The sequence below is a fragment of the Thalia democratica genome, chromosome 1, assembly GCF_965202585.1.
Source record: "Thalia democratica chromosome 1, ktThaDemo2.hap1.1, whole genome shotgun sequence".
Lineage (NCBI taxonomy): Eukaryota > Metazoa > Chordata > Thaliacea > Salpida > Salpidae > Thalia > Thalia democratica.
Genome location: NC_139165.1, coordinates 47,751,480 through 47,823,568, shown reverse-complemented (window position 1 = coordinate 47,823,568; position 72,089 = coordinate 47,751,480). Strand labels below are relative to the sequence as shown.

At 26.4% G+C, this 72,089-nt stretch overlaps 4 protein-coding genes across 4 annotated transcripts; 1 reads left to right on the top strand and 3 right to left on the bottom strand.

Moving 5' to 3' along the window:
- Positions 1–17,109: 17,109 nt before the first annotated feature.
- Positions 17,110–17,520, bottom strand: LOC145849782 (histone H3.3-like). Its single transcript, XM_082954839.1, has one exon. The coding sequence runs from the start codon at positions 17,518–17,520 to the stop codon at positions 17,110–17,112; it is 411 nt and encodes a 136-aa protein (XP_082810965.1).
- A 5,745-nt stretch (positions 17,521–23,265) lies between these two features.
- On the top strand, positions 23,266–37,579 carry LOC145838130 (conserved oligomeric Golgi complex subunit 3-like). The gene is made up of 21 exons (XM_082945715.1): positions 23,266–23,475; positions 23,649–23,789; positions 25,001–25,162; positions 25,454–25,594; positions 27,053–27,145; positions 27,540–27,668; positions 27,941–28,083; positions 28,446–28,557; positions 29,033–29,139; positions 30,556–30,692; positions 30,955–31,112; positions 31,421–31,544; positions 31,658–31,776; positions 31,923–32,042; positions 32,225–32,342; positions 32,846–32,993; positions 33,542–33,623; positions 33,905–33,995; positions 34,317–34,444; positions 35,127–35,225; positions 36,706–37,579. The coding sequence occupies exons 1-21, from the start codon at positions 23,341–23,343 to the stop codon at positions 36,739–36,741; spliced, it is 2,523 nt and encodes an 840-aa protein (XP_082801841.1). The 5' UTR covers positions 23,266–23,340; the 3' UTR covers positions 36,742–37,579.
- An 8,531-nt stretch (positions 37,580–46,110) lies between these two features.
- Positions 46,111–50,601, bottom strand: LOC145834607 (phosphoinositide 3-kinase regulatory subunit 4-like). The gene has a single exon (XM_082942118.1). The coding sequence runs from the start codon at positions 50,599–50,601 to the stop codon at positions 46,720–46,722; it is 3,882 nt and encodes a 1,293-aa protein (XP_082798244.1). The 3' UTR covers positions 46,111–46,719.
- A 10,778-nt stretch (positions 50,602–61,379) lies between these two features.
- Positions 61,380–70,776, bottom strand: LOC145846528 (uncharacterized). Its single transcript, XM_082953255.1, has 7 exons — positions 70,672–70,776; positions 70,241–70,390; positions 69,815–69,910; positions 67,986–68,081; positions 67,452–67,556; positions 62,316–62,402; positions 61,380–61,994 (listed from the first exon to the last, which is right to left on the bottom strand). Exons 1-7 carry the CDS (start codon positions 70,706–70,708, stop codon positions 61,468–61,470), a joined length of 1,098 nt encoding a protein of 365 aa, XP_082809381.1. The 5' UTR covers positions 70,709–70,776; the 3' UTR covers positions 61,380–61,467.
- Between the last annotated feature and the right edge of the window lie 1,313 nt (positions 70,777–72,089).

Sequence of the window (72,089 nt, the reverse complement as noted above, 5' to 3'; positions counted from 1 at the left end):
TAAGTTTAAGCCTAATATTTATTAATTTTCTAGTGCTTTTTCCTCACTTCTAGTACTTTTTCAAATCTTAAAAACTAAATGATGAAGTCATAGGCTGAAGCATTGTTTTTGTGTAAACTTTATGAAAAAAAAATCTTAGTAATTAACTTTTTTATTTTTTTTTAGAATACAGTTTATTTAATTAGTACTCAATCATGTAAAAGATAAGGAAGTGGAATGATAGTTAATTAATAAATAATTATAGCATATAGTGTTAGGGGTGCGAGATCAAATTAACAGACTTTAGGGGTGCGGGGCATCAAAAAGGTTGGGAACCACTGGTGTAAAGATTAAGAAATTTAAGTTAAAAAAAACTAAATAGTTAAAAAAAAACAAACTCAAGTGTATCGGTAAAAAACTTGATACATATATAGAACTTAAACGTGTTGCCTCTAGTAGAGCAAATTACGGCCAGCAGTGTTAAGCCTTCTGATTGTGGTGCTAATTTGTTTTAATGTGCTAAATTGTTTAAAATGTTCCGTGCACTAGAACAGAAGTCGGCAGTCTTTTACGAGTTGCAGGCCAAGTTTTATAAAAAAAAGTTTCTTGCAGACCGCACTCTACGGAAAAAATATTTCACAGGCCGAACATATTTAATTTAATTCCAGTAATAAATGAAAAAAAAAAGAACACTTTAAGGCACAAATTGGGCAAAATAGGCAATTATTACACGTTAATATGCACTAGCTACCAACCTAATAGCTTAATTGGAAGTTTTCAGTTCAACAACTTTATACAATTTTACTTAAAAAAGGTATGTGTTTTGTTATAAAATACGTCGCGGGCCACTGAATTATGCTTTGCGGTTTGCCGACCCCTGTACTAGACCATAGGTCATCAACCTTTTTAAAATCTATGCACAGTAAAACATTTAAAAAAACATACTGTTTGAAATCGGGCAAAGTAGTGTGCAAAGTTTTTGACAACCGGTAACTTTGCTGTCATAAAACCTCATCCGAAGCTCTCTAAGTTCAACTTTGTTGATTCAGTTTCCGCGGCCTCGGTAGATATCAAAAATGTTGTTTTTCAGGATAACTTGAGAATGATAGCTTGTTACGATATTAATGAAAAAATAACAAAAAAAAAATGGTCGGATAAACCTTAAGGAACTGAAAAATCAATCGAAAATAACAATAGTATTTTAATAAATGAAGTTGTTAAATTTAGTAAAAGCAATTAATATAAGTATCGCGCAAGCTCAACGCTTTATATTTATAAGTTTTCGCTACATACTTAGTTTAGTTTATTATGTTTTATATATCTTAATAAACTTAAAAAACTTTTAATAAGTATTAAATTGAAAAATTAAACAGTTAAATATAAACTATGACCCTTTATAACCAGTATTATTGAAGCAATTTTAGAACTGCTTTTTATAGTTGCTGGTATCATAAGTAAATCTTCTACAAATTTGACTAATTGTATAAGTTAATAAATTTTTGTTTTTTTTTTTACTGTTCCAGGACTAAAAACTATTTTAAATGGTTTAAGCATAAGTGAACTTCAAGATTTTTAATTAATCTTTGTAATTTTCTTTTGAAATAAATTTTTTTATATAGTATGCCCGCAACTTTATTTAGTTTAAAATTTATAGACTCTACCAGGTATGACAACTCCAATTTCTACTTGATTTTTGAGACTTTATAGTTTTTGTGCTTTTTGAAGATGTTTTGAATAACAAGTATCTATATATTCAACCACGTAATTTGATAGCTTGAACTTAAATTAACTTCTTCCTATAACAAATTCAGTTTCTAATCTTCTGAAAACTTTATATATTTCAGAACATTAACTGTTTGTTAAGAGCATTTGTTAAGTTAAGAGCTTTGTATAAAGTTTTTGTAAGATACAATGTTTTATGTCCTCTAACTATAGAAAAAAGTTTTCTCTTCACATAAAAACTTCTTACAGTGCTTAATTTTAGGTTAATGATAAAAGTATGATATTTTTACCAATATTAACTTTACACAACATTTTTATTAGTATGCAATACAAATATCAAAGTTTAACAGTTCTTATGAATGTTAAGATAAATATTTGAAAATAATCTTGTTTATTATTTTCGACTATTTAAATACTGAAAATAAATTGAATAAAAAGTCCGCAGGTTTTAAGTAATTAGAAATTAAAAAATAAATAATAATAATTTTACCTAAAACACAGCATAATTAAATGGCTGCGTTTTGAAAAGTATTTTAAACTTTGAATAAAAATGTATCGTAACTTTTACTCGTTAAAGACATTAAATCTAAAGTACACCAAAAAGTTTAATTAGCATGTCTACAATTATGCAAACAGTGTTAGTAAAAATTATTTGGCTGTCAGAAAAAATTTGGTTACTAAATATAATTTTCGAAAACAAGTGTTTCTTTGGTAAAATATGCAGAGTAAGAGTTTTGTTAAACTGTGAAGTTTATTCTTCGATACACGAGGTAAAATGATATTTGAAAAAGATTAATTATATAACAATTTTACTAAACATGTTTAAAACTCGATAAATATAAGTTCTGAAATAATATTCCAATGAAATGTTGAAATATTTTTTAACAGTAATATAATTATAACTTTACTTTGCGACACACTTAAAAATTCAAACATGGAATAAAAACGAATAATTCCACTTTTATTAGTTATTTACCTCAAAAATTTTAAATTTAATATACGTTTCTTACACACAAACTCCAACTTGACTTTTCAATACTTTTGGTACAACAATGTAATCTACCTCGTAATTTGCTTGAAAAGTTTGTTGTTTATTTTATTGAATACAATAATAGCTTGAGTTTCTCACTGTAGAATCTCCGCTGAAAATTATGATATAGTACTGCATACTTAGAGCATAGTATGTTTTGACTTATATAAAAAAAATTAAATTCAGCTATTGTTTTACACTTTTTGAGTTATTTGTTTACTTACTTTTGATTTGATTTTATCATAAGTTTATCCAACTATTAAGTGAAATTTTTATTTATTCGTGAGTTAATTCTAAGAATGAGTGAATTCAGTCTTCATAAGATATAACATAGTATATTTATTCAGTATCAAGAAATACAAGGATTAAACAGAATCAATTATGCAAAAAAAATTCGGTAAATAAATTTTCTGTGAAAATACTTAGACTGAATAATAAATATAAACATTTGAAAATAGCATAACATATCATAATTGTCTGATAGTTGGTATTAAAGTTTCGAAAAAAACAGGTTATTCTAAATCATTTGTTATATTTACTAGAACGATTCACTTTTGTTTTCGATGTTATGTTCTATAAGGATTTTTATGTATGAGCCGAAAATTAATCAAAACAAACAAAACTTAGTAAACAGTGCTAAACAGTCGAAACAGTATATCTAATACTTAAAGCGCTAAAACTATACATCAGATGGTCTTTCAAAATTTAACTAAAACAATTAGTCGATTAAAAATTTTTTTTTTTGAAAATTGTCATTATACCAATGGAACTTGGTCGTACTCGTGATAAACAGAAAAACCTTCAACGTTTTCGTCACCTTTTTCAAGGAGATTATTGTTTGTTTCTTTAAATTCACTGCTTTTATTCGAAGCATCTTTTACAGAGCCTTTGCATTTTGTTCTGTCTGGCGGAACTTTGTAAACACTTTGTAGCTGTACACTATAGGAAGTTATTGCTTTGCGACTCTGTTAGTAGTGTGTTTTTTAAACTTTTTATGACTTGTTTTGTCTGATGGAATATCGTATACATGATAGACAGAAGGAACTTCATAAACATTTTCCTGCAGAATATTATTTCTTTCTTTAATAACACTACTTTGTTTCGAAGCTTGTTTAACAGAGTCGTTACATTTTGTTTTGTCAGACGGAACTTTGTAAACGTGATGACCAATCGGAGTTAAGTAAAGACTTTCGGACTTGTTTGATTGGGTGTCATTACACTTGTTTGAGGTGTGATCTTCTGATTTATTAGTTTTCATATTCAGATAAACACCGCCTCTTAAATCGAGACTACTGTTAGTAATATTGTTTTTAAAATTATTAGGTTTTCTTTTGCTTGATGGCGTTTCATTGAACACTTGGTAATTAGACGGGGCAAAATGTTTTTTGTTCAATTCAATATCTTTTTCCACGTCAAGACTCTTTTTCGATTGTAGCATTTTCTTTTTACACTTGACTAAACACACCATCACTATTGCAGCGATGAGGCTTGCAAACATTGCAACTATTCCAGCAACAGCAACATATGACAATTTAAATGTTAGTTGGTTTTCCACGTCAACTTTAGTTGCTTCCTCTTTTTCCGCGGGAACTTCATTTCCATTTTGTGGAATTACGCTCAGCTTGTAGCCGCCGTAAGAACATTTTTTCGAGTTCGGAACATCCACCCTGCAAGTAAAAATACCCTCGTCTTTTACCTGCACGTTTTTCAGCACCAAGTTAAACATTTTCATGTTAAGTTTTGTTTGCAAGCACCAGTCAGTGATGTTATTGCTCAAATCTTTCCTGTTTTCTCCACACCAGTTTCCAATACTAGTGCCCAAAACAAAAAATCCGGGGTCTATTTTTGTGTCTTTAGCCGCGTCTGGTTGATAGTACCAGTTTATTGACTGTTTTCTGTTATTTCCTGCCACGAAGCAAAAAAGTGTTTTCTTTTTGTTTTCATGCGCCGTGACAGGGGTTTTCGGTTGATTTGTGACCAAATCCTCTCCGTCTATTGTGTAAACGCCCTCGCAGTATGTTATGATGTGGAAAAATAAAATAAATTCGGTGAGTTTGAGGAATATTCCCATTTAATTTATTGGTGAAAATAAACAGTTAATCTGTAAATGTATATCAGTTTTGATTTTTTTATGTATAAAGTAGTTTAGTTTGTTTGGAAATAATATTTATTTAATTTTTTACTAAAATTGAACTAGGCATAAGGTCTTTAAATTATGAATTCGTTAAACAGTAAAAGTTTATTAATAAAATTACTTTATTTATTACAAACTTTTAGAAACCTTTTTTTTAATTCAGACGATAAAGTTTGCTGATATTTTCTTTGAAACAGTTTCAATGGTATGAATTGAAATCGAAAAAGATTTAAAATACAATAGTTGACAGTTGAAGTTATTTTTCGAAAGAGTATAATTGTATAATTTGCTGCTATTATTTTTAGTTTATTCTAGTAATATTTGGGAAACTATTTTTCTGCAGATAACTTAATGTATAATGTGTTTAAAATTAAATTAAATATTGAAGAAAACTAGTTTCTCTAAAACCTACAATAAATATAACAAGTTCAAAAAACAAAAATCGCTTTTGAACCTTGGACAAAAAAAAAAAGAAAATGACATGTGTTGTAGTAAAACATAGATAATTTTTAGAGGCTATTTAACCTTAAATGTTGAATTAATTAGTTATAATACGGTTAAAGTAAGTTTGAAAAAAAAAATCAGCTTAGCACTCAAAAAACTATTATCTCGCTGGATGAATTAACATAAAAGTCATAACTCGATAACTTTATAAATATAAAGTGAATAAAAGCAATATCTTTGCACTGTAAAAATAAGTAGTATATAAAATCCAAAAGCTCATACTACATATAATTAATGTACTGCTTGTTAAAACGATTTTTAGTAAGTTATAAAGTTAGTATACAAACATAACAAATTGTTTTATTATACTTTAGGTAATAAACTTTGAAAAATAAATTTAAAGTTACTATAGAATTTTAAAAACCAGTATTATTACCTCATTTAAAAAAGTAATTTTATTTAAAACTATATATTAGTAACTAAATTACTTTGAAAATATTAAACGATTTTTTATATTGCTTTTGTGTTTTAAAATCTTTAATTACTTCTTGTTCTTTTTTTTATTTTTAAATATTTTATAAAACTAAAGATCGAATTAAGCATGGTTTTTGTTTTAACTAAAAATAATTTTTATTAAAAAATAGAACCCTCAAAACAACAAAAAAAAAAAGCAAAAATAATTTTTAAACTGCATTTTTTCTTCAAAATATTTCTTTTTACAAATTTAATTACTTTCATAAGTTTAAAATATACTACTGAAGTTTGTTTTTTGCAAAAAATATTACACCAGATTTAGTTTTTAAAATTAGGTTATAATTATAAGAAATATCCGTAATTAATTAATTTTCTTAATTTCTTATAGCTTTAAAATGTAAGCAAATGTATGTATATATAGAAAATAATGTGGTTAAATAAATTTAAACACTTTCCACAGAGCCCACTTGAAAGGCTTTTAAATATTTTATTTAAAAAAGTAGATTAAAAAAAAAACAGAACATATGTTTCATAAAGCTAAATGCTTTAATCATCAGCTAGTACGGTTTGAAATAAATAGCACTTTGCTAAACAATGATACAAAAGTTATACGAAATAACAAAAAACACTATGACGCTATTATTAATTAAAACTGATCAAAAATCAAAGTTTCGAGGTTATTATTTTTTCTTGTTAAAAGCTGGGATCATTAATTTTACTTGATCAAAAAAATCTATAGTTAATATAACCATATAAAGTTGTTTAATTAATACTGTAAAATATTATCGTGCAAACCATACTTTAAGCTTTTAAATGTATTTATTCAACCACTAAGTTTACTTCAATAAGCTTCAAAGGTACACAGTAACTGAGTATCGAAAATAAACCGAAAATATTTGTTTACTTTTTTTAATATTATTTTTCTAAGCAAACAAAATGATGTCTACAACCTCTTCGGACTAAACAAAAATTTGCTAAAGAAATCACAAAGCACTACAGTGTCTAATCTTAAATGTTGACTAACAACCACTAGTTTCCCCTTTGAAAACCTGCTTCAATTAAACCTTTTTATTTACCAACTTGATCTTGTTAACGGGGACGTGTATCCTATCAACGGCACCCATCACACCCCTCAGATGCATTTTGACCCCTTCGGTTGACGGGTACAGCAAGTAATCGTACCTGTCTGCAGAGGCGTCGTCATCTTCAGCAAACAGATCGGCACCTTCGCCGCCCTCTCCGCTCACGCACATCCTTGGGCCGTGGTACAAGTACAAAGGAAGCTCCGGTTGCCAGTACGGAAGGGGATTTTTGTACTCTCGTCTCACGTTGCCGTTACGGTCCGGCACGTCGGTCCAAAACACAAAGGAATTGTTCGCGGTCGGTCCCCGAAGCAAACTGTACAGCCGGTTTTCCGTTTCTGGTCTTTCGATGACGTTTGAAAGCTTGTCGATGACGTAAAAAGGCGTTTCGGAAGCCAAGCTTCTAAGAGCGCTGTTATCTGTAAAGTAGCATAAAGTTTGTTTGTTTGTTTGCTTTGACTTTAACTAGTTTTATTTAGAGACCTAAATAGAAAATTTTCAAGGTAATGTTTAGCTCAAATCTTATGGATGCAGTAATAGTTAAATAGGTTGAATAATTTTTTTTATAATATTTACTTAAAAATGTTTTTTGACGTACTTAAAAAGTTAGATTAATAAAATAGTAGTTTAGTTAATGTGTTGTTGTATGATTTATTACTTTAGAACTGTTAACGTAAGTTTTTAACTTTAAGCTTTCTTTTAAAAAAGCTTAAGATACATTTCATGTTTCATGAAATGAAAAGAAATAAAGTTTTTTTATTTTTATCTATTAACAACAAAAAACTTAGGTCTATCAAATCTGTAAAATTCAAGCTCTAATGTTTGCGTTTATAAAAAAAAGTGTGCAAACCGTTATATAAAAATTAAAAGCTAGATTGTAACTGAAAATCTGACAAAAAACTCAAAACTGACTTTCGTTGAGCGTGCAAAAGCTCTCAACTTCAGTCATGCTGATCCTCGAGTGCATCGCTTTTTTGCAGTCATATTGCAAGCGAAACGACTTTCCCCACTCAACAGTCGCCAAAGTGATCATGTGACCTGAATTTTCTTCAATCGCGGTGAGCATCACTTTGAAGTTGTTCTCTCTTTGCTTACTGTTTATTGTGTATCCCTCATAGCGTATTGGAACCCTCGCGCTTGGCATGTCATGAAACTACAAAAATTTAAGCTTGAAAAATTTATTTCAAATTTATTATAAAAGTTTAAATTTTTTTTTAAAGGTTCTAATATAATGTTATAAAGTTTAATTATATCTATTCAACTTGGTTTTGGTATGTTTTCTATTAGTTTTTTACTTATAGCTAGTTAACTATATAGTTTTAGTCTAATTTACCAAACTGATTTTCATAGTTGCCAACTTAGAAAACAATCCCCCATTCCCCTTTACTAGTTAATTACACATTTACTTGAACGTCCCCTTACTATTTTTTGTCCCCTAAAAGCTAAAATCACTCTCAAAGAGCTGAATTTGTCCACCTGGATAGATTGCTTGAAAAAAATAGTTTGTGTTTTTATTATACACTTTTTCATAGACGATGCTTAAAGTTAAAAAATATGTTTTTTGTATTTTTAAAGCAAAAACTTCTTTGTTATTGAATGAAAAACAATAGTTTTAGGCATTTCTTACACAAGTTGGATCTAGATTTAGATCTTTAAAAGTTTAGATTAGAAAGTTTAAAAACATTAGTCTTCAAAATAAAACTTAAAAATTGTAACAAATAACATCACACAACTAGCAAGTAAAATGTTAGGTAAACAAAGTTTGAAATTCTAACCCCAACATTGAATATGGAGTATTTATCAGTAGGTCCTTCTAGTGTTACTATCGATTCTGGGGAATACCAAGGAAAACTACGACCTTCGCTATCATTAACATACTCATAATCTTTATCAAGTCCCACTAGTTTTGCGTTGACTCTGTGCAAAGTGTCTATTAGACGACATGTAACGTTTATGTTTTTGAGACAATTTATCCAACACAAACTCACGTCAAGCATCGGTTGTTTTCGTTTTTGTTTTGAAACTTCGCCTCGCATTTCGTCACGCCCTGGATCCATCCGACGGTCCACACTTCCCCGTGGCAAATTGGCGGGAAAGCTACCGTCGCCTTGGCGGCAAACATGGGCGACGTGTAACCGAAGCGGGTTTCCAATTCCTGAACAAACAAGTATTCGTCCGAAACGTTGTGCCTTACCGATACGCTGGCGTATATTTTACCGTTTAGGGGACTTTTTGAGCTTTTGGTGACGCTCATAGGCTTTTCTTTGTTAAGCCAGAAACTGCAAAAGTTCAAATCGAGATATCGATAACATTTTTGCAGCTCAGAACCGTCAATACGTCGTATTGTAGTGTTCAAGAGATGTTGTAAATTGGGATTTTTTATCCGCTCACAAAGCTGGAAGCTTCTCAAAGAAAGGCCGTCTACGGGTAAGTTGAGGAACGTTTCTGGCGGAATACCTCTGACGCTCACGTCAACCGGCCAAGCTTTGGTGACGTCACAAGCGTTCGCGAATCTGCCGAACCTGTACTTTGGCATCCTCGGCACAACTTTTCTCATGAGCAACGGGTTGAGATTGATAATGCCGCTTAAAAACTTTAAATCTTCCTTCGTGGTCGCAACGTTGTTCGGATTGTAACCCGTGCACTCGACTCCAACTGTGTTTGTTTCATTCACTTTTATGAGTAACAAGTACAGTATGAAGCAGGGGTCGGCAAACTGCGGTTCGGGTGCCAGATATGGTTTGCATTTTATTCAAAAAACGAGTAACAAATTGTAGGCAATTGCAAGTTTAAAAAAAATAAATGTCTACAAGTTTGACCTTATTTATTTGCCTGTCGGCAATTTTATGCTTATTTTATATTAACTTAACATACAAATGCTTTTAAAATTAAACTTTCAAATATACTATTACCTGCAAAAGATTTGTTTTAGAAACTTGACGCGTTCTTATACTAGGCTGCCGACCCGTGGTCTAAAACTTTATGTTTAGTTTTTTAAGGCATTAAGAAACTAGAATTATTTCTAGAGCTTTTACTTTAATAATTTAAACAAATAAATAGTATATATTCAAAATCTGTGCAAGTATGCTATACCTTGTCTTGAATTGATGCGTCCAATGTGTCTGTTTTGTTTATTTTGGTAGTTAATTTGACTCTTTTCGTTACAATAAAGTAAGTAATCAGCAGCTATCATCTTGACAATCTTGTCTGTAAATAATTGTTAGTACATTATGGTACACTTAGTCGTTTATTTCACAAAGCTTTGCTTCACAGTTTTTTTAATATAAACTTACTCAAAACTTTTGGGTCTACTTCATTATTATACGTTGACTTAATTACGTTTTTTATATCCGGTCTCTTTTCTGGTTCAACGCAAAGCATTAGTTTTAAAATTTTCATATTTGAGCCGTTCACACCACGCGGAAATATTCCTTTTTGCGCCCACAAACTGTAGTTTTCATCACTTTTTGTTGCAGTTTTCCAAGGAAAGCCTAAATTTTGAATGTAAAAAACACAAATTCCAGTGGCCCACACATCGCCTTCTTTGCTCCTTTTGTTGCAGTCAATCAGTTCCGGTGCTTTAAATCTGACGTCTGTCTTAATTTTTGTTGCAAAATTTGCTCTTTCTGAGATGTTCGTAATAACTAGTTTGTTTTCGGAGTCGACTTTTAAGTTTTTGAGGCAAACGTTGTAGTCAAAGTTTTCAAACTCGTTGTGAATGATGTACGTTTTGTACAACAGTTGTTCACACCACCTGTCTCTAAGTTGTTTATTCGAATGTTTTAATACTTTCTTCAGCGAAATCAAATTATTTTTTCTTTCAGACATTTTAAAAATACTTTTATAATAAAGTATTACACTTGTATTATTATAAGAAACTTTTAAAATGCCCTTAGGTTTTTTGTTTGGTTTACAAAATCTGTAAACTGTTGAGTAAAAACTTAGTAAAGTATAATTGAAAGTTGTGTTTTAGGTATTTTATTTAGTACAAACTTTTACTATTGTATATAAAGTCTTTTTTGTTCCTTTTTGAACATTTTTGCTTTTTCTTTAGTAACAGTTGTTAATTAAAAAAAAAGAAAAGATTTTTTAAGTTTATAAAAACATACAACGATTATCTAAAGTTCAAAAGAAAGGTTATGGTTTAAACAAGCTATAACATAAACTTAAAAAATAGACTGATTTAAAAGTTTGATTTTATGTTTATTTTGTTTTACTTGTTAACGCTTAAGATTATTTACTGTTTATAATCGCACTAAGTAGACATAAGTTTAACTGAGATTTATTTTTGGACTATATTGTATAAAATAAATTGAGTTTAAAATAATAAAAAATATTGTAAATTATTCTATGTTAAACCTTGAAAAGTATCTCTGGTAGTTTTTTACAATTTATAAAAAAATGTAAAGAAAAAAGTAACTGCTGGTTATAATTTGTTTACTTTACTTCAATTTTTTTATGATACTGGAAGATTAAGTATATCAATTAACATCAATGTACAAATAGTCAAAAGTGTAAAAGTATCTTATATGAAAAATTTAATTTTGAACATATTTTTTCTAACTTTTGTATCTTTTTACCCAGATAAAATTCTGACAAGAGAAAAACCAAATCAGTAACAGCTTACAATAAAAAATATTTTAGAAGAAATTTTTTTTTATTTTTTAAGTTAAACAAACTGAAAAATAACTTAAAGTTTATATCAATAAAAACATGTAACAAATAAACTTTTTTTTTAAATTTTCTTTCAACTTAAATACAAGCCTAAAATGTTGAACAATTAAGAAAAACAATAAACTTAAGTAAATTTTGTTAGCAACGTAGTTATATAACTTAAAGTAAGATAAATTTTTAACTTCAAGCTTACTTTAAAAACTAAAACTAAAAAGTTGTAAAGAACTCTACTATTTAAATTAAGTCTTAATTTTTTCAAAAGAACTGATTATCAAATTTCTTATTTGTAACTGTTTTAAACTAATACAGTAATAATGTATTAGTAAACACTTGAAATAATAATTATGATACAATTTTTTACAATGTTTTAATTGGTTTTAATTTTTAAGTTATTTTTTTACTATTTAAAACTTGTAAAAATTAACTAAACAATTCTCTTAATTTGTAATTTGCTCTTAAAATGTATGAAATTTTACTTAAATACCATAAAACTTTTACACCAAACAAAACAAATGTGTACACGCATGGAGTTAAATTTTTTTTTTTAATCAATTTATTTTACATAGTATTAAACGTGTTCGAGAAAATAATTTTTTAAATCCTAAATACAACTAAACAAAACAAAGAAAATTATTTATGCGTTTTATTAACATATCTTTTACAATTCATCATGTTTTAAATACACTTAAACAAACACTTTATGTTTATACTTATATTGCAATAAAAATTAGGTTAAGCTGTAAATTTACAATGTAGCTTAAGACTGGTTAATACATAATTAAAAAAAAGTTATAACAGTTGTACAAAAACTTAATATTTTAAGATTTCGTTTTAAGGATACTTTACTTAGCTAGCAGCTGTTTTTACCGCTATCTTAATTTCAAATTATTTTTGATATATTTTTGAGTATAAATTGGGTGAGATAATTAACTTCCTTATAGTAAAACTTATACTAGTAGTAAGTTTCGATAGCAATAGAATGGTTTTTTTTTAAATTTTTTGATCTTTTTATCATTTTAATTTTAAGTTGTTTGCTGTTAATAAACAGTTTAGTAAGATGACAAGGACTTATTCTTAAACTTACGCTTAACTTAGAAAGATATTCAATGCTACTCTTGATTTTTAAGAATTGTTGAATATTGAATCGGCTATCTTATTTTTAATTTAATATTTAATTTTGTTTACATACTTAATAAATAAACAATGTTGTAGTCAAAGATGCGAATCATAATTGCCAGATTTAAATCAGTTATATTTACACAACTTAAAAAAAAAAATTGGCGTTGTATCATTAACATTCTGGCAACTCTGCTGTAAAGGTAGTTACATAAATCAGCTACATTTTTTAGTCAAAAATCTGTTTTGAAAGTTAACTTTAAGAACCTAATGCAATCTTAGTACTATTCAAACCAGATTTTCCCAAATTTATTTTTTTGAACACACCTTGGCGGAGATTTAAAGTAAAACACCCCCCTTTTTTTGATAATTTACTTTTTCGCTGCTTTACTAATTAACAACCCCTGGTAACAAAATTCAATTCTCAAGGAGTAACATTGCATACGGTTTTTAAAATACATTTAGTATTTGGTTTTAAATACTGAAGGTTTTTTTTTGTTTAAATGCTTTTTTTTTGGACCAACGGACCAAAAACATAAAACCAAATTTAAACATAAAGTGGACTTATAGCGAAAATATTAACTATTGTGATAGCAACCGAAAAACCACGTCCCTGCTGGCTGGTGTTGGTCCAGCAGAAACATCTGGCGAGCGATGCATTTTAGATTAAAACAAATACTGACCGTTTCCACAACAAATTGCTTTTTAAATGTAAAAATACTTTTATTTTACGCTTGCAGTAGTAGTACTTAAAAATAATGCTAACTTTTCAAAATTAGGCAGCTCTTTCTGCAAATAGCTTTTCTGGTAAATCTTGCTTATCTTCTTTAAATTTTTTTTTTCCCAAATGAAGTTAATAATAAATAAAATAGTTAGATTCTAAGTCTATTTTACTTTCTTGTAAGAAAAATATAGTTTTTTTTTCAAAAATAAAAGATAGTGAAATAATATTTTAGTTTTACCAACTTGTCCTTTACTAAAAATTTCTTATTCACTGTCTGGACACAGAAAAAAACAAAATTTATAATTTTGAATTTTTTCATTATAAAAAATTAACAATTTTATATTTATTTTCAAGACTAACCTATTCTTAACTATCACAATCAACCATAATACAGATATTTAATGTAGATCACTACGTGCGCAAAAAAAACGAAGATATAAAACAGGCATTTAATTCTGAAAAGCAAATGAACAATATTCAAATAAGTTTACTAAATTAAGGTTTGCCTATAGAACCTATTTTTACTAACCTTAAAATAGAATGTTTATTGACTAATTTAATTGTAAAACTAAAATGGAGTAGTCTGAAATTTAACGGAATTAGTTGAAGACCAAATTAATACAACAAAACATAGTGTATAACTTATGACAGACCTTTTACTTTTCTTTTAGCGAAATAGTTAAACTATTGCAGTGTTAAATAATCTATCAAGATTGTAGTTACAAATTCAATCTTATCATAGAAAAGTTTTAAGTATTACGTTACACTGTAAAGAATTCGTAGCTTAATTTACCTAATTAATTTAAACACAAAAACTAAAAAGTATGACACTGGATTTTATTTCTGATACGATTAAATAAACCATCTATTGAAAAGATAACTAACATGTAAAAAATAGACTTTCATTTGGAAGTACAATATAAACACCCGAAGAAAAAAATACTTTGAAGTGATTATGAAGTAAAATTATAAAACTTTATACATTAACTTTACGAATGAGGCAATTCAACAATAAAAATTTTTTAGTAATAAAACAATCTTGTAAGTGTTAGTTGAACTACTTGGGAGGTCTCCTCGAATGCGACGAGCAAGCTGTATATCTTTTGGCATGATTGTCACTCTCTTTACATGGATGGCATACAAGTTGGTGTCCTCGAAAAGTCCGACCAAGTCAGCTTCAGCGGCTTCTTGAATCGCACCAATTGCAGCGCTCTGGAAACGCAGATCCGTCTTGAAGTCCTGAGCGATTTCACGAACGAGACGCTGGAAAGGCAACTTGCGGATCAATAGTTCAGTGGACTTCTGGTATCTGCAGATATTACACAGACAACAAACTTCGAAATTACTGAAACGGAAGCTATAGAGGCTAATAAGAACAGAAACACGAAGGCTAAAAAATGTCTTCCAAACGAAGAAAGCGACGACAAAAAAAAACGATCAAAATATTTGGCGAAGAAATGACGTCACAAAGAGTCGAAACAATGTTTGGGGTTTTTATCGGCATTACGTTTTTTTTTGTGGTCGCCATTGGATATTTGTCAGTAATGCTGCATAAGAAATTGACCGCAAGTAGGGTTTTTTTGGTAATTCCGAGCAATATTGCTTGAAAAATAATGGTAGCACTTAAAATAGATTTAATTCCAGTTCGTTTAAACCATTTTTAGCTGTAAAACAACTTCGAACCTGCATGTTAAAGCTTTAGAATGTAACAAATTCATTTTAAATAAAATTATCATAACTCTTTTTATCACAAACTAAAAACAGTTTTTAAAACTACTAGCTTAGGCAAAAACTAGTCTCATAAAACTATGCTTACAATATCAAGTCTTTATATGATTTTTCAGTTATTTTTTGATTAATTTTTCGACTGTGTTATGGTAAAGCAGATTTTAAAATGATTGTTGAGACATACTGCAAAACCAAAATATTAAAAACATAAATTCGTACAGCTCTTAAACTAAGAGATTTATAATTGTAAAAAATTAAACCATTAAATTTTATTATTCCTAATTCTTAATATTTCTACTAGACTTATAATAAAAATAAAGAGTGGTAAATTGCACTCAAAACTATTTCCAAAAACTTACTACGGCATCATATTTCGCTACTTTGTTATGAAAACTTCTGTCATATATGGGTATAAAACATAAGATATTTATAAAAGTTGAAATGTGTTAAAAAGTTTAAGAAAACTGCTTATCACTTACTTTCTTTAGTAGCACATTCAAAATGCTTTAACATCAATTCAAAGTCTTAGTTGGAAAAAAGCCTTAACTTTTTAAGAGTTTTTTTTTACATTTAGTTTTTTTGCTGTTTTAAGGGGGTATATAAATCTGCTCTTAATTTATTTTTTCATTTATTATTCATAAATTTTTTTTTTGTACATTTTAAAGGATGCTTTTTACATTAAAACAATTAAATAGCACCTCAGAAATATAGTAAATAAATGAAAAAAAAAGTATAATTTCAGATTTATGATTAGATTATAAAAGTACTTTTGAAAGAGCTTTTTATTGTACTTAGAGTAATTCAATAATTTTAAAAAAGTAGCTAAGTACAATAAAAAACTAGTCGTATTATTTTACAAATCACTTAAAATGTTAAGAAAGAATTTCAGCTTGGTTCCGTTTTAGTAATCTTATTCACTGTTTTTATCTAGCTCATTTGTTTTTTATCCTTAAAAACATAATGCGTACTAAGCTTTATAAGTTTCTTACTTTGCTACTTTACAGTTCTTTTGTTTCTAGACAACATTTAATTTTCATTGTAATTTTAAACTTTTTCTTTTTGTGGTATAATCTTCGTTTTTTCAAGTTAAATACTACTTTACTAATACGATAGATACAGCAGTTTGAAATTTTTGTTCCCTTTTTTCAAGAAGAAGATAATTGTAGTTATTATTGCATTTAGTCGGATATTTTCAAAAAAAAGTTTTATATTTGTAGTTACTGTCCAGCATAAAACAAAAATGCACGTTTTAGTTTTAAAAAGTTTGAAAGATTTCTTGGTATCGTTTAATTGAAACTAGGTTGTTAAGTTTTATTTGAAATGTATGAATTACTTATTTAGTCTAATCAGACCACTGCTTTACATAAAAAATATTAATGAAATTACAGAGGTTACAAAACTGTTTTAAGCTGTATTTTAGGGTTTTTTTACTAAATAAATTTAAGTTTATAGAAAATAGAAAACTAATATTATTAAGAAAATTTTAACCTGACATAATTGATTATTTACATATTTAAGTAGCTGATATAATAATAATAAGCTTTAAACCTTGTTCTGCGTTAATTTTTCCTCACTTGTTCTATCAAAAACTGACTGTCAAAAAAAACTTAAAGCCAATTTCAACTTTTAGAACATAACCATTGTTATATCGAACTATCAACAAACTTCAAATAGATTCATCTATATGTTATACTATAAATCTGTATTTTAAATATGCTACATTACTAAATATAAACAATAAGGCTTGAGATTATCACATTGCTATTTTATTCATGAACGATTAAAGAACTTATATATTTAAAAGAAAAGTTTGCATGTGGAATAAAAATTATAACCTGCTAAGTTTAATAAAATATAAAAATTTGAAGATTACATTACTTTGAAATGATTTAAAAAGGTTATACATCAATTTTTTATAACGGGAGTATCGATGCTTAGTAAAATTAATTCAGTAAAAAAAATTTTTTAGTAAGAAAATGATTTAGTCAGCAGTTCACACCTATTAATTTCTTTCTCCCCGAATGCGACGGGCAAGCTGTATATCTTTTGGCATGATTGTCACTCTCTTTGCATGGATGGCACACAAGTTGGTGTCCTCGAAAAGTCTGACCAAGTAAGCTTCAGCGGCTTCTTGAAGAGCACCAATTGCAGCGCTCTGGAAACGCAGATCCGTCTTGAAGTCCTGAGCGATTTCACGAACGAGACGCTGGAAAGGCAACTTGCGGATCAATAGTTCAGTGGACTTCTGGTATCTGCGGATCTCGCGAAGAGCAACGGTTCCTGGGCGGTAGCGATGAGGCTTCTTGACACCTCCAGTTGCTGGTGCACTCTTGCGTGCACCCTTGGTGGCAAGTTGCTTGCGGGGGGCTTTTCCTCCAGTTGATTTGCGGGCTGTCTGCTTGGTTTTTGCCATTTTCACTTTTTTTTTAAATGCTGTAAAATGTAAGGTATTTAATTGTGTAATAACAATTTAGAAACTACTGTAACAACTTTTATGTACCTTAAGTAAAAAAATGTTTTTCAGTTCAAAAATTAAAAAAATAATAATTCTTTTAGATAGCATAAAACTGTATCTAAATCACAAGTTTATATTTTTATTTAATTACTAAGGTCATTTAATTAGTCTTAAAAATTACCAAAGCTTTCTAAAGTAAACAAATATACAGTACTGCACTAATAAAATATACCTTTTAATTAAAGTCATAATTTACTCTTTTTAAAGTAATTTATTTAAACATTTAAGTAAAACAAATAGTTTTATCTACAAATAAAAATATATGCTTACAAAAATCATAAGTATATATGCTAATAATCAGACTGTTACAGGTTTAAAGGCTGATTTTTTAAAATTTTTACTTTTGGTTTGAATAGTTCGTATTAAAGTTACTAGTCTATTGCTTTCAAAGCAATTTGAAGAAAACTTATGGTTTTCAGTAAATTAATGTAACCAGCTTCTGAACTTTGAAGTAAGCACTTGATGATTAGTTAAATTTAATGAAACTGAAAATGGTTAAGATGAATTTTATAACTTTAATTTTATAATCTGTTACACTTTTAAAGATTCTATGGTATATTGTAAAAACTTTATACTGTAAATCTAATTCTCTTCAAACCCTTATTGGTCTGGCTAAAAATTGCGTTTATTAAACACAGTATCACTGTATTTATATTTTTAAACTGATTATCTGTTTTAATTCTAAAACACAATGTGTGATTGATAATTAATTGATCACTTGTAGCTTTTAATGTTTATTAGACAAAATACTCGTCTTTAACTAATATGGATCCTTAAACGCCTGAGGATATTAACTTGGTATCGTACTAGAGTATTTTTTTTTAAATAATAAAATATTAAAAAGTTTAAAACCTTTTAATATTCTATCAAATATTTAGTATTTATTATATTTAGTAAGTTTTAAACACTGTAAGTTTAGTTATGTTTTAATGTTTTTTTGGTCTAACGGACCAAAAGCGTAAAAAAAATGTAAACATAAAGTGCACTTATAGCCAAAAATTTAACTCGTATAACAGTAACCGAAACGAAAACCCACGTTTTACTATAATAAAATTTTAATATTACAGTGTCTTACTGTAGTACAAAATATCATTAACTCGTCAATCTTAATTAAATGAAAATTATAGTAAAAGACTGTAAACGCTTTTCTGTAACACATTTTGAAAATTTACAGTCAATAAGAATTACTAAGCTAAAACAAGTTAAAAATAATATATTGCACAGTAAATTTTTACTAAGCATTAAAATTTAAACTACTTTTGTTTTAATTTGAACAAAATCATAAAAATCTAGTTATGAAAAACAAATTAATGTTAACATAAATTTAAAGTAGTTGTCAAAACTTTTGACTTTTTACGAAAAATTTAGAAAATTTATACTTTAAAAACAGTGTGAAAAGTAAAAAATTGTAACTTTAACTGCTAGACAAGTACGTACTACTAATTTTCGTTTTTTATTATTGTTTAATCTACCTTTTTGTAGTAAAAATAGAAAAACTATAGTTTTATTATAGTTTTTTTCTTTTACCCCTAAAAATATTATCGCCATATAGCAAACAAAAGATATATATAAAATTGTTTCAAATGTCTTTTTTTTGTTAAACGATATCTATTAGTATTTTTACATCACAAAGTAAAGTTTATTCTAAAACATCCAAGTTTTAAAATCAATTAACGAAGTTTTTATCTATAACTAAATTCATTAAAAAATTAAGTTTTAGTCAGAGCAGAGCCTTTGTTGGCATTCATAATTTTTTTGTAAATAAAAGTTAGCAAGTTTGTGGTTTTTACAATCAGATTATCATCGATTTAACAACGCAATATTTATAAGTTTAAGTATTATAATGTAAAAATAAACAGCTTTTAAAAGTTTACTTTTAATTTATGCTTTAATAACAAAGCAATAGTGGGTAGCAAACATGGTGCTAAATGGCAGCAATGGCGAAAGCGAACCGTCTGAAAAATATTTTATCTAAACAAAATTATATCTTTTTTTTTAAGTAAAAAATTATTTAATTTTTAAGGTGAAAGTCATAATATCTAAAAATAAACTTGGTTAATTTTGTTAATGAAAAGAGGTCAACAACTAGCAAATTTCTGTGAGCCAAAATAAAATTATAGGAATTCAGCCAAAGCGTTATGTTTAGAAAAAAAGGTCATAAATAAGTCATAGTCTAAAACACTTATGTTCTTTTTTTTTCAATTTCGGCTACAGTATTTAGGCTTTGGATTAAAAAATTATTCAAAAGAGATAAGGATTTCGTACAGCAGTACAATATTAACTTTTAAACCATTTTTTTTAACCCACCTTACACAAACATATAACAAATATATATATATAACAAATATATACCACAGATGTTACGTCATTTCTGCACAACTCAATTTAATTTTCATTTTTAAAAACTTGCCTATTCTTAAAGCTTTTTGAGGTAAGTGTTTGCTTTTATTAAATTTGTATTTTTTGTAGACAATTTTATAATTTCATATTTTTATTTCACATAAACACTATACATATTTATACATGCTTTTTTTCTAATGTGTGTTAATATTTTATAGACTCCGTAGATCTGTTCTTAAATTTATTTGAGAGCAGTGAAACGCCGTTAGTCGGAATAAAGTTTTAACACAAAAACATCTGTGGTATATATTCCGATAAGCTTATCAGGATCTCCAGGATTTAATGCCTTTACATCTTATATATATATATATATATATTAAAAAGGTTTATTTAAAGATGCAAAACTCAAAGGACTCGAGTTTCGTGATTATTCACTCATCAGCTTCAAAAGAAGTTTAAAATAAAGCACAAAACAAAATCACCAATGAAAGTTAATTTTTTTTTGCATAAATAGTATATGACGTAATTTTGAAACCATCAAAAATCATGCAAAACGGCCTGTGCAAAAATTAATCTACCAATCGACAATAAACTAGCAAAAACGTGCAAAAAAATTTTAACTTTCATTGGTGATTTTGTTTTGTGTTTTATTTTAAACTTGTTTTGAAGCTGATGAGTGAATGATCACGAAACTCGAGTCCTTTGAGTTTTGCATCTTAAAATAAACCTTTTTAATAATAAAGCCCTCAAGGTGGGCTCAGTGTGAAAAATTTAATTTATTAAGTTAAATAACTTAATTCTATATATATATATATATATATGTTTATATAACCAAAACTATTAACTATTAACATAAGATAAAATTAAGCCAATCAGAAGCGCCTTTATTTAGAAATTTTCGAAAAACTACTATTTTTGTCACGTAACGTGACTCACGTAGATATAAGTTAGTCTTTTGAAAGTTTATGACTGCTTTAGGTAGCTCCCCTAAATAATTTACAACAACACTACAAACTTATTCTCTTAACTATACAACAAAATAAAGTTTTTAAAAGTAAACACTAATGTAAACTAATATTTTAATAGACTTATTATATTGGCCACATTGAATATAGTTATATTAGAAAAGAGACAAAATTTGAGGTTTAAAAAATCTTTTTGGTTGTTCTTGTGGCTTGGTGGTTTACGACCAACTCATTCTAGTCTAAATTGTTTTCTGCTTATTTTAAAAACTTAGACTAACTTAGACTTGTTTTTAAGTTATTTTTTAACTTAAAAAGAATAAATTTATTTCATAAAAAACTTAGGCTAGTTTTCAAGACTTAAAAATCAACTTTTTTTACTAAATATTTAAATATTGTTTTTATAATAATAAGTCTTTTTGTTTTTATTATGAACAATCAAAGTATTTGAATAATGTTTATTTATTTGATTAACTATTCTATTTGAATAAGATTACTTTAAGCACTGACGAGGTTGTTGACCAAAGCTTAGTTTGTAAAATAAATTCTTGAAAGAATAAATTCATTATTTCTCCTCCAGTAGTTGAGATCTCTCTATTTGTTTTTTAAAAACCAAAACATAGAATAATCTAAATTTTATAGGTTGAATAAATCTTACTGCCTTTTTATTAAATTGTTTAAAAACTTATGCTAACTCAGGCTAGTTTAGTGTGACTCTTTTGATTATTGATTTTTATTTTGAAGAGTTGTAAACCAAATACATTTCCTTAAAACTATTTTGTAAGTGTTATTTAACTAATATTTAGGTCGCTTCCTAGCTTTAAGCCTTTTGGAGCAAATTACTTTTGAAAATTTTGCTTTATACATGTATATTTAATAAAGATAAAAAAGATTATTTCACTAAAAAATAATTTTTTCCTACGTTTTTTAAGATAATTACTTGAAAGGGTCAGGAAATTTTCCTTGCCATTTAAAAGAAAATATGTATAAACAAAATTAAAAAAAAATTAAAAATTTTGTGGAAAATTACAACAATTTTTTTTTTTTTTTTCATAATATTTTTTATCTTCTATAAACTTTCTTTATACAGAACTTTCTAAATATGGCAAGAAAAATTTCCTTTTGGTTTCAGGTTATTATCTCAAAAAGCAGAAAAAAAATAAGTATTTGATAAATTAGTCTTTTTTTCCCTTTTTAAATATACTGATATAAAGCAAAATTTTCAAAAGTAATTTGCTTCAAAAGGCTTAAAGCTAAGAAGATTTTTTTGTGATGTCTATTTATGTGATTTCCAAACGTTAAAAAGTTTTACTAAGCAAAATGTTAAGGTCAGATGCACCCTAATGGCCAGGCCACACTTTTTATTAAAATCATTTTTATAAATTTTCCAGAAAAAATTCAAATATGTTATTTTTATTACTAATAGCTTTTATTAATACTTGTCAACAGTTTCAAGTATCACATTTAATTAAAACTTTATTTTAAAACTTGTTCTAAACTTTTAGTAATTTTTTATAGTTTTTTACTTTACAACTTTATACTACTAACTTACATGTCATTTCAATCATTTTAAAACAAAAAAGCTAGATTAAAAGTTGCAAATGTAAAGAACATTTTATAAACATAAATGGAAGTAAATTTTTCTCTGTCTATATTTTTGAAGTATTTAATTTAAAAATCTTTGTGGAAAGATTGTAGTAATTTTTATTATTTTTAGTTTTAATGCCAATTTTTACTTTGATCAGCATAAGGGGTGCTAATGATACTTAAAATTTAAGAATACTGTGATAGAAGGTAATATCACTTTTTAATTTTCCATTTAATACTTAAAATCTTTTAGTCAGCAACTACAATTTGTATTTAAACGCAATTATTAAGAGTTAAGTTTTTTTATTTATTTCATAATAGGAATGTTGTAATAGTTCAATGTATAAATTTATAAAAATTATGAGTTGCACTGCTAAAGTCATTGGTAATTTGTAAATGTAAAACATTAATCCGCCTGATTTTCTCAGTTCATTAAGTCTTAGTAACTTTAAAACTATATTTTTACATATTTTACTACATTTTGAAACTATATAGTACTAAAAAGGTTATAAAATTTTTTTTAATATATAACGTATTATGAAGGTTGTAGAAATATACTTTTAATCCTTACAAGTTTGGTAGTTGTAATTAAAAAAGGCAAAAAGTGTAAACAAAAATAAAGTAATATCTAGACTTCACTCAGAAAATGTAAGCACTTAGTTTAAAAAAGTATAAATACAAACATTATATTTTATTTTACAATTTTTACACCCTGATTAATTAAAATAACATTATACACACGTTTAAAAAGGTTTGTGCAGAGCAAAAAACTTTTATCATTTGAAATTTTTCTTGTGGAATTTTAAAATTAGTCAATTCAAAAATCAGCATGCAAGTAGCAACAGAGGAATTTATAACACAAGAACTTAGCAATTGGGATGCACAGGCTCCACTTGACAAACTTCAACAAGACAGTTTTCTTGAATTAACACAAGTCACCAGTTATAGACCAATGCCAATTGAAGTACTTTTTTATATAACTTCTATAAATTTTTCATTTATGTTTTATAATTTAGATGAATCTTTAAACAAAACAGCTAAGTTAAAGAAAAACTTGAATGATATATGTAATTTATAAAGTCAAATAAAGTTTTCATAGTAAAAGTTTTTAAAACAGAATAATTTTCAATTTTTAAGGTTCCACTAAATGATCCTGTTAGTGTAACTCATAAAGTTTCAATATCATCAGTTCCCATTCCATCATCTGTTGAAGACATTTTGTTGAAAGGTTTTTCAAAGTTAGGATTAGGAAATGAAAAAATTGAAACTGCAGAACAGGTTATATAGTTAACAGAAATGAATTAACAAAGCTAATATAAAATTGACTTGACAGTGTTCTAATACTTGATTTAACTGAACTGTTTCTTATAGATAAATTAATTGGTTTTAAGTTGTTAAACCTTTTTGTTAGTGCAGAGCTCTACAGTTCAACAGCTTCTTTATTGAAAAAGATGCAAACTAAAAATACTTTTTGATAAAAAATGGATCTAATTCTCCAGTTTTTAACCAAATCTTTTCAAATTTTCTCAGTCTAATCTCCATATAATAAAAAAAAATCTGCTATGGTTTTTAAATTTATAACTAAAACTGTTTTTTGTTATAGAGTACAAAAAAAAGATTTTGTCATAAGTATCTTGTTTTAAATTTTTGATTTTAAACAGTTCCAAGAAAATTTAATTAACATAGTAAGGAATATTTCCAATACTTTAAAGTGTTTTTCTAAATGTAGAAATGTTTTGAAGTATAATTAAAAAAACTCAAATAAAATCAACTATGATTTTTTTTTCATATAAGTTTGTATATGACACTTTTAGAAAATTGGTGTATCTCCAAAGTTAACTGAATTTATATAGTCAATAAAAAGTATTTTGTAGTTAATGCTTTAAGCTTTCAATCACTATAAAGAACTTGTGTATTACCTATGACAAAAAATAAGATTTTTCTATGTATTAGATGTTTACTGTATACAAAGAAAAACAACTTTTATTAACTTTGGTTTGTTATTGTATAAAAAATTGTTTAATGTGGATATCTCTTGCAAAGTTAAAGTGTATATACATTTAATTTGAACTTTAAATTTAGTAAGTTAGATATTAAAAGTTATAATAAGGGCCAATCAACAATATTTAATAACTAAGACGCATTGTAATAGTCATAATAATATTAATTTTAAGTTTTAATTATGAATTTAATAAGGTTTAAAAACTATTTTTGTTTGCTAAATACCCAAAGTAAATTTTAGTATTTAGATGATTTTTGTTTTTAATAGTATAATTATAAATGTATAAATAAATAAGTAGATATTTTGTTATATATTTTGGCTTTTTAAAATTAAAGTCTTTAAATAATCTGAATTTAGAAAGTTAATCTTGTTTACTGCGTGTAACTAACTTAAAGATTATACTGTATCAAGTAATTTATCTTTAAATGTACATAATATATACAAACTAGAGTAATGAAACTTTTAAAGTTATGTCTTTTAATTATAGTTTTACTCATGGTCATCACTGATCGAGGAACAAATAGAAAAACAAGGCGATGAAATGTATATTGAGCAGTTGAATCTGCTTAATAAGTACAAGGATTACTGTTCGTCAATAAATGAAGAGCTAAAACTTTCATTGCAGTTTTTAGACAAGCTAGAAAACGAGGTAAATTTTAATACATATAAAAAACAGAATCCATTTTTTTATATTTTTTTGTCAGAATTATATGCATAGAATGTTTAGTTTGCTGTTTTTTAGTTTTAGTATATCTAAAATATTATAAAACAGTTAGATTTTTTTTTAATTAATGATTTTTTAATGTGTTTAGTTTACTGAATAACATTTTTTCTACAACTTCAAGTTATTGAATACATATAAGAAAACAAAATACATTATATTGATTTTAATAAGTTTTATTTGTTTTGGTAACATGAGTAAATTTGTTAAATTAAACAGTGTGTCTCAGTAACAACAAAGACTAATGTCCTTCATGATGATTGCCAGCAACTTGTAACTGATAGGACTAAATTAATTGAAATGGCACAAGACATTGAAAATAAGCTAGAATACTTTATAGAGTATGATTCCATACAAAAAGTAAATAAAATGTGATAATGAGTATTTTTAAGTTTCAATTTTGTTATAAAAGTTAAAAATTATATTTTTTTTAATCAAATTGTTATTAGTTTCTGACAGAAAAAATTGTGTAGAAATGAATTTTATAATCTACAAAAATCTACAAAGTATTTTAAATCTATAGAAAGAGAAAACAATCAATTACTAAACATTTAAAGCTTAAATTTTTAGCATTTTTACCTACTTAAAATTTAGTGCTTGTAGTAAACAGATATTTGTAATATATTAAACAAGTGTAAAAAAACGATGATTTAATTATTTAATTTTTATCTATTTATAGTTTTGAAATTAAACTATATGTTGCCGTTATTTTTAAATTTTAATATTCTTTTGAATTTATTTGAGTGGTTTTTAATGATTTAAGTATAGTTATAAAGTTCTGTCAGATATTAAAACCTAATTTTTTGTAATTTTCATTTTCTAAAATGTTTATATCATTAGCTAAATTTTAACATTAAACTTTGTCCAAACTTAGTAGTATATTTCTCTTAAAACCAGCTAAAAATTAGCCACACTCAAATTGGTCAAAAATAAAAGGTAGTTAAAAAATTTTGTATAACTGTTTGTCAAAACTAAAAAAGATTGCTCGATTTACTGAAATGTAAAAATTATAAAATCCTAAAAAGTTTGACTTTGTAAAAGTATTTTTCTGTGTCTTACAATTTTATCTTTATTTTTTGTTATTAACTATTTTATGCGGTAAACTGATAAATAAACAAATATCTATAAAAAAGTTATATAATAAATATTATTCATATATTTTCAAAGTTTATTTATTTTTGGTTCACACTAAAATTTTTTGCAGCCCATAAGTTTAAGTAGGCTTATATAGATTGATACTGCCATCAGCTACTAATATTTGTAAAGGAAATACTAAAAATTATATAAGGAAGATTTTTAAAATAGAAATTCTGGTGAGGTCGTAATAAATTTCTGTTTTAAGAAACATAAACTTTAAATGTTTATTTATAGTCTAACTACAAACTTTTTATGTTTTACGGATGCTTTAAAGTATCTTATGAAAAAGACTTCAAAAAATTTGATTTAAAAATTAATATAGGTTGTAGTTGAATAATACAAATTAAAAATAACAATGCAGTTATTTTTCCTGTAATTTTAAACTATTAAAATCACCTTTTTTCTCTTAAATTTATATAAAAAGTGTCAAGAAAATTTTTACTTTAAAAGTCCTGAAGTAAAATTAGATTTACAGAAAGGAATTTCCTGAAAGTAATCATAAAAAAAAAATCAAAAATTTTTGGCCACCTTTCACATTTTATAGTGCTTATAGCTTTAAATTATTTTTGATGGACTTTTATCAGATCTAACATAGAGTTTTGCTTAAAACTGTTTAAATGTCAAACACTATAGTTTTTATTAAGTCATGCATTTATCTAAATATACAAAATATTTTTGTAGTATCTGTCATCACCAAGTTTGATTGTTACTGGGGAAAACTTTCTCGCAACATTAAAAAAGATTGACTCTTGCATGGATTTCCTCACTGAAAACGTTAGAATTTTTTTTAAGTAACATACAAATAAAAAAGTTTCTTTCTTGTAGAAAGGGTCCTTTTACTCTTTACTGTGTATATTCTTTTACTGTAACTTTTGAAATAGACTTACCATATTAAGTTGCTTTAAAAAAAAGGTATTTTAAAAACTATCGAGTATTTTTTCTAAAATTCCTTCTATATTTAGTTCTTACACTTGTTTATTTTAAAACTAATTTTTGATATAATACTGACCAATAAAATAAACTGAATGTATCGGTTAAATCAATTTTCAGATTTGTTTATCTAAAATTCTAAATGCAGTTAAATTTTGCTACTGTAAAAAATACTTAATCAATGTGATAAAATATAGGTCAATTAATTCTTAAGAATTTAATTTAAAATAATTTGTAGTCAAGTTTCACGGAGAGTCCAGGTTATTTAGAAAAGTACAAGACGTGTTTATTACAAGCTCTTGGGATGGTAAAAAACTACACTATTAGTTGTCTAGAAAACACCACCAAGTCGATTTTAAACCAAAAAGTGTGTTTATTAGTTTTTTTTTTTAAACTGTTAAGTGAAAAAATTTAAAAGTTTATTATCAAATCGTAGAGTAAAGTTTTTGATTAGAAAATACTATTCACTAAAGTTAAAATTTAATGGCAATTAAAGCTTAGCAGCTAATCAATTGAATTGAAATACCACATTCTAAGTTCACTTGTTTTAACTAATTCAAACCACAGTTTACTTTCTTTGACTTTTTGACAATTTATATAGTAACAAAACAGTTAAAGCCAACTGATTTATTTTTAAAGACTGAGCAAGAGGAAAAAGACACGCCAACAACTCTGGTGCAAGAAGACGCGTTCACTCTGTACTACGGAAAGTTCAGGGCGCACGCTCCGAAAATAAAAGCTTTGACGTCAGAGTTGGAAACCAGAGTTACAAAGAGTACTGAGTAAGTTGTTTTCTACGCATTAGACCCGTAAGTAAATGTAATTTTCTTTGCGATAACATCTTTTTAGACAAGTACCTTTTCTTCGAGGTAGAATTTCTACATGTATACTGAACTTGTATATTTTGAATAATTAAAATACTTTCAAAATTATCAGTTCATTTGTCGAAAAAGTTTAAAAAGTATATTTTATCTAAAAAATTAAAAACTTTAACTTATAGTAATGAAAAGGTTGTTTTTTTCTTCAAACTTGACCTGCACAGTTATTCTTAATTTTATGAATATCCGTAAAATGCGTGATTTTTTGATAAATTTTTAATTTAAGAAGCACAGTTAGTTTATTTATGGAATACTAATCTTATAAGGTATCAACGCTACTTATCTGACATTCATTATTCCTACTTTTCACAAAGAGAACTCCTGCTTAGCCCTTCTGTTACGAGTGCAATGAATGATTTACTCAATCAGCACCAAAAAGTATGTCTAAAATAAATAGAATAGTCAGTACTTTGTACTTAAGCCCGCTTGGTAAGATCACAACAGCGGTTTCTTGCGACTATGCCTGCCTGATGAGTCCTAATTAGGACGAAACCGGTCGTAGGTTGTCTCGGATGCTGTTGTTGTTGGTAGTGTGAAGTTGATTATTTAGAATAAATAGAAAACGTTTTTATTACATTTTAGATCTACTACAAACTGTGTAAAAACAGTTTTTTATTTATTTTGTGTTCCAAAGCTCCATATTTTAATGTTACCAAAATTTAATCCTATTATTTTTGTGTCTTAGTTTTACTTTTTACCAAGATTTAACTTTTTAATTTAAAAAAAAGTGTTTCATTGAAAACGTGTTTGTAGATTACAATACTTTGCATTAGACGCATTTATTCTTTTATTTTTTAAAGGTTTATTTAGTTTAGCTAAGTAAATTATGTTTTGTAATGTTTATTTTTTCTAGGATCACTGCGCTCTAGTCAGGAGTAGTTGTGCTTTCATGCTACACGTGTGCGACGATGAACATCAACTTTTTAAACACTTCTTCAACCAGCCCACACAACAGTTACAGTAAATTATTTTTTACTGCTGTTGTAGTTTTTTTATAAATATTTTTGTTCATTCAGACAAAGCATTCATAAGTGTTTCTACTTACTAAACCAGGCTACTCTGTCAAACTCACGTTGATTTGAAATTTTTTGAAAAATTTTAAGTGACCAGTTTAGTAAACTTAAATTTTAAGAAGTCATTTAAATACTCAGGGGTAGTTTGAATAATTTTTTTATAACTTAAGGTAGTTTAAAATTTTCTTATACATAATAGAGAAGTTTTTATTGTTTACTTCCAAAATAAAATGAATTATTCTTTTTGTATAAAATTAAACTATTGATTAGTTTCACATTTTTTCATCTTATAATTATAAATCTTATAAAAAGTTAAACATTTGTTTTCATACTACTACTTTTTACCTCTAATCTAAGCCAATTTGATAAGCTTTATCCTGTTTTTTTATTAAATTGAGTTTAGAATTCATTATATGATCTTATGAAAAATTCTTATAAAATAACTTTTCATTTAAAGTAACTTTAATACTGCAAACATTGCTGCTAAGCTAACATACCAGTTACTTTCTTTCTCAAAAACGTAATCAATGAAATTGAGAAAAGTTAGGGTTTTTGACAACAAAGTCAAGAATTTTAAAGTCAATAACGTTTTTAAAAAATTCAGTAAACAGGGTTTCAAAAAATCCTTGAAAAACTTGGAATTGAACATTTTATTGTAAAGTTAACCTGGAAACCCCGAATTTGAGAAACTTTGAAAAAAAACCTGGAATTTCAAACAAAAATTGATGAAAAATCTGGAATCTTAAGCTACTATAACATGGAAAGTAATATAATTTGGTTAGACAAAAAAAATCTATAATAAGGAAATATTTTAAATAAAAATATACAATTAATTAGTTTTACAGTACCTTATTAATATTCTTATACTATTTAAGACAGTATTTTAGCTTAATTTTAGCTAATTATTAAACTTAAAGTAGACTGAAAACTTGTTTATTAAAATCCCTAGAAGAAATTCAAAAACCTAGAGAAAATTAAATAAAAACATGACAAACCCTGAAGGTAAAAATGTCATAAAAAAGCCGTTCTTCAAAGTATACGCTGATTTTAATCAATATTCTGAAATTTTGTTCATGTAGACCTAAATAATTTGTAAAATTATAAATGACTTCTATAGTTTTATTTTCGTCGCTTACATAGAAAATTATAAAGTAACAAAGATGCTTTAAGTTGTGAGTCATCTTATCTTTATTGTTTTAAGTATTGGTTTTAAATAAACTGGACAAAATATTGTTATAAAGGAGTTTACTGACATATATTCAAGTTCCTGTAACTTTACTTATAACTTTTAGGAATTATAATAAATAAATTTATTTCTAGGATATACTTTAACTTAGTGATAGACTTTTATCACAATTTTCAGTGATATGTTGTTGAACTTATGCGGAAGCCTGTATGACATGCTACGACCGCTGATAATACAAATATACCATTTGGAAACGCTGGCAGAAATGTGCACCATCATGATTGAAATGATGGACGATCAAATTTACAACAACTGTACGTTTTTCATCATGTTTATGTAGTTTAAATATATGCTTGAAACAAGTTTAACATAAAATTTAAAAGACCAATTAAATTTATAACCTACATATTAACAATATAATTTATTAAAAAACTAGTAGCTCAAAATTAATAACTGTAAATTTTGTATTGAAGTATGTTTTATAATTTGTGTAGTTTAACAAAATAAACTATTTTTTATTATTGTACCTTTGAAACCACAAATGCTGCTTATAAATGTTTTATGATGCAATAACAGCGCACCTGACGTCCTTCAACCAAGTAGTGAGGCAAATGCTGCAGGACGTGCAAGAGAGACTGGTGTACCGGGCCAACGTGTACATTAAAAGCGAGATACTCAACTACCAACCCTCGCCCGGTGATCTCAAATACCCTGACAAATTGCTCATGATGGAGGTATAGTTGTTTTTGTATTGTATTTTTGTGATGTTCTGAATTTTCGTGTCTAACATATCGGTGTTTGGATTTTAAAATCCAAAGCATACTTTTTGTTAAACATACATTTAATAAGTTGAAGTTGTCTTTATGTCATGATTAGGTATAAAACAGAATAATATTAATGTTTAGACATAAATTTATAGTTAGAAAAACTTTTATATGTAACTAATGTTATAACTAACTGTTTATGCCCTTTTTTTAAATTTTTTTTAACGCTTTGGGAATAGTTATTTCGAGGTTTTTAACAAATTTTTTTGTACATTTAGCAAATAGCAAACAATTTAAAATTGGAAGAAGAAAATAAAAGAAATCTGTCATTGGGAGGTGACAAATTTACTGATGTCAAGTTGGGTAGCGATGATGAAAGTGATGACAAACTTTCTCGCAGAGGTCAATAGCTTTTTTTAAAAAAATCATTAAAAAATTTTTATACACATAAACTTATTTATTGTGAGTTAGGCTCTTTAATTAAAACTAGTACTTAAAAGAATATATTTATAAAGATTCGGTGTTCACAAATTCGTCAGAAACATACACTTCGCCTGCCGACGTGTTCGGGATGTGGTTTCCGACGGTGAAGAGGGTGCTCCAGTGTTTGTCGAAACTTTATCGCTGCATTGATGTTAGTGTTTGTTCTGGAATTTATGAACTATTGTTTATTTCTATTATATAAAATAACTTCTAAATTTAGCTTATTTTTGCAAGTTGTTTGTATTTGACAACAATCTGAGTATGTAAAACTTGTTATTAGTTTTAATATTCGCACAGAAAACAATATTCCAAGGCCTGTCTCAAGAAGCTTTACATGCTTGTGTTCAGTCGCTTAAAAATGCCAGTAATCTTATTATTAATTCTGGTAAAACCGACCCAAACAAAGAATCGGTCAAAGTTAGTTATTTTTTAGTACAATTTGGATAGATGTTGTGTATATGCCTCTTAATTTTAGTTTTACAACTATGTTTAAGTAACTTTTTGCATTTCATTAATTGTAAAAAGTTAAAATGCTACTGTTGTTCGTTATTGCACATTTTATGTCATTACTTTTTTTAAAGCTGTAAAGTAACTTACAGTTAGTAGATGGACAACTTTTTCTTATTAAACACTTGTTGATACTGAGAGAGCAAATTACACCATTCCAATCCGAGTTTGTCATCAGAGAGACTCAACTCGACTTCTCTAGCACAGTTGGTAGGTGGTAGTTTAAATCTAGTTAATAAGGTTATGGTATGAAAAAAAAACTTAAAAGAGAATTTTTTCGATTACTAATAACTACTATATTTTATTAAGTTTAAGAATTTATTTCATTCATATTTCATAAAATTATTAAAAATTTGCAAAAATACTCATGTAAGTCTTAGTTGATAAAATTGTAATAATATAAAAAGGAAATTTGAAAACAAAATAATGAAACAAATAGTTAACAATAACTAATATTTATTACAAATTGTATTTTTGAAATTTAAGTTGTTATAGTTAAAATTTTCATGTACCAACAACTGTTAAGTAGAATGAGATACAAAACAGTCTTGTAAGATTGAATTAAAAACTGAAATGATTTTATAGAATTTTAATAATTTCTAACTTATTATGATTTTTTAGTTATCTACTTTTACACACTAGCTTACGTAAATAACTTCATAACTTATTATAAAGTTAACACAATTTCCTGTAAACTTAGTATCATTTTTCAGATGCCACAATCAAGTTTGTATCAGATCCGAAAAAATCAGTGCCCAATTTACTGCGTGCCAATTCGGAGAATTCCATTTTGAAGCTCATGTACGATGGAGCTCCACAAGTTAAAGAGTTCTATGTTGATAGCAAAAAAGATGTAGACAAGTTCGTTTATTTTTTAGCACAAGTTTATTGTGTTTTTGAATGTTCTTTATTGTTATCTAACTTGTTGTAATACACAGAAACTATCTTTTTTTAACTGTTTAAGTATGTTTAAACTACTAATAATTTTTTAGTTTAATTAAAATTCAAATTTTTTTTTAGCTTCAATTCTTATGTATTACAATTCGGAAATATTTTATTTATTAGTAACACTATTTCCAGGTTTTAATTACTCCTGATGTTAGTATGAATTTATAATACTTTTGTTGACAGTTAACCTAAAAGTTTTAAATTAAAACTTTACATTTTTAACAAAGTTTTAAACTTTAAACTACCTCATGGAACTGGTTTAAATTATTATTTTTTACTACTCGATCTTAACTTAATTATTTAACTTTATCAATAGATCTATTTAGAAATAAAAAACAACAGTGAAAGTTAAATATTACAATTCAAATAATGAATCTTAATAGTATACTACAAATTGTGTACTAAATATATTAAAACATTAAAGTTGTTAATTTTTTTATTATATAAATAAATATATCTAGGCAGCTCAAAGAAATTTGTGAAAACTTTATTGAAGGTCAAACAAAAACTTTGTGTCCAAAGATTATCTCTTTTTTGCATCAGGTGATTTGAAAAAAAACCTTTAAATCAAAAACAACTGTTTTAAAATTTCTAAACTTTATACTTATGCCAATTTTTTTAGTCATTGTTAATTTTTAGTGTACATTAATTTCATATGGAAATGTATTGTTCAAAATAATTTACAAAAGAATAAAAAATGTTAATATTTTTGTTGTTTTAACTTACAAACTAAATAAACTATATATTTACACAGTTCAAAAAACTTATATATTTAAAATACCACCAGTTTAGCCATATGTTTAAATTACACATAATCAATTTAGGCCACAAGTTACATAGAATTGAAAAAAGATTCAATAGTTGGTGATGTAAAAGTTGTGTCTGATCTAAACAAACAGCATTTCGCTAAACCAGGTTTTTACATTATTGAATACTTGAGTAACAAGAAAATTTTTTGTATTAATCTATAATTTTATAAAAGTCAAAAAATAATTAAACCATACTTTTTCAACTAATATTAGCCTTGTTTTAACTAGAAAAAAGATGAAAAGCTCTTAAAACTTTTTATCAAAGCTACATGTTTTTATGGTTTGTAGAATATTGTTTCTCTTTTGATAGATATTTTTTTCTTTATAAATATAAAAAAAATTGCAGTCAATTAATTCAAGTACTTAAACTCTAATAAACGATTAGGTTGATTTAAACATTAAAAAAACTAAAATTTCAAACTTTTAGAGCTACTGCATGACATTGTTTCTGAAACATACAGAAATTTGAAATCTGAAGTCAAGAAAACAGTAAAAAGCCTATCACTTTACCTAGCTAACAAAGAAACTGAAAATATTTTGTTTAAACCAATCAAGGTTAGCTGATATGAAAAAAAAAATTTTTTACACCTTTATCATCGAATACTTGTTATATGATTAAACGTAGACTTTACAATTAAACAATTAATAGTTTACATTTAAATTTATTCTAGTGTTTAGTTCAGGGCTTCCCAATTTTTTGTGGAAAAGTGGCCCCCTTTAAAGAAATTTAAATAGCTATGGTTAAAGCCCCTTGTACCAAAATTACTCAAAAACTACCATAAAAAGCACTTAAAACCTTTTTTTTTAACTTTAGAATATCTAGGGTAAGTTTCAAAACTACCACAAAAAACACCTAAGACGTTTTTCTTGCTCTTTATCAACAACTCAAGCATATCTAGTGTAAGTTTCAAACTTTGACCTCATGGCCCGCTGAGTATCTGTAATGGCCCACTTTGGGAAACCCTGGTTTAGTTCTATTTAACTTAAGCTAAGTTTTAACAGTTTTGAAAAAGGTGTATAATAAAAAGGTGTTCTAATATAATAGGTGTAATTAATATAGGTGGAATTTATATAAGGTGTAATTAATATATTTTTACAATCAAAATGTAAAAAAAATATGTTTACATTTTTATCCTAAGTTCCTTATGGTAACTTGAAACAAAAACTACAATTAGGCTAAAACAGTTTAAAAATTGCTAACAAGTTTTTAAAAATTAAAAAATATCCCTTTTATTAGGTTCGAGTTCAGAAAAAGTTTCAAAACTTGAAAGAAATAATCGACGAAAACTTCAGTGAGGAGGAAAAACAGATCATAGCTGCTCCTACACCCGATCAGGTATTACTTCTTACTAGTATGAATAATGATTCGTAATTGAAAAAAAATACTTTGTTTATTTTTTCAAAAGATGTAGTTTCCATTTTTGCTATTTAAGTTTTTTGTAAACACGTTTGTTAATGTTTTAAATAAGCTTTAATTTTTCAGTCAGTTTAGATTTGGTCATTTTTTGTAATACTGAAAGTTTACTTATCATGACTTGGTTTCAGTAACAAAAATTACCAATTTTTTGACCTAGTTTTTTCAAGAGACTGAAAGACTTTTGTAAAATTGATAGAACAAAACTCAATTGTATATTTACCTCTGTAGGATTAGCAGAACTTTTTTATTTTTGAATATTTATTTCAAACTTAGTTTGGCTGGTAAGGTAAAAAGTTTATCATCAGCTCCACATACCAAATTTAGATTAAATAGAACTAAATAAAGCATGACTTGTATATAAAGTATTATTAAATCAAAAAAAAGTATCAGTATAATTAGGCTTTTTGAAGCAAAAATACCAAAAGTTTATGCTATTATTAAACTTAAAGGTACAGTGCTTCCTCGCTAATCCGGTCCTCGCTAATCCGGTTCCTCGCTAATCCGGTCGGTTTTAGTCGAGAAGTCGACTTATCTACTTTAGAGTTTTTAGCGTCTAATTTCATTTTACTTCGAAAAAGTATTCAATTTACGTTTTATAAGTATTCAAGCAGTATATTGTTACGTCATAATAAAGTATCATTTGTATAGTCATAAGTATTTTTTCATACTTCTCGTGCTCAGTTGTAACAAACTTGTTTATTATTCATTTGCAATTTTTCTGTCTTTGCTAAGCAAGTTACACTTTAATATACTACAATCAATATATCTGGTAAAAAAATGGATAAGATAGCAAAGAAACGAAAACGCGTTCAACTAACAATTGAAAACAAGTTAAAAGTTTGCGAAATGGCAAACAATAATGTGCCTAAATTTGTTATAATGAGCTGTTATAATAAACACCTGAAGATGTGTCAAAACTCATCCAATTTCGTGAGTTTTCTGCTAAGAAACGAGAAAGCACTGTAAAACAATCTTCCATTCTTTCTTTTTTCAAAAAAAATCTTAATTTAGTTAAAGTGTTAACAGTGTAGTTTTTTTCCATTAATTTTGCACTTTTAAAATTTTGTTTCGTTTAGTTTAGTCTGTTTTAATTTTTATTTCTTTGAATAAAGTAAAATAAATTAAGTTAACAGAGAAATTTTATAGTACGTTTTGTTATATACATTCATAGTATAACTAAGGTAGATAATTTGTAAAAAAAGCGATATTTTGTTCTTATCCAGCCAAAGGCAAATCCGGCCGTATTTAAAAAAAAATCTTGCCCAACTTGGCCGGATTAGCGAGGAAGCACTGTATTAGCAATATAGAATCATTAGTATTAATGAATTCCATTTTTTATTAAACAAATTTAGTTAGTTTAAACAACATTTATTTTATAGTGTAAATATATTTTTTACAGGTGGGGCTTCTAATGACATCAACTATGAAGCAGTAAACTTTTATTTTCAAATTCAAATGACTAAAACAATTTTTTAAAGATTTTTAAAAATATACTTTTATAAGAAAAAAAAAACAAGTATGTTGTAAGGCTTTAAATTTACCGGAGCTAGTTTTAAATTTTCTAAATTCATAAATTTTTAAACATAAATTTTATATTTTTAGCTGATAAAATGATGTGCAATAGTTATGTAAAAAAATTGGTTAGAATAACTTCATGTTTATTTTTTTTGAATACTTTTAAGTTTATTGTTGTTACAATCTTAATCACCAAATTTGTTTTATTATTATTTTAATGCATTTATTTAAACGTTTTTGCAGGGTTGCCACAAAACCCGGAGTCCTGGAATTTGACAATTTAGGCTAAAAAAACTAGAGTTTTTAACGATTTTTACATGTTCAGTACTAAAATTTTGATTTGACACAAAAATCTATATATAGATTGAAAAAAGTTGTCATTTCCAGATTTTTTTATTTAAAACACATTTAAAGTAGCTTTACAGTATCTTTTCAAAGTTGTTATACTACTTAACATAGTATTTAACCGTAAATTTGACTTTGAACTGAAAATAGACTGTACTTCTAAGAACCTAGGAGAAGTTTCTTAAAAACCAGTGGCAACCCTGTTTTTTATTTGAAGTATTTATGTTTAAAAGTTAATAGTTTATTGAAGTTGTTTAACTAATATCTTTAATAATTACAACTTTTTTGTCAAACAAGATTTAGTATTTATAGTGAATATTTATTGTTTTTCGATGTAGCTATTTGATATTTGCTAACTTTATAGTTTAAGTACAAAAATTGTTATTTTATTTTTTGTCAACAGTAAGTTTTCGCCCTACAGAAATAACTTGGTTATTAGAATTAACTTTAAACTGTATTTTATTTTCAGTTTAGATAAATACTGATAGAAACTTGTTTTAACTTTTATAGTATATACTTTAGTTTTTCTAGTATCACAACTATGATAAAGATAGATAAAAACACATTTATTGAAACCACTAAAATATTTTTTATAATTTTATTTTAGAAAAATAATTACTCAAAGTAACTTACTTTTTTTTATATTAGATACAAACTTAAAGAACACAAACTTATTAGATTATTAAAACACCAAGTCAAAGTTTTTCTCAAAATTAAAAACAATGATTTTATTATTTTTACATTCCTAATGTTTGTGAATAATACGAGTTGTACAAATATAATGTTTGTAAGTATTGCTTAACTAATTTTAGTAAATATTTTTTTTATTAGTTGTCAACTTTACACTAAACTAACTCTAACATAATTAGAACTTTTTAGTAATCTAAAGTACAATAAACAGCCTTAAATTAAAAGTATGAAGTTTTAACTTTTTTTCTAAAACAACATTTTACAACTCGTTATTAAGACACAAATAAATAAAAAGGTATTAGAATATCAACTTACTGATACAAACAGCACATTTAGTAGTATTTTATTGATAGCATCAACAGTAGCTTTTAATAATTTTTTTTTAGAAAAAAACATGCATCGACTCTTTATTTTCAGGGCAGAAAAACATCAGTTTCCCTCTACAAGGATAAACACTTTTTTAAAGTCAAATTAGTTACATAACTTGTAATTCTTCCTGTCACTTTAATTTAAAGTCATCCATTCAAACGAAAAAGAGACCATTATAACACGTCATTTGCAAACACTCTTTAAGGTTAAAACTCTAACATTAAAAACGGGTGGCATCAGATTTTTGAGTAGCTTGAAAACCATTGAAATAGTTTGCTGAATCGGCAATTTATTAATATTATTGAAGTTTATTGTGCGAAGATGGACTCGCATGAAATAAATTCTCATATAAAAACTTATGCGTAGACTATAAAAGATTACACATTTACAAAAATTATATATAACAACTTATAATCTGTAGCATAGGAGAGAAAAATTATTCTTAATGATACTAATAATTTAAAATGAATTTTTATTCGATAATCACTGTATTTTACTTGTGTTTATGTTATTTAAATCTATTTATTTAATTTTAATCGAAAATGTTTCACCCTCCCACACGAAACCACATCCTGCGGTAACCTATTCCACATATTTATTGTTCTGAAGAAAAAATAATTTTGCCACTGACTGTTATTAAAGTTATATTGTATTTCTTATCATTTCCTCTCAAATTATAAAGCTTATTTTATATTATTTTTAATTTTAGTATTAAAATTTTATATTTTGATTTATTTTTTTTATGCTTGGGTAAGGTGGGTTAGGGAAAAAAGTATATACATAAAAAATAACCTTTAAAAAAAATTTGCTGACTCAGCAAATATGAAAATTATTTCCACGGTTTTCAAGCTACTCTAAAAGAGTAGTGGAAATCTGAAGCTACCCTAAAATATGAAAAAATTAGAAACTCAAACCCACAAGATGATATAACAAAATTACACCAACAGTCAAGATATGTGATTGAACCCACAATCAGGTGTTGTAATTTAAATTAACCAATATCAAACTAAAATCATTAAATTCAATAACGATACTTTAAAAGACTACTTAAATCTTTGTTAGTAGCGAACTATAAAAGAACTGATAAAGTCGTTATCTTAAAATAATAATATAAATTTATATTATCTGAAATTTTTATAGTAAGTACATACATAATAAGTTTTAAAATAATGCATTTTTGTTTATATTTCTTAACATTAACCATGTAATTTTGGGAGATAACTAATTTTTTGAACTAAAATGTCTTCAGAAATAAAATAGAAAGTAATTAAACAAATTAAAGCAAGAAATAAAAAATTAGCTATCATATCTAAAACAAACATTAAGTTTTTTTAAGAAATATAATCGCTAGTTTTTAAATTGATATGTTTTGTATTACAATAAAAAAATCAGTACATACTTAACCTTGCTAAAACAAGAAATATAATTCAAGTCTATGAAAATTAATATCAAATAAAGTAAACTTCAATTAAAAAACGTTCATTCACACGTTTTAAGCACATAAATTCATACTACGATGAAAAATGTCTGCTTTAATCTTTTTTTTTGCCCTTTTACTATTAAGAATACTTGCATCAGTAACTTACTTTTTTCAGCTCTCTTTGAAATTAAATTATTTTCTGATATGTCCGTTTTGGTACGATTGTCTGTTTCAGGATGCAGAAACGTAGAAATAGAATATTTTTATTAAGTTTGTAAAATACTGAGTTTTTTAAGCTGTATTAGTTAAATGCTAAAAACCGAAAAATGTATCCTAATACTAAAAATCATCGTTTACACTAGTATGTTTACTAACCTTATACTTTAATTAAAAGAAGGTTATCTAATTAATATGCAGATAAAGTCTAAGTAATTTAGCTCAAAATTTTCTTAACAGTAATCTAACCTTTTTACGTTCAACTAGCCTCTATCCTATGCCACAAAATTCTCTTTTTCTATAAGCTTTTTCCACGCGGTAATAAGTTCAGATGTATTTAAAGCTATAAAAAATTATATAAAGACTTTAATTTAGACACTCGACTCGCCTTTTATTTAGAAAATTATATCAAAACGTAAAAAATTATTTTTTTTAGTTTTACCTTTGATGGCCCAATACTTTTTGATATGAATTAGATGCTTATTCTGACTTGAAGAATAACTTTTTAACTTTATTTATATTGGCTATTGAAAAGTTTAACTTTACTTTAAAGTTTTCTTATATAGTATCTTTTATCATTGAAAAAATTTTAATACTTTTTAGCTTTGTGTTTCCATCAATATTTTCTAATTATGGTATCAAATGATAAATAATTGTAGTTTATATCCAATCTGCTTAAAAATATTCTTTTAATGTTGTAGTATTTTTTATTTAACAATTTAAACTGTTTAAATTTTTTTTTAACTCTGACATAACATATTTTTGAAAGTTTTAATTTTCTAAAAACGGTACAAACAACTACAAAAATAACTACTGTGCTTGAATAACATTGTTTAAAAATCAAGGTCGGACTGGAACCAATTTTATATATTTAGAGTTTTTAAGTATTACCATTGCTAGGATACAGCTTAAATATCGTTTTTGTATACGTTTATTATCTACAAATCCTTTCTAACTTAGAATAGGCAACGTACGGCCCGTCATTGTTTACAAAATTTAAATTAATTACGGCCTGCAACAGACAAAACTGCGGCCTGCGAGCATATAAATTTGGCCCGCTAAACCAAATTTCAAAATTTTTACTAAATATTTTAGGGTTTAAAATGAAAATGAAAAAGGTTTTAGGTACAATTTTCTGGAGAATTAAAACTAACACTAGACATACTTGAAAAAAGGTCACATAGAGCTAGTATTCGGTCGAAGCAAATTGTACAATTCAGTTTTTATTGTCGATTATATTATTTTGAAATGCTCTAGAGTCTAGACCGTTATAGTCTAAACTTTTTTACATCTGGTAAGCCGACTTAATCATTGCTTACCCCTATTTTAAGTAATAATTAAATAACTAGTCAAATAATTTCTTGTTTATTTTAATTTATTTAAATATTTTATTAGTGGTTAGCATACATCTTGCGAGTAGAGGTCAGACCGCAAAACTTCTTTAGTTCAATTTTACAAAGTAAAAGCGACCCGCAGAGGTTTTACATAATAAGTTCCACCCGTTTTTTACAAAAGGCTATCACGTTTGGTTTACCTACTAGAGAAGTTGTCCAAGCCCCATATAGAGCATTAAATTATACAAAGTTTAATTTAAGTAGAACAAAAAAAAAGATACTTAAAAAAAGTTTTGAACAATACAGAAACACAAAAATAAAATATTGGTAGGTCATGACTTAAAGAAAGAAAAAATACTATGAATAAACTAGTCAGTATGCTTTTATTAATCCCATTAATTAAAACCTTTGACAATATAATGCAAGTCGAAAATATATATTTAAAATTATCATAATTTTTTTATTTTACTCTTAAAGCAACATGAATATAGTTTTTAGAAATTAAAATTAAAAATAAAAGCAATTTGTAAAAGTATCTTCTACTGTAGATTTATTTATGTTTGACAGGTTCCTTGTGTCTTTTCGGGGAGCTTTTCTGTTACAAATTTGTTGTGACTATAAAAGAACATATAAACTTTTTGTTTTTCCAAAACAAAAAACTGTTGCTTTTTCAACTACTTATATCCTGGACAAGACGTTAAAAGATATCCAAGTGGTGTGCGACTCGATAACTGAAATGTTTTTCCGTGCACTAGGTCTTAAGACCAAACATCTTAAGCGCATTTATTTGTCATTCAATAAACAATACATATATATATATATATAAAATAAGGTTAATATTCAAACTTGAACATCTCTACTGAGCCCATTTGAAGTATTTTATAGTCAGTTAACTGTTGTTTTCGTTAATTTTTAGTTGTTTGATTAGTTAGATGGTAGATAGATTTTTGTACTGAATATTTGTAATGTACAATGTTCAATTTTTACGTCATATTGTTTTTGTTTTTTTGTAAACTTTTGCATCTTTGTTTACCAAAGTGCTTTTTATTTTAAATTTGAACTGGCTGAAGATTAAAAACAATCTTTTTTGTCTTTAGGAAACATATGTTCCAGTTTTTTTAAATCGTCATTTCAATAAAACATATATATATACATATTACGATCCCCTGCTCTGATACATTCTTATTATAATTTTTTTATGTACTTTTAAAACTAAAGTCATTTCTGTTTTATTAACTAAAATTAAATACTTAGAAACTAAGTTTTAATGTTAAGCACTAAAACTTTAATTATGATCGTTTTGTGAGGTGCCTTGTGTCGCTAGAAATTTTGTTATGTCTATTTTTTTTTTAAACATGGTGTTACTTTAAAAAAGTTTGACTGTTAAATATTTTTTTTGAAACTTTAATGCAAAAAAACATTCATAAATTTTACCTTTTAATAGCTTACTACCAAGTTTTCTAAATCGAAAATATTTAGTAATATTGTTTATTGAACGAAACAAAAAAAGCGCTCAAAATTTTTGTTCAAGTTCTGGTGTACGAATAAACCTGTCGGTTATCGAACCACACACCAGGATACAGTTTGAAGTCATGTCCAGGACAAACATTAGATTTATCTTTTAGTTTATCATAAATTTCTATCTCAAACTCTACAACTAGTACAGCAATTTTAACCAGTGTAATTTTTTAGGTTTCTTTTAAATATATTTTTTTAACAAAAAAAATTAAAAAGGTATTAAAAATTCATATTCAAAAAGATTGATTAATTTTTTGCTATATTACGTTATTATTATGTTTCAAAATTTTTCTAGCAAAAAATTAGTCACTTTATAACTATATGGCATCCAAAGATTAAAATAAATTAAATGAAAAGTATTTAAGTAATAAAATAAAGTTCAAGTTTTTTCGGTGAAAATAAAATCAGTTTTACAAAAATTTGGTTTAAATTTAATTATGTTTTTCCTATTAATTTCTTCACTTTAATAATAACAACTTATTGCTTTTTTAAGCATGACATAAAACACCAAACATAGTCCTTTAGACTTTTCAAAAACCAAATAATTGAGATTATTACAATTTATTAAACCTAAAATTTTATTTGGTATAAATTTTAATTACCATTTCTACTTAATTTTAATGGTTTAGTTCGTTTAACCATTTATGTGCTACTTTTTCAAATTTACACAGATTAACAGATTTAAAACAGTAAAAGTTACTAGATTGTTTTTAGCCATGACTGTAAGTTAAAGGAAACAAAGTTGATAATATACTTGTTAAGACTAAATGATATGTTTGAATTATATCTTTTAATTTTATCACTGCAGCACTAGATAATTTTGCTGACCGCTTTGTCAAGAGCATATATTCTAGCTACCAGAAGCAATGAAATGGTAGACAGTATGAGTGTGGGATGACTGAAGCTCGTTGCACTTGTCGATCGGGTGGCTGTGTCAAGGGCAGCAAACGATGTACTGATCAGCCTAGGTATCGGTGCCCCTTCCGAGAAGTAACAAAATACATGCAGCTAGAAAAAAAAGAGCAATAAAAAGAGCTCTAACAGTATATCTTCAGCAAGCTGTTTTTAAGATTTTCAAGATCACACTTAAACTTTTTTAAACACAAGCCGAAACTACTTTTAACTAAATAAAATACTTGACTACTTGATTGTAGACAATATTTCTCGAGATTATTTTTAAACGTAATAACATCATATAAAACTTATTTAATGCGTAAGTTTTAAGTTAGTCAAAATTTATTGTTGTAAAAGTTACATTAGTATAAAATATTCATTAATTTATGGCAAGTGTTACAATGAAAAAACATTTTCTTTTACTATTTTTATTTTTTTATTCAAGACTCTACAGAAAAAACTAGATATCACTCGGATATTGTTCAGAGTTTTAAACTTTTCAACTTCATAATGTTACTATTAGTTGTAGGGATAAGTAAAATAAACAAAGTTAATGTACCTATAAATAGAGCAATTAGATCTAATCAGATAAAAATGTAAGAACCTTAAAATTAGCAGAAATATTATATAAAACTTATTGTGCTGGTTTTCTTTATGTATAAATTTTAAAAATATTTTACAAACTACTTTTAAGTGTGATTAATAAAAAATAATTAGGTTCCAAAATATTTCAACAATATCTACATAAAAGAAAACATTTATTACTGAGCAGTAGTACTAAAGTACTAAAAATAAAGATAGTTTTTCAGCTTATCGATGGTAGTAAACTATGGAATAAAATATTACAAAGTAAGATCTTACTTTTATATGTTTTAGTAGAAGACAGTTTACCAAAATTTTATATGTGAATCTATTTCTTATTGGTTACGTTATATTGATTGAGTTTATATGACAATGGTCAAGTCTTGATTATGGCAATGTTCTATTATTGTTTTTTTATGTGTTTTAATTTTTTCGTTAAAATTTAATCAATAGTTATAAACATACTAACGAACATGAGTTAATGTTTTAAACCTTTATAAGGATTTTTAAACAAAATCATTCTTGATAGTCTTTTAAAGGTAGCTTTTCTGTAGATCTTGAGTCGAAAGACTGCGATCCGGCAAGCAAAAACTTTTGTCCTGCGATGTGCTTGTAGACTAAGAAAAAAACTAAAGTAGAAGCAACTGTGATCTGTTTTAGAATTAGTTTAAAGCTTGTTTAATGAAAACAATGTTTTCTTTTTTATGTTTTGTTATCTTAAGTGAATCATTTTTTAAATACTATGAGACGCGAATAACATTTAGCTTGATAATCACAAAGACTGCTGAGTGCTGACTCCTATTGTAGATCTATTTGGATGTTATAATGGCCTAATACCCATAAGGAAAATAGTTTATTAACAAGACAATTGACTTTCGAAAACATTCTATTTCAAACTAACAATTTAACTAATTAACAATTTTTTTTAAAGCTATTTATATATGTAGTAGCAGATGATAATATTTGCTCATCTTAAACGGTTGATTTCATTAACGTTTATTATTAACATTATCTTCTTTTATTCATTTTTGTTGAAAAATACAAGACTCGTTATTGCAACTTTATATACACGCTACTGAATTTTAAGCTTTTTTATTAGGATTATTTTAGTATTTTCCTAAAATAAATTATGCTTTTACCATTTAGATTTCTCAGAAAGACTTTTTTTAAGGTTTTTTTTAACTATATGAACTTAGATTTTTTAATGTTTACTTTGTCGAATTAAACTCAAGGTTACCTTGGAACCTATTACTTTTTTAAATTTAAGTTTTTGAGCTGACATTTTTTGTATTACTTCATCACGTAAAAACCTGTTTACGTTAGATACTTTCTTCAACTAAACTAAATGTGATGTTCAGTACAATAATTTCAACAACTAGAATGCTATTTTTTGAGAAACATTTTTAGTTATACATAATTTACAATATTAAAACATAGTTATTCTGTATAAGATTATTAACCTGTTACATTAAATAAAAACTATAATCAAAGTAATTGAACTGTTAAATTCAAACTATTTTCATATTTTTTTTAAACAATACTTTATTTTTACTTGAAAGATATGTCAGAATAAAGTGGTGTAAACGGATATAAATAAGTTTGTGCTTAGATAATTTGCTAAAATATGTTATTAAGAAAAAGTCAAACACAACTATTAACGAAAAATAATGTATTGAAATAACTTAAGCTAATCGGATATTTTATATTGTAAGAAATATGTATGCTAGCTTCAGTTAAATCAATAAAAAATAACTTATCGTTTTAGATAGAGCTATAGAAACATGATAGCTAATTAAACTTACAAACTTGTAAAATAAAAAGACAGAAATCAAAACTTGTACAATTAAAAGAAAACCAACAAAAAATAACAAAGCAAGAATAAAGTAAAAACAGAAGTTTATAAAATATTGCACAATTATGTTGTTATATGAATACAGTTCAAAGCAAAAAGACATTAATTTTTTTTTGAAACTTATATTTTAGATAGGGTTATCTTTAATTTACTACTTGAATTCAAATTTTTTTCAAATTTTAATGAAAAAGTTATTAAAAAAAAATTGCATAAGTATAAAAAAATTTGAGTTTAGAAATTAAAACATGAAAAAAATAGGTTATTAATCAACAGTTTTTAAGAGTTAAATATGGCGATTTTCTTATAAAAAAAAACATTCAAGCTTGCATATTTGCAGAAAAATTAATGCTAGACAAAATTAACTTTTGTTCACTGCTATTTAGTAGGCAAAGTACTACTTGATTAAATTTAGCATACTTTTCCAAATAAGCTCTAAAAAAGGCAACAAGAATTGTTCAAAACTTACAGGCGCAAAGAAGTCGGTTCAATTTGAAGAAAAAAAACAATAAATTTTTCATAGGATACATTAGATAAAATTTAGCTTCACGTAAAACTCAAAGTAATTAAAAAATAACAATAAATAAAGAAATAACTTAAGTATTATTATGATTACGAAAAGCAAACGACATGTTTCCCTAAAAGCTAAACAACTTTCGTTTGTGATGACATTTCTGACAATCATTTCCAAACGTCTACAACTCCAGTGCTGTTCGTGGTTATGAGCAGCGGTTGAGTGTTGTTGTACAACTCAACGTTGGTGATTACTTGCGAGCTGTACACAGGAATGTTGTTGTCTCCGGGATCATCCTTGCCGCTGTTCCCCAACCCTCCTCCATCAACTGACTGCCTCCTTTCCTTGCTGATGGTTTCGTGGATCACTTGCGTTCCATCAACGAGTTTACGATCGTAAAAAACCTTGAAGCTGTACTTGATGTTGTGGTGACGCTCGGCGCCCGAAATTATTTCACAATCCTCGGTGTTTCTTAAATTCCAAAACCTTAAACGACCGTCAGTGCCGCCTGATACTATTTGCAGGTCGTCGTTTGCAACGTAGGCGCTTAAACCGTTAACCGAGTCTTTGCTCTTTTCGGTGAGAGAAAGAACCGGTGCGTTGCTACCCCATAAAGTAATGTCAGGCGTACCTGTGGCAATATCCCACACTGTCACTTCATTGTTTCCCGAAACGGTGCTTATTATGGAGGATCTTGAATTGGGATTTGTGATGAGTCTACGCACTCTGGCTTTCGATTGGTGATTAAAATAACTTATTGGCAACCTAAACCGCAAATCCCAACACACGTGAAAGCCATAAGTTGTTCCAGTACACAGCCAATTGTGACCGAAATCGCTGCACAACGAAGTGGGACAGCCTTTATAAATGTCTTGATGCAGTACATAAGCAGGCTTGCTCGCTCTTGTATCCAGCGCAACAATTTTTCCATGAGAGGTAACATACATCACAATATTTGTATACGAAATCGCTGTCATGTCAGTGACTACACCATCATTGGCTTTATCTATTTGATGTCTACGCAAAACAGGTTTTCTTGCGTTCAAGTCAAACTCAGGTCGTTCATCTACCTTAGACATCATTCTGTTGACGTTGATGTGATGAACTTGTCCGTCTTCGGAATAGCACAAGACCTCCTGGTCGTTACAAAAAGTCAAGCAAGTAAGAGCTCCTTTGAACTCAGAGCAAGTTGCACGTGACCTGTTAACCATATGCTGATGACTTTGCTCTGACACTTGCCAAACTTTCAATGATCTGTCAGAAGAAACAGTTGCAAAGCAATCTTCTCCTGGTGACACTTGCAACTGGTTGATGGATCCCTTGTGTTCGTTCATCCTTGTCACTAGCATTCCTTTAGGCTTCCATTGGGATTTTATAACATATTTAGATTCTCTTTGTGTAATGCTTTGCATGTGCTGGTTTCTTAACTTTTCTTTTTGAGTGTCTCTCTTATGTTGAACCAACGAACGCATTCTTTGCATGCAGTGATTGTAAAACACTGATTTATTTTCTACTTTAATCTTTTTGGTCGGTTCATCATTAGTCTTTATCTTAAGGTCATTCATAGAAACTGCTGGTGTTTGAGAAACCTTTTGTTTAGCATACGTTTTGTTCCAGTCTTCGTTCATAGCTGAAATATTGCTTTCGTTTTGTATCTTACGACCTGGTTGACTTAGAGCTTCAACTTTTTTAGGTAGATCAGCATGTCTACGTAGGTTCTTTTTTGATTTGTTGTGGTAATCTATTAAGTCAAGTATACCAAGGCTTTTTTCATTGTCATACTGATTTAAAGACTGACGTTTTATTTCTATGTGTTTTTTAAGTTTCAGTAAACATGTTTTTTCGTGTTTACTTAAATCTTTATTTCTCAAAATTCTTTCTAAAGGGTCCAAACTACGCACAGCATTTATTGGGTTATTTCTCAGAGAAAACTCTAAATTATTAAAAAGATCTGAAACATTATTTGCCATACAAACAAGGCTATAAACATCACTGCGGAGATTTTTGTTTAAAGCAGAAATTAAGAACTTGGTAGTATTTATCTGTACAGAACTTCGATTTAAAAAAGGCTTGATTATTGGTTTTAAGAAACAGTGAGAGTCAATAGAGGATAAAAAGTTTGCGCATGCTGATACAAATCCTGCCATGTTATACCTTACCCAATCACATGGATGGGAAAGATATGCAACATTTTGCTCAACCAAATCAAGCACAACTTGCTTTGGTACCAAACCAACACTTACAAGATCTGTTATTGACTTTAGTGTATTTGAAATGACAAAAATTTCAGTATCATGCAAACCTTGCGCTAAAAGAGGTTTCAAAAAAGTTGAAATACTATGCAGCCCTAATCTAGAACACACGGGAGTCACAGTAGAGAAAAATGCAGAGCGAAGCTGCCAGTTCTGTTTGTCGTTTAGCACAGTAATCATGTGACTGAGCATGAGGTCATCACCTTTTTGACGTGCAAAAATCTGACACAAGTCTGTCATACAATGGAGTAAGAGTATTAGCCTGGTGCTGCTCTCACTATCACTCATAGCAGTTTGCACTTTTGATTTCACATTTACTATGATTTTGTCTATTTGCTCGTGTAAAGTTTGCCTGTTTATCTTTTTTTCATCTGCAAGTGAACGATCAAGTAAAAGAATAATACGCTTTGCTATAAAAGTGAGATTTTTATTTAAAGATTGTTTTAATATTAAAGAAGAACGGTCAAAATCTTTAATAACATCATAGATATAATCTACAAACACCCCAGTGTCAACAGCCGTGATACTGTTTACGTTGTTTAAACAGACTGTTAATGTTTCTAATGCTTTCGAACATACAAGATCCATTTTATTGTTTTCATCTTTTATCATTTTTATAACATATGGTAAAACACGCTCCATTAAAACAGTATCTGTTAAATGTATGGAAATATCACGTATTAACTCTAGTATATGCAACTTACTTGACATAAATTTTAACTTTCTTATACATGACAAAAGCAAAGGTGTGATTATTGATGCAATCACTGTTCTTTCTTTGATGTTTTTTGCTCTTTCGAATAATTTTTTTTTATTCTTAATGATTGTTTGAATTACTTGATCAGCAGTGATATGTGGAGAATTACAAAATTGTCCGACATAGCCTTTAAGAACTTCATAAAAAACAGATGGAAAAACTTTGTTTTTCTTACACATAATAAGGTACTCATCAGCAGATCTTCTCTTACTTGGGTCAAGTTGTATCATGTCACTTACCAATTGTCTAATATTTTCATCTGGTAACATCTCTTTTAAACTTTCCTCTGGTGAATAAGTACCTGCTTTGTAATTCAAAAGTTGTGGTAAGTCAAAAAGTCTTCGGCCGTCAGAAAAAAGCTCTGCAATGACACATCCTACAGAAAAAATATCGCTTTCAGGTTTGAGCTCACTTCTTTCATTTACTTGCTCTTTAAACCTTTCAGGAGCTATATAGCATGTCCTTCTACGTGAAGTATCGTAAAAATAATTAAAAAATGCAGGGTTGTTGAATGGAAGATCAACAGGTTTGTATGGAGCAAAGTCTGTAAGTAACAACCAATTCCAACTTGTTACAAGGACATTCTCACTTTTAATGTCTCCATGGCAGACACCGTATTTTGCCATTTGGTTTAATGCACATATTAGTTGAAACGCCAACCACTTTTTTTCTAGGTTACTTAGGTATGGCCTTGTGCTCAGTCTGTCATAAAGGTTGCTATGAATGTATTGTCTCATTAAAACTGCCACTTTAGCACCATCTTTAACATTCTGTTCAAATGACAGACAATTTGAACATACATTGACACTTTTAGCTTGAATTCTTATTTTATTTTTGTAATATTGAAGGTCTAAAAATTTTTCTGGAGGTAGTACAAAAATTTTCAAAACTACTTTTTCACTTTTATAAATTGCACAAGATACTTTCATAAATCGTGTACTTCCTAAGCCTTTCACATGCTTGTACTCTGGTAGATCTGCAAGACATGAATCAAACGTCTGGATTTGTGATGGTGTATAAGCAACTAAAGAATTACCCATTTAAAACAGCTGTTTATTTAATATATAAGTTATTTTTGAAAAAAGTTTTTGTTTTCTTAACATTTTAATTATTCAATACTTTAAAGGTATTGGGTACATTTTTTTTACGAAAATTAACAATGAATTAAAAATTAATTAAAAGCTTAAATATAAACTAAAATATTCTTTATATAAAAAGAGTTATAATCAAATTTATAAAAAGTTTACTGTACATAAGTTTTTTTTTAATTTAACTTGTCCTACTTTTTAGAAGCAATTTACTTTAAAGTTTCAGAAAATGTTGTTTGCAATACTACAAAATACTTTTGAAAATAAATTTTTGATAAAAATTTAAATCAAATTAAACCAAGCATTTTTATTGTAAATATTCAAAGTAAAAACATTTGGTTAAAAAAAGTTTGTTTACTTAAAGTTAGTTTTAAAATATAAAACTCTCATAAAAAGAGAAATTTAAAAACAGTTGCTTAGTGGGAAAAATGTTTTAGCGAATTAGTATTTTCAACTTTTCAGTCTTTTTCTCTCTAACTTTGATTGCTAATATGTATCTCAAAAAGTAGTTTGAGTTTTCTTAATTAGTTTCAAAATTTTAAAATATATCAAACTATTAGTTTCAAATGAAAAAAATCAATTTTTATGAACTAACTTGAACATTATTATATAAAAAATAAGCTTCAGAATAATATATATATAGTTATTTGAAACAGAATAAATAATTAAAAGAATAAATAAATACTAGATTATTAAAATACTTAAAATATATAATTTAACTTTAGTAATTTTTTTTACAATGAGCTTATTTTGCTATAAACTTCAACAACATTGAAACAAAATGTTTTCAAACTATGTTCCGACTAATTAATTATAGCTAAAAACTACATCAATATTTAGCCATTTATGTTCTGTAAACTTTTAAGCTTTATTTACTTTTTAACTACTAACTTTAACTTTTTTTCTGTATATTACAAATGAAGTAAACATTATGGGAGTTTAAATATTTTTTTTTGTGCTGCTTTAGTTTAATTTAGTTACTTTTTTTAACAAAATTCTAACAGTTTATCCTTTACTAATGAAGCAGAGATTAAAGTCAAGAACAAACATCATGTTATGTGGTATAAATATTAAAAGAACATAACACATTTTTTTAATTTTTACCATAAAAAAGCTAAAAACATTATTGAAATTTTAAGTGAAAATATAAAATGCCATGAGCAACAACATTGAGTTTTTTTTAATCTACTTTGAAAAATAAGTTTTAGTTATTAGGAACCACTTCTAGACTTGTAAAAAGACTGTTCTTCATGTTTAAATTTTTATTTATTTTAAAGTTAGATTTTTATAACTGATGAGCTCTTTAAGTGAAACTTGATACTATACTTAAAATTTAAAAAAAATTAAATCTTGTACATTTTTTAACTTGTTCAATTTGGAACTCTAGTTGTTTTGATTATAAATGCATTAATTTAATATAAAGTTACTTTATTGAAAACCAAACTAAATAATAAAAACAATTGTATAATATGTAATTAAAAATTGGTCTACCACTAGACAAAAAATCAAAAATATGGCAAGATCAAATTTTTTTATTTTACTTTATTAAATTTATCCAGAAAAATCCTGTTTCCTTTGTTTTTATATTAAACTGCAAAAAAACAATAAAAATACTATGAAAATCTAGGAAATCTAGAAAAGCTTGTTTAATGTTCACTAAAACTGATGATAGTATTTTAACCATTATATTCTGGCAACAATGTTTTTTAATGTAAATAAGTAAAAAATTGCAGCATAATTGAACTGGAGCTCATTTTATCACATATCATGTTTATATTCATAATTTAGTTTTAGATTTTTCATTGATAATAAAATATTTAAACACACATATCACATTACTTAATATTGACATATTACTGTCACAAAAAGGACCATTATACATCTAAGTGTTACAAATAGAAAAAAGCCTTATTAGGTTTGTGTTTATTTTAAAAATAGTTAAAGTTTCCATTTTTAATGAAACTTTAAGACTAAAAAGAGAAAATATACATTTAACTTCCTCAAAATAGTCATGTTTACTCCTAAAAATACCTAAAACATAAAAGTAGTTATATTCTAATGTTATACATTACTTGTAAACTTGTATATAGATCCCTTGTCATATTTGAAAAAAAAACAGAATTTTCTGTTAAGGTGTTTTAAAAACACCCTTATTGCCCAAAAAATCAAAAGAACTTTGGAAAGAGTAGAAGTTTTTAAAATGAGAAATATTATACTTTTATTTTTAAATATTTAAAGAATTTTGAATTTTCTTATTAATATTTTACTAAAGAAGAGAAAACACCTAAAAAATTAATTCTTTACTATTTATATATCATTTGCAACTTATTATTAAGGCCATAGGGGGGGGGGGGGGGGGGGGTCCACTTTGTTTTTTACAACTTGATCTTATTTTGTAGAATTTAATCTGAGCTATCAGACACTTTTAACCGCTTAAAAAAACTCAAAGTAACTTTTGAGATATAAGCAATCAAAGAAAGGGCGTTAAATAGGTTCCTTATGGAAGGCAAAAACTAAAAATGCGAAAAAAAACTATTTCACTAAAAATCTATCTCCTCCTTCATTTTTTGAGTAATCTTTCTCAAATTTTTACAGAATGTGTATCATTAAACTTTAAAGAGATATAATGTAGGAATTTTTTTAATTTTGAGTAAAAAAAAAATTATTGTCAAAAACTACCCTTTTTTTTAGTTTTTTGTGGATAAAATTTTTATTTTTCAAAATTTCAAAAATTCCAACATTCAGATTCTTCAAAATATTAAAAGGAACATTTCCTGAAAATTAATTTGAAGTCTCTAGGTCAAAAAATGAAGGAGGAGATAGGTTTTTAGTGCGTTTTTAAAAGGCGGAGAAAAACGCCTTCAAAGTTTTAGTAATTTTTTTGACAAAAAAATTCTAACATTTTTGATTTCAAACGATTCTGACTTTATATACTCATTTTTAAGTTTTTTGATCAATTAATACTGAACTTCTTTTCTATTTTTTGGTTTAACATAGAAGATACACAATGAACAAGTTTTTACAAGTATGAAGCAAAGTAAAGCTGAAAAAAACAGGTACACTGGTTTAGAAAAACTGAAGTAAAACTAACAAAGAAAAAAAACTTAGTATTACAAACATCTTTGGCTGGCTAAAGCTTATTTAAATGAAAAGCTTTAGAGTTTTATTTTGTATAATTCTCTTAAGAGATTATTACGTCATACGTAATTTGCATAAAATTAAAAATTAAGATTTTAGTTAGCTGAAGACTAGTTTATAATTCGCGAAACAAAGTTTGTTTTAACTCAAATTTGTTTGCTTCAAAATATCTTAGTGGAAGAAAGTTAGTATTTCGTTCGTTTTTCTATAAATTTAATGATAATTTTTGACTTTTGTAAAACAGATTTATTTATAGTGAGTTTATAGTTTATTTATAGTTTTATATTAGATGAAAGATATTTTTTTAATTAAAAAAATCTTATTCAAATAGAATCTGTAGTCATACAAAAGTTTTTCTTTTAGAATGTAGCATAGAAATAGTTTTTATAACTAGTGTTTTTGTTGAAAGTGGATATGTGAGAAAGATAGGTGTAGTGGTTTCTATGACGTAATAGTCCTTAATAAAGATTGATTTTTTCAAATATGAGGTATTAGTTTTATTTATTAAATTGTTTTTTTAAAAGTTATCATATTTTATTTTAAGTAAACTAAATTAGTTAAATAAGATGTTTAATTTTTTTTTTTTGCTTTTGTCTGCTTTGGTTGCTTCCGAAAAAATGTTTCCGACACCCCTTTATATAACCTCTCATAAAAAAAAAGTTACTGAATATTTTTAAAATCTAAAAAAAGCATCTGAAAGATTATGAAATTTACTATAATATAAGTCTACATGTTAATTTTGGTCAAAAAATTGCTTCTACCTCCCCCCCCCCTATGGCCTTAACACATTACTCATAAGTTGCAAATGGTATATAAATACGTTTAAAAATCTTCCTATAATAGTACTTAATTCTTAGCTCATTTTCAATTTTAGATTTTAAGGTATTTTTAGAAGTTGCAGTAGGGTTTAAAATTGACTAAGGATTTTTTGACTTCAAAACAGTAAAAATTTTCTACATTTAAGCTTCCATATCTTTCAATATACTTAAACCAGAATAGAAACAAGCACAGTTTTTAAAAGAAGAAACCCAGCTACCAAAAATTAAATAAAATTATTGTTCTAATTTTTTACTCACTAAAATGGTCAATGGCCACTTGACCCTCCTTTTCATTCCACTGTGTGCTATTTTAACAATTAACAGTTGTGTTGTTGTCATTTAACATTTCAAATGATAGTTAAGATTTTCTTTATTTGGTCTTATTTTAAATATTTTTATTTAAGTTACAACTTTTTGATTTTACTATTTGATTTTTTGATAAGTTAAGATATAAATTTAAAATATAAATTTGAATTTTTCAACACACTTGTATTTATAAATAACTACCATTCTAATACAATATATTCTATATACTTTATCATTTCAAATTTGATATTCTACAGTATTAGCAAGAAGTTTTCATGATATTTGACATTCTGATAATTAGATATTCTAAAAACTCTAGTACAAAACATTATAACTTACATTGGAAAAAAATCAATACTTTTTTTTATCTGTTAACAATGAAACTTTAAATTTTAATTGTTTAAGGTCTTATTTAAATTTTCTAACTTTTTGCTATTTGGTTGTTTTTTATAAGCAGTGACATTTTTAAAACTGTGAAATTTCATTGTATGTTAAAATGTTTATTCACAGCTTTATACTGTAAATTAAAAAAAATCAATACTTATTTTTATCTAAGAACATTGATTCTTTATATTTGCATGCTTTAAAGTCTTATTTAAATTGTGTTTTCCTTACTCTTTGCCATTTGGCAGTTTTTTAACGAGCAGTGACATTTCTATTACATTGAAATTTACTTTCTTCAGGACACTAATTTGTAATTAATTTAAAAATTAACACTTAATTATAGTTTTGCAAGAACATACCTTGTAAATTTAAGGTCTTTAGCTTTAAGTACTAAACTATCAATTTATTTTGTTTTCCATTCAAGGAAATTGAAAATAAATAATGTTTTATTCTGAATAGTAAATTATAAAATAAACAAAAAACAACTTTTTATTTATCTTACTAATTTAACAACATACTAAAATAAATTATACTTTGTTTGTAGTGTTGTTAATAGTATTACAACTTGGCAAAAAACAACTTTTTACATGAGCAATTAATTGTCTGTTGTGGCAGAAAGTGTACAATAGTGTACAACACAAATAGAGTAAAAGATAGAATTGTCTTTAAAATGTTTAGTATTATTTTTAGGCATAAGGTATATGTTGTTTTAACTTTACAATAGTTGAGTCAGAGTGTTATAAAATGGTATTATTGATGTATTTTTTGTCTAAATTTTCCACAAACAACTCTAAACAAAAACTAAAAATTTGCAAGTATGTTGTTCGATGTTTAATCTTAATGATACTTTTTATTTCAATTCTAAAATATGTAAAGCAACATTTCTGTTAGACAATCACAGTAGTTTACAAAAAATGTAGCCATAAAAGACACCAACATAAATCATCTGGTAGAAAATTATTATTTTTATTTTAAGATAATCGATTAATTTATGGTATACATAATATTTATTTTACTATAAACAAGATAGTAATAAATTTGTTTAAAAATTATTAACCAATTTTTTTCTAATATCATGAATAGTATAAACTTGCATGTTTACAAATCAGCTGAGATAATAGTTGAATAATAGAACAATATATTTTGAAAAACTTCAACCTTCAACAAAGTACTTAAGCATCTTAAATCGAGTTCTTATTTGTAGTTCAAGCTATTTTTTAAAGTTATTTTCTACAAAAAAAAACTAAACTTATTATAGCTTATTATTGTCTACTAAAACAATATTTTAAGTTTAAAGTTTGTTTAGAATTAAAAAGGTGTAAGCCAAATGTAAAACATTTATTATTCTATTTAAGTTATGTTACAATTTCAAATGCAAATACTAACTATAAAAAATTTGTAGAAAAACAAATAACTTAAAGATTTTTATTTGATTAAGTTTAGCTTTCATTAATCAAAAAAATTTAGTTAAATGCAATTTTTTAAATGCACTAAAACGCGAATATTATTTGATAATTTATCAAACACAAGAAATCGACGCTCAAAAATAAGGTTAAACTCAAACGACTAAATTATAGAAAGACCACTCACATCGAGCTAATTCTTTCAAATGAAAGTAACTTACAAAATAAAATATAAAATGAAAACAAACAACTTTTTATAACTAAAATAATTTTATTATTTAAGGTAAGCATGCTATGAATTAAGATTATTTGTGTTATTGTAAAATACAACATATGTACGAATAAAATTATATAAATTTATAGAAAATAATAGATTAGTAGTGTCTTTGGTTACTTTAGGACAAAAATATAAATTACTCGTTAATATGTTTATTTAAGAAGTTTTATCTAGCATCTAAGCAAAGGTGATATATTACTACAATTTAAATGGTTTTTAAGTGTTAAAAAGATTTTCAACTCTTCGCTTTCTTAAGTGATGTTTAAAATATCGGAAACCGACATAATAATAAAAAAGACCGGTACAAAAATATGAAGATGTATAAGCAAACTTAAACACAATAAAACGATTCTGTGCACCCAAAACAGTTTAAAAGTGGAGTAACTTTTTTTAACCCGTAATATCGAGTGTAAGATTTGAAAAGCCTCTCAAGTATGCTTGACAGCTTTTTTTTTTGCTCTTCATCGTAAAATCCAGAATATTTAGTGTAGGTTTTTAAGAAGAAATAAGTTTCGTACACCCTGAAATTTTCATGCACCTAAAATTATTACGCATAATTTTCGAACAGACTCTAATATGTATTGGTACATCATGTGAAGACCACTGGTTTAGTTTAGTCAGGTCTAAACTTTATAACGTGCAGTGCAGCATCTTTGGCTAATTTTTGACTTCAAAGAAAAAAAAAATATGACATATCAACTTACCTAACTTCTAAAATTATTTTAGTTGAAGAAAAACTAGTAAAGTTTTTAAAGCAATAAAACCAGTATTCTACTATGTATAACATCTAGCTTAATTTTTGATCAACCAAAAAACTAAATGACCGCTTGCCTTTTCAATGTGCAAAACAAGTATGTAAAAAATGTAAGGAAAATATTGAATTATGTATTATTAAATAGATACAGTCACTAGTTTTATAAAAGGTAAAAATATACTTTTTAGTCTTTACTTAACTTGAAAAAATCTTCGGTCTAAAACTATATTAACGAAATATAAACTAAATTGAAACTTTTTTTAAAGCATTTCGAAAAAACTATCACTAAAATGTAATTTAATTTGAGTAATAAAATACTAAACGTGTATGCAAAACTTAAAGAAAAAATGGAAGCTATATAAAAAAAAAAGCTTATTCTTTATTTTATACTTTTTATAACACATTATAGACATTTGAGATATAATAATAAATAAGATAATGGTTTAATATTTCAATATTTTACTTAGTCTACAAAATTTACGGCCAGCAACTTTTTAGTTTTTATTTTATCAATGTTTGCAATTTTTCAATTTTATTTATTAATTTGTTGGGCTGTAATTCCGTATTTTTTTCCAATCTGTTTGAATAAAAAAAATAGAGATATAGCTTCAATAAAGACAACCTGAAAATTTATAGTAATTTGGGGAATAACTTTGTCTCATGACTTCTTTGGAATACCCAAAAAATTATGCGTTTTTTGAAAAAAAGTATTAATTTGTTCAAATTTCAAAGTTGTAATGTTAAAAAACGACTATAAAAAGGCCTATCACATAACTCATGTTTAGTCATAATCTTAGTTAGACTAAAAATAGTTTTTCCCATTAAGTAATTTTATAATTTCGACTTTCAAAATTTAATCAGTATACTAAGTTTCGGTCAAAGACCTCGTCAGTACCAATATTTAAAACTAGAAAGATATGTGTAGAAACAAAACAAAATGTTTTAGATTTCATTTGTTCAGTTTATTTTATCTAAAAAGCTTACAGGTTTAAAACAACTTTAGTGAAATAGTTTTTCCAAGAAAATGACTAGTATTTGAAAAAATTTTGGTGCCAGGCTCCATAATAAGACTTTTTAATATACTTGCCAACCGAAAATACTTTTCATTCTTTATGATAACAACTTGCAATTTTTCAGTTTGTTATCTTTGGATATTGATAGCTGCCATTTAATTATTTGATTCAGTTTGTTTTTGCACCGCTTGTAAAAATTTTCTACTGTAAAAATATTAATATTGTATAATATTGTAAAAATGTATACAGGTTTAGTGAGGTGTTATGTACATCGTAACGTAACTTTACTTATCTAGTAAAACTATGAAACCACATAAGTACCATAGTTAAAGTATTAATTCAACTCGACTAATATTAAGCTAATAGTGATTTTAAATGTGTAGTTTTGTTCTTATGTCTTACTTTTTTTTTTGTACTAGAATACTTAAGTGAATTTTTCCAAATATTCTATACAACTGTTTATTTTTGATGTGTTTAAATACAATTACTTATTGACTATATTCTAATCAGTTTGTGCAGGGTTTCTTAAGTTTGATTCATATATCAATTGATCGTTTTAAAAGCCGTTTAAGTCTCAAGTTCTACATACTTAAAACGAGATTAAAATATCTTTATTTAAAGAAAATTTATAGTTTTGGAAAATTTATTTGCCGATATTTATAGTAAAAATAATTTATATTAAGCTCTTAAAGAATTTTCAGAAAACTTCCCTATTTAACTGCAAACAATGAAAAAGTAACCAGTATAAGAGCTATAGCTCGAAAATTAAAGACATTGATGTACTTTCTGCACAGTTTTTAACTAGCATTATGTGAAATATTTTTGTAGGCACACACTTAACTGTTTCTTTATGTTTTATAACTTCTAGACTTTAAATATTTTATTTTAAAGAAGTGTCAGCAGATAAACTAGTTGAAAGTAATAACTTTTGTAATGGGCTAAAATTGATAAAGTATAAATCTAATTTTTAATTAAGTTAAAGGTACGTATGTTTTCAATTCTCTGAGATCAATTTTTTTTAAACTTGCATAAAATTAGCGTAATTTTTTTTATTAAGTTTGTTATAAGCAACTCACAAAAAAAAACTTAATTTTTAGTCTAGCGTAGGGTTTGTACCTGGGTACAGAGTTTTAAAATTAATACATATTTTTGTTTGACGTGTCAAAGACATTAGTGGTAATAAAAAAATGAAAATGTTTTTACTGTTTTTGGAATAGCCAAATTTATTTGTATACAGGACAACATTTCAGACAGAATGTTCATTCTCTGTGACTTGTTAAGTTATTTTGCTCGACTTCACTTACAATAGAATAGATAAAAATAATACTAGAACTTCAAAAAATTATAAATGATTAATAAAAGTTTCCATTATCTTTAAAATTGTATAAGGTAAGGTTGATAACTTAACTACAATCTTAAAGCTATTTGTTTAAAAAAAAAACGTTTTAGCTTTGCTTGTAGAGTAATATTTATTCACTAAACTTAAACGATATGCTCAGGTTAGTTAAGCCTAGCTTTTTAATTTAGTCTATGTAAAGTTGTGGTAAAAAGTTCTACTTATTAAAGTTGTGTCGTATAAGGCCAACATTATAAATTATACTTTTAAAAATAAGTAAATTAAATTGCTTAAAAATAGACATTTTTTTACTGTTTTACTTTTAACAACTTAAGTGAAAAAAATATTTACAAATTTATTCCAAAAAGTTTAGTGAAAAATTGACAATGTCTATTAAAGCAGTTTATTACAAAAATTTTTGTTCATTAGTTATCTAAATTTTTATATGAAAACAGACAATAAGTTTTTGGAACTAAAAATGGTAAAGAATCATTTGTATAAGATATTTCAAAAACATCTAGTATTTCCAAAAATTTTATAAAAGTCAAAAGTTTTTATATATTTTTAAATTAACTTAATATTCTTGTAGTTCAATGTAACAATAAATTATAAAGAAACTATGTTTTATATACACAGGGTTGCCAAATGTTTTTTAAAAAAATTTTCTCCAGTTTTTCAAAATTTCTTCCAGGTTTCAAAAATTACACATTTTAAGCTCTAATCTTACTTTACAATTAAGTTTAAGGTAAGAAACTGTGTTAAATAGTATAACGACATTGAAGACATATCTTAAAGCTCCTTTAAATGTGCACTTTTTTAATTAAAAGTTTTGATGCTTACAAAAATAATTTTTAATATACAATAGATTTTTGGTGACAAATCAAAATTTTACTACTTTACATATAAAAGTTGCTTGAAATTCCAGGTTTTTCTAGCCTAAATTGTCAAACTATAGGTTTTTCAAGGATTCAAGGTTTTTTGGCAACCCTGTATATAAAGAAAAGCTTTTAGCACCTTTTTTGAAAATCAACTAAACTAAATAAATTTTTACCAACAAGTAAAAGTAAAATAAAAATTTCAAATTTCTTAAATTAAAAACAGATTATACTGAAATTGAACACATAATTTCAAAATAAAAAGTTCTGCATAATAAAAGTAAAACACTTTAAATATAAATTTTAACACACGGAGGCTTAAATATATTTCACTATAAACAGCGAGAGTATTTTTAAATACCATTGAACCACTATTAAAAAATAAAACTACCACATTTTTAAGCAATTTAATATTTTCATACATTTAGTAGATCACACAATTTAGCTAGTTCAAAACATCTAAATTTTATGAAACGCCAGTTTACGATTATGATTTTCCGCCATACCTGCGAAATTATTTTGATAACTCATCACGGCTGTGAAAATGCCATGTTTTTCTCGAGTAGTTGTGAAAGCTCATGTGATGAACAAGCTCCGGTTCGACTTGGCATTTCGGCTCGGGCTGGACTTTGCGTTTCAGCTTAGGCTTCGGTGTCGCTTTATGACGCTGCTTGATGTGCGTGATCAGAGACTTCTCTTTGACGAAACGCTTCTCGCAATGAGGGCATTCAAACTCATACTTTACGCCATCATCCTTTCCAGCGTGACATTTCTTCACGTGGTTGGCCAGGTACCTCGCCAGTTTGAATTTGCATCCGCATGTGGCGCACTTGTGCCTCTTCTCGTCCACGTGTATCGTCCTGAGGTGGGACTTCAGGCAGCTGGAGTAGGAAAAGCGCATGTCGCACTTGGGACACTCGAAGGGTCTTTCCCCGGTGTGAGAGCGCATGTGTTCGACCAGCGTCGAGTTGCTGTGGAACATCTTCAGGCAGACGTCGCACCTGAGCGTGTAGTTGCGCTTTTGCCTCGCCCTCTTGTATTCTGTGTGGAGTTTTATCTGTAAATTGCTTTATCACGCTTTGTAATACAATAGGCAGTGTGCTGCGTTTTAGATTGAGCATTGTGAAAGTAACAAAAATGATTAAATGTTTTAGTTGATGTATTTTAACTTGAAGCAACAAACCAAACTACAGTATGTTTTAAAAAATAACAGTGTCTTAAATAAACAAAGAGAACATTTAAGGCGTCTGCAAACAAGTATTCTATTGCTAGTTTTATAAAGTCTTGATTTTTCAAAAATAGTAATGATAGATCCAAGTCTATTAAACAGTTAAAGAAGAATTTAAACTGTCAAAAAAAAACTTCTTGCTGTGTTGTGGTTTATCACGTGTTTGTGCAGCGCGTAACTTGTGACGAAGCGCCTCTCGCAATGGGGGCACGCGAACTTTCCTGTGTAGAGATATTATTGGTTTTTATTTTAAATTGCTTTAATAAAGCTTTATGCAACAATACGCAGTGTACTGAATTTTCGAACAAAAACGTTTACTAAATTGTTCCTTGATAGAATAATAAAAATATATTGTTTTAGTTAACGTCTTTCTACTTAAAATAACAAACTAAGTAATAGTATGTGTTTGATAATAGCAGTGACTTAAGTAAACAAAAAACTGGGAGGCTTAAAAGTATAAGTCAAGTTTTTAGCACTACTACTGGCAAAAACATTGACTGCTTCATATACATGCACTTTTTTTGGTAAAGATCTTAAAATTAGAGTAAGAATTAGAGTTTAGGTAAGGGTTTAAACGATAAGATAAAAAGAATTAACATAAATAAGTGAACAAACTCTTTTAAGCCTACCAGTAAAAACTTAATGTATATGAAGCGGCTATAAACTCAGCTAACACTTTCAAGCCTCCCAAAAAGTATTTAAGGCGCTCGCAAACAAATGTTTAATTGCAAGTTTTATTGAGTATTGAATATTATAAATTAGTAGTAATAGATCAAAAAATATGTTAAATAGTAAAATACATGAAGAAAATATCAAACAGTTAAAAAAAAAATTTAAAAAAAAAATGTTAGTAAAAAGCTAAATAAGCAATTAAATCATAAGTGCCACTAGATTTTTGGAAATTCCTTTCAATTTTTTTGATTTCTTCTAGGTTTTCATAAATCCTTTCAGTGTATGAGACTATATTCTTTGTTATTTATTGTACAAATTTACTTGTCTCTTTTCAGTAGAAAATAAAACTTATAATCAAAATACTTATATTAGTTTTATTACTAAAAAGTTACTGTGGTGCTATTTTAAATGGGTTTAATGAAAGTATATCAATTTTTTAATGAAACTCTTTAAATAATTATTAACATAAAATGAATATCAATTTGAAGAAAATTTTAAAGTTCTTGTTTGTATTTTGAAATAACTAACCAGATGCTTTTCTAAATACCCTTTGATAAACAGTTTACAAGTTAATTATATGAGTATAAATTGTATTTTCAAATTGACAATAACGTATAAACATAAGTATAGAATATTTAAAACAGGAAAATATTACATAAATAAAAATAATAATTTAATTTTTAGTATGAGTTGCAACTTCTTAGTTCACTTTAAACAACAATAAATTTACATTTATATGTAAACAATAAAAACATATAAATCAAATATCTGGATTTATCAGACAAATTTTCAATAAAAAAGCGAAAATCCAGGCTTGAATTTACCAAAAAAAAGTATTAATTATTGGCTAAATTATTAAATTCATTGATTTTCTTTGTTTTTCCAGAATCCCAGATTTATCACTGATTTATCAATATTTAAAAAAATCTTAAAATGAAAATAAAAAATATTTTTTTGTAAAAACACAGTCTGTTATGTTGAATTGTTTATATTATCATTAAATATAAAACTTTTTTTAACTCAAAGAAAAACTATATGTATAAATAAATAAATTTAAAAATATAACAAAACACATTTCATTTTTCTTAAATTTATTTGAGTACTTTCGTAGTAAGTCTTATCAAAAATTGTATCTTACTAAATCAAACTGAATTGAAATTGAAATAAAATTATACTGTAGTTCAAAGTTTTAAAATATAAAATGACGTAATAATCGAATGTAAAAACTAACTAAATGCTTATGCTGTAGAACTTTGCTGTCCTAATAAAACTCGTTAAATTAAAGTCAAACTAAAATAAACCAGCGATAAAAATGATAATAAAACTAAACTTAAAAAGAAAAATTACAAAAAACTAATTACTTTAAAATTAGTTAATATAAAGGTTTTAAAAGTCTAGTTTGGTATATGGACTTTTCCTGCTTACATAAACTCGGCCTTAAAGATTGAATGCATAAGGCTTCTTAACTATAAGTTTATGCGGAACTTTTAACTAAAATCCATTGTAAATTAAATTAAGAATCATTATATGTTCCGTGGGCATCTTTTGGTCCCGTCAAGCAGAAGTTAGGAGTTTTAACTGGTATGGTGAAGCGTTTCACCAGACTTTTCCTTTGCTATCTTAAAGGCGAGTTGAAAACACTTCAAAATACTTTCCTTTCCCTTGGTTATCCAGGTAATTTAGTTTCGAAAGTTGTAACAAGAGCAAGAATTTCAAAAGCTTTAAAAATGATTGGCCCTCAGAAGTGTTCAGTGTACTTAAAACTTCCTTACCTTGGAAATATTTTTCTGAGAGGTTTTCTAAGAAAATATCTGAAGAAATAAACTGAGGTTTTCAGTTCTGTTCGATTAAGAACAAGTTTGTATACCGATCAACCTCTAAGTGAAAATTACAAAGATGTTTCTCCCACCCAAGAAAATAGTAACATCATCTATAAGTTTAGTTGTCATTGTGGTAGTTACTACGTGGGAAAAACATCTCAAACTTTACACGTAAGAATCAGTCAGCATGTTCCGAAAATCTTAAAAAGCTGGTTTGATGGTCGTTTGGAGAAACCTACGAAAAAATACTTCTTGGCGGTTGGGCAACATTTGTTGGACTTTTAATAACAAAGAACTTATTCTTCATTAGAAAAAAAAAATTTAATGTCATAAAAACTACCCTGGTGTTTTAGAAAAGTACTTTGAGTAAAAAAAATGCAAACAAGCCTGATCGAGTTGAAATTTCTCAAATATCTAAAGAATTTTTAAACTAGCCTGCAGGGTTGCCACAGATCAAACTGAGCAATATTTCCTGACTTTTTACTAAAATTTTCCTGACTTTTCTAAATCTAAACTCTTAATTTAAACTTATTCTAAAGTACATAATGAAACACTTGAAACTATATAAAGCTTTCAATATACAACTTAAAAGAACAGTTTTTTTTGATAATTTTAATCATCTAACTTCTACTACATCACTTAAACCATCTGTGTATGATTGATGTATTTGCAACAAACAGCTCTATCAACAAAATACTTGTATTTTCTAACTTGATACAGTTCTAGTTTGTATGCATACATATAATCTTTAATTCTTCTTCTGGATGTAACAGTTTTTCCTTCCATACTGTTTTTAAGCAGAGCTTTGTTAATACTAAACCTTCGTTCGACCTCATCCTGGTCATTGTGCAACACAAATAATGGTTGAAACAACTTTTCGAGGGAAGATTTGGCAGGAACTTACAATGTTTCAAAAGAGAATTGGTCCAAACGATCTTCACTTTGCTTGAAGCTATTGAACATAAATGCATTAATTGGGCAATTTACCAAAGTTCTAAATTGTTCAACGCTAGCATCATCATCAGAGTTGGAAATTTTTTTTTACTTTTTTAAGAAGTGCACAATGTTGGCAAAACGCTTAACAACAGTTGTGACTACTAACTTTTCTAAGCTATGTGGATTTAGGCATGACATATTTTTTACGAATGTACTTCCAATAGCGATTCTGCTCTGGAAATTTTCAACCGCCTTTATAACAAAGACTCTACATTTTTAGTTTAAATTTAAGACCTTTTGTTCCTCAACTAGGTCTTTTTTCCTCACATTTGCAAGCAAATTGGTTGCAGCACAACCAAGATCAAGGGCAGGTTTTAGGGAAGTTTGATCATTCAATTCGACCTTGAATAACCGGTTAAGGCTGAGATTTATAACTATCACGTCTTTCATAATGATGCACAGCAATTTAATTATCAAGCACGAAATGTCCTCATGCATAAAGGCAATAACAGGCTAAGTATTCTGATACAATATCAAAAAAGGCTGCATTGCATAAAGGCAATAACAGGCTAAGTATTCTGATACAATATCAAAAAAGGCTGTATTGAGATATCACATAACTAAAGAAATGCAAGAAAACTTTTTTGTATATATCACAGTTTCACTATGGAAGCGTCCTTGCCACAGATCATCAATACTAAAAAGCATAAAAAAACTGCTTGTTCAAGTAGAGTAGTTGTTCAATATGTTAACAGAAAAATTTTGCAGTTTTATGACAGATATTTTATTCATTTTTACCAGATGAAGACGTTGGAAATTAAGTAATTTTATAAATATCTGGGAAAATTTTGCATATTTTTTGCAATTTTAGTCTGACCTAAAAGGATTTTTAATTATTTTTTTACTACTTAAAGCTTTGGAAAACAAGAACATTTGTAAATTTGAATTGACATAATCTGACGCTTTTTATAATTTTGTCAATTTTCTTACTTTTGTTATTTTTTTAGTTGTTCCTGACTTTTCTGATTTTCCTGACCTGGTGGAAACCCTGAGCCTGAGTTTTCTAAATATTAAACTAGTCTGTGTAAGACTGCATGCCTTTGTTTTTAAAATATATTGGTTTGTACAAATTTAAGTTCACTAACTTTATAGTTACTTTTTGTAAAAACTATAATTTAAAGCAAAAAAGCAACTTATATACTTAAGAAAAACTTTATTGGATAAATTTTTTTTATTCTATTTACAGGTAGGTGTTTATTCATTACTTTTTAAAGTACTTAACTTCGTATTTAACTATTATAAAAAAAATATATAGATGTTTATATGTAAACGATAAAAACATATAAGTCAAATATATTATAAAAAAATTTCAATAAAAAAGGCAAAATCCAGGATTGAATTTACCAAAAAAAAGTATCAATTATTGGCTAAATTATCAAATTAATTGATTTTATTTGTTTTTCCGGGACACTAGATTTTATCACAGCCCTGTTAATACTTAAAACATTCTTAAACTTAAATTTTCTATTGTATTTTGTAAAAACACAACCAGTTATGTTGACTTGTTTATATTAACATTAAATATAAATACCTGTTTTTCCTAAAAAACTTGAGAAAAACTATATGTATAAATAAAAAAAGTAAAAACATTAATTACTACAAGCAGTAGTAATAAATTTATGATAAAAAGGTTATAAAAAATGAAAGATTGAAAATCTAATGAAAATTTAGTTATTTTTTTAATATTTTTTTGAGTGTAGAAAACATAATAAGTTATATTATAAATAGTTTCACTTATCATAATACATCAATATCAAGTTACTGCTAACAAAAATAACTAACTTCTATTATCAGAGCTTGCAGGCTGATCTGGTAATTCTTTTAGTTTTGAAGTGTTATCGCTATCTTGAGTGCAATTGTTTTGTTTTCTTGCTTTTACAAATTTTTCTAAAATCAAGTTATAACGCTTTTAAGGTATAACTAATCATTGGTATTTTTTCAAAAATAAGTTTAGTGCAAAAACATTAAATTATTAGTATTTTTTAGCTTTTTTTATTCTTAATTGTTATATTTAATCACTTGTTAAGAATTTTTTTCAAATTCCTTATAAACAACAACAAAAAAAATTTATAGAGAAAAACAGAAATAAGTTTTATTTCTTTAAAAATATAGTGAATTTATTCTTTCAATAATAATTAAAAACATATAATATCATTAAAAAATACATCAGATATAAAAAGATAATAAATCTTGAATTTTAGTTACTTTTAATAATTTTTTAAGTGTAGAAAAACATAAAAAACTATACTAAAAATAGTTTCACTCATTAAAATAGGCCTTTTAAACATCAATTTTTTGTTGAAAAAAATAACTAACTTCTATTATCAGAGCTTGCAGGCTGATCTGGTAATTCTTTTACCTTTAAAGTGTTATTGCTATCTTGAGTGCAATTGTTTAGTTTTCTTCGATTTACTAAATTTTTTAAAAGCAAGTTATTACACTTTTAAGGTAAAATTAATCGTTAAATTTATATTATCTTTTAGTTTTTTTACTTTTAGTTGTTAAATTTAATAACATGATAATATTTTTTTTTCAACTTTTTTAAAAACAACTATAAAATGTTTTTATAGAGAAAAAAAAAATAAGTTTTATATTATTGAAAAATACATCAGATATAATAAGATTTATGATGTTTGAATTTATTTTTGTATACTAATATCAAAGCAACACCAGCTGATTATATTAAGGCCATAGGGGGAGGTCCATTATTTTTTTTTACTAAAATTAACTTTGGCTTTTAAATGAAAGCTTAAAGTACAAACTATAAGCCAGTTTTTATAGAATTCAAAAATATTATTTAACGTTTGAGATATTTAATTTTTTGTAAAATTTTTCCAATATAAACGTATGGACCGCAAATTTTTTGGAGTCAATTTTCTCGGAAATTTTAAAATTCACTAAAAATCTTAATTCTCCTTCATTTTTCAAGCAATCTTCTTCAAATTTTCAGAAAACGTTCCTTATAATAAAAGGAAAAAACGTTACTTTAGAACTTTATTAATTTAAAATAATAAAAATTTTATCACAAAAATTAAAAAAAAAAGTGTTTTTTTTTTCAAAAAAAACATATTTTTACATAAATTTTTTTTAATTCCAAAGTAACGTTTTTTTTTATTATTATATAAAGATTAGTTTGTGTAAGTTTGAAGAAGATTGCTTGAAAAATGTAGGAGATAGATTTTAAATGAAATAGTCTTTTTTTGCTGTTTTAGTATTCCCTTCCCATAGGGAACCTATGATGCGGCTCGACTTTGACTGGTCATATCTCAAAAAATAATTTGAATTTTTTAAAACAATAATAAGCATCTTGAAGCTTAGAAAAAACTCTATAAAATAAGATCAACTTGTAAAAAACATGGTTTACCCCCCCTATGGCATTAATAAACTCATTGGTTTAAGATTTACAACTAGAACTCTTTGAAGTAAAAAAGTCATCGAGTTACGCCAAACTAGCCTGAGTTTTTGGAAAACTAAATAATAAAGTAGTATAAATCAAAACCTAATAAATTTTGCTGTTAACTTGAATACCTAAAATACCAAAACAATAAGGAAATTTTTTATCATAAATGAAAAAAATTAAGAATTCAATAGGTTTTTCATTAAGAAAAACTAGCTTGAGATATAATAGATATATCCAAATTAACCTTAATTTACTACAAATTTAAAAAAAAATTCAAACTAGCATGAGTTATCAAAAGCTTTTCAAAACTAGCCTGAGCTGGCCAGAGTGGCTTTAGTAGCCTGAATGTGGGGCAAGCTGGGTATAAAAGAAATGTTTTTAAATAATTTGTGATAAATCTAAAAACTTTAAAATATCAAGAATTTTGAAATTCTAACAGTATAAGGTTCACAAAGTATTTAAATTAATAAAATTAAAAAAAATTAAATTTTAAATTAAAAAAATTGTGTTTACCTTACACCAATTTATGGTACTAAATTGCTAAACAATAACTTTAAAAATCATCTTAAGACAACAACAACAAGAGCTAAAAAAAATTTAATCAACTATAAAACTTTATTTTAAAGTGTAAAATAAAACTCTATAAAAACATTTAGAATTGCAACTTTGACATTTGATTTGTTTATTTCTAAACATAGCTTTAATGTATAATGATAAAAGCATAGTAATAAAAGCAAAAACTGACCTGGAAAGTTTAAAAACGAATGTTCATCTGTGTGAAATACCCAAGAACCATCATTTTTATTGTTTATTTTAAATTTTATTGACCCAATGCGGAGCTCTATACAGTTTTAAATTTAAGTAAAGTTTATTTGCTGTTTTGCAAAAAAACACACCAAGTATTTGATTATTTATATATTTTTTATTAGTATGAATTTTTTCAGATTATTTTTGTTTAAAGTTGTTGTCAGAATTTGTGTCTTTTTACAAACTGAAAACAGATCACTATACTTGTATGATTAAGTTTCAAAGTTAACAAAATCAGCTTGAATTAAAAATTACAACTTTTTCACTGTTAATTTATCAAGCAATCACTCACATAGTTAAAAAGGATATTTAATTAAAACTATTTTAATTCTATAACTTAGTTGATTCAGAAAACAAAGAGTACCTGAAAAGTGACCATTAAGACTTTTAAGGTTTTTAAGTTGTTTTAGTAAGTTTACATCAGAGACATAAAAATCATTTGGTTCCTCTTTCACTTCAAAATGACCATTTAATGGTGATCCAGTGATAGCTTTTTGAGAAATCTCAGTCACATCTTTAAAGTATTAGAACTAATTATTTCAAGTTATATATGAAAAACTGACTTAAGTTAAAACCTTAAGTAAATATAAAAACAGCTATACTTAAACTTAACAATTCTAAATGTGAGCTATATAACTCATTACAATTTTTTTAAGACTATAAAGTACACAAATTTACCTAAATTAACATTTTGTGTAATAGAATAAACTAAGATAATAGAATGTTCAATTATTAACTGAAAAAACATAAATAAAGCATTTTGTAACGGATTTAATTTTTAATTAAATAACAAACCTTTTTGTTTCTTTAGACTATCTCTCCAGTTTTCCATTGTATGCAAATATTATTTTATTGCTGAAAACTTTACATTTAAAATAGTTTTATTATTTTAAGTTATCAACTGTTTATATGATACTCATAAACAAGCCTTAAAGTGTTAACTTTTATTTAAGTTAATCATCTAAAATTTAAGCCACCAATTATACAGTTTTAGCTAAGTAAATTTTACCGCTGTTTGAATATTTGATCACAAGCTCAAACACAAAAAAAAGTTTAAAATAATTTTTTAAATGCAACCAACATTTAAAAAAATACAAATACTTGCTTGTTATAAACTGTTTATTATTCAAAAAGCTTTAGTATATAAAAGAACTAAATCGTAAAAGTTATAACTTTAAAATATTATGTTTTAAGCATTGTTGAAGTTTTTGATATAAATGTTGTACAGTTTTTATACTCTTTCCTTTTTTTTTGTATTTTTACACAAATTAAGAGCTTAAACAAAAAATAAAAGTTGTTTTTTTTTTGTTGGGAGGGGTGTGAAAAATATGAATTAACACAACTAAACTTTTAACAATTAGACTTTAAACACTTAAAGTAAAATCGATTAAAAACTTTAAAACATATCTATGTTGCATGAAAAATTCATTTTCTTTTGACATGGAGCAAAGCTTACTTAGATTTAAGCTTGGTCGTTTTGTTTGTGGTGGTTGGGCAAGTATGACATTAATATTGTTTTGGTATCTTGTTTAAGATTAGTAGTAGATACTTTTATATAAATATTAAAAATTGTGTTTATATAAACAAAACACTTGCTGAGTTCTTCATTTTATTTTACTAATTAGTAGGTTTAACAGTCAAGTGAAAGGTTCAGATTTTAAATATTGTTTGTAGTATAATTACAAAGATGTCTGACTTGTTAATGAATTTGGACTACTATTAAAAATTAAACAATTTTACTAAATGCTAGCTTAGAAAAAAACTAGGCACATCAAATGAATGACAATTGTTCTATCCAAAAATAAATAAAGACACAACTCATTTTAATAGAATTAGAACTTAACAATTTAAGTTAGTAGAAGTTAAATATTTTCAAGATCTTTACATACTCTAAAATGAGAATTGAGTATTAGAACTATGAACTAAAAATGTTTGTAAGAAGTAAATATTATTTAAATACTAGCATTATTTAAACAACAAAAATTATAATAATTGTTCACTAGTACTATTAATAAGTTGGAATTTTTTGCAGAAAGGGTCTAGCTCAAATGCTACGCTCTAAGAATATATACAGCTGTGTAATTAAATGCATCTCTCATATGCTATTCCATTGTATGAATGTTTTAAAATTGCATGTGGAGTGTCACAAATTGAGCAAAATAAAATGAGACATAGAAATACTGATGCAAATCATAACAAAAGAGAGGTTTGCA

Bases quoted from the DNA above. Each gene is read 5' to 3' on its own strand.
- LOC145846528 (XM_082953255.1), bottom strand. From the start codon at position 70,708: ATGGAAAACTGGAGAGATAGTCTAAAGAAACAAAAAG. The intron at 70,391-70,671 runs GTTTGTTATTTA...AATACTTTAAAG, and splicing joins TAGTCTAAAGAAACAAAAAG to ATGTGACTGAGATTTCTCAA. The intron at 62,403-67,451 runs GTTAGTTATTTT...ATCTCTACACAG, and splicing joins TGCAAGCTCTGATAATAGAA to GAAAGTTCGCGTGCCCCCAT.
- LOC145838130 (XM_082945715.1), top strand. From the start codon at position 23,341: ATGCAAGTAGCAACAGAGGAATTTATAACACAAGAACTTAGCAATTGG. The intron at 33,996-34,316 runs GTTTTTACATTA...TCAAACTTTTAG, and splicing joins ACAGCATTTCGCTAAACCAG to AGCTACTGCATGACATTGTT. The intron at 34,445-35,126 runs GTTAGCTGATAT...CCCTTTTATTAG, and splicing joins TTTTGTTTAAACCAATCAAG to GTTCGAGTTCAGAAAAAGTT.
- LOC145834607 (XM_082942118.1), bottom strand. From the start codon at position 50,601: ATGGGTAATTCTTTAGTTGCTTATACACCATCACAAATCCAGACGTTT.
- LOC145849782 (XM_082954839.1), bottom strand. From the start codon at position 17,520: ATGGCAAAAACCAAGCAGACAGCCCGCAAATCAACTGGAGGAAAAGCC.